The 72,089-nt window shown below is 43.4% G+C and overlaps 1 protein-coding gene across 1 annotated transcript; it reads left to right on the top strand.

Annotated features, from left to right (window-relative positions):
• The first annotated feature begins 41,710 nt into the window (after window positions 1-41,710).
• On the top strand, window positions 41,711-71,386 carry USP38 (ubiquitin specific peptidase 38). Its single transcript, XM_088445786.1, has 11 exons — window positions 41,711-42,104; window positions 45,481-46,189; window positions 47,644-47,779; window positions 49,091-49,220; window positions 52,445-52,546; window positions 59,781-59,939; window positions 62,088-62,281; window positions 63,342-63,435; window positions 63,553-63,659; window positions 64,606-65,923; window positions 66,811-71,386. The coding sequence occupies exons 2-11, from the start codon at window positions 45,508-45,510 to the stop codon at window positions 66,970-66,972; spliced, it is 3,084 nt and encodes a 1,027-aa protein (XP_088301912.1). The 5' UTR covers window positions 41,711-42,104; window positions 45,481-45,507; the 3' UTR covers window positions 66,973-71,386.
• The last annotated feature ends 703 nt before the right edge of the window (window positions 71,387-72,089 follow it).

The raw sequence follows: 72,089 nt of genomic DNA, 5'->3' as shown, positions 1-72,089 counted from the left end.
TTTGGTTTACTTTTGGTGATTTAGCAGTTTGCCTTTACCTCTTCCTGCTGATTTCAACATACACATATCACACCTGTGTGAATTTGTACATAGGCCTTGTATTTTTGGCAGCACCCCCTTTTGGTTTTGGTTTTTTTTTTTTCGGTTTAGGAGTGATTTCGTTGTGTTTTTGTTTTTTAATGTGGATTCCCTATTGTTTTATTAATCCACACACTTTTCTCACCCACAGAGGAACAGAGGCGTCGACAAGAGGTGGACGATTGTGTTGGCCAGATGCGCCAACATGTCATTGGCATTCTTGTGGGCCTTGACCGGCTGTCTGGCATCCTTCGCCAGTAGTTTTTTTTTTTTTTTTTTCGTTTTGTAAATAAATTTTCTAGTTCTAATATACGTTCTGGCTCATTCTTTTTTTCAAAAACAAAAATAGTTTTCCCTGACATAAGTAGACTGTTCCTGCAAGGATTTCCCTTTTTTAAAAGTTAGATTGTATTTTGTATTTGTATGTTAAACAGCCACAAGAAACACATAACAGTAACAATGTCATTTCCCTTTTTGGGTGTAGTGTCAATTAGATATTTCGACATTTTACAGGTTCCTAGTTGGTGTGCAAGCTGCTTAGGCCAATCTTCAAAATCCAAAGGTTTGGACAGGCTTCCTTTTGGTGTGGGTTGGGAACCTGCAAACATATTTCAGTTTACATCAACTGGTGTCAGTACTGGATTACCCCTTAGTCAAATGTAAGGTGTGTTAACCTGGTTACACTTGCTGTTAACGTCCAAAAAAAGGAAGACCATTTCACTCTCCAAACATTTATTCACAACATAAATGAGAAATCAAAGTGGTCAGTCCCAAAAAAAAAAAAACAGTGATAATCTCAAATACAACACATACAAATAAAATATTTAAATTAAAAAAACAATCAAGAACTGGTTGACGAAGGACCATGCCAACATGATTCCACAAACATGGCGTTGCGATATGGGTTCCAGAATATATGGCCAAAATCACCAGATGCAGGTTTGGTAAGGGTAGCAGGAAGTAGTGAGCGTTGGAGTGGCAAAGATTATGTGAACAAACAGAAGATGGTGAAAAAAAAAAAAAAAATTAGATGTTCGCAAACAAACACAAACACATTAGGTATAAACACTGTAGTTTGGGTCAAACTTACCTAAAAAATCTGGCCACCACTTCATCGCGTATGGCCCCCCCACATACTGACCTCCGACCAACCTCGGGGGGGCCATCCTCAGGTAAGGCATCCTCTGGCTGCATTGGGACACCACTCCTTATGGCAATGTTGTGAAATATCCCACACAGGACCACAATTTTCGACACCATATCCGGCAAATACATGAGCTCGCCACCAGAGCGGTGGAGGCATCTGAATCGGCCTTTTAAAAGGCCAATACAGCGCTCCACCACTTGCCTGGTGGCTGTAAGTGCGGAATTATACTCACTTTGTGGGCCTGGTGTGGGAGCCAAATAAGGAGTGAGCAGCCAGGACATGCAAGGGTATCCACTGTCTCCTGTGAAAAATAAGAGACAACATCAGGAACACTGTGTATCAAGCTTAACATTGTTATGTACTAAAGGTCTCCACTTACCCAGAAGCCACGCATCACCAGCTTGTAGGTTGGTTAATTTCTGCCATATCCCTGATTGCCGGATGACGAAGGAGTCATGTGCACTTCCTGGTAACTTAGCATTCAGGGACAGGATCTGGAGGGAGGCATCACATACCACCATTACATTCAGGGAGTGATAGTGTTTCCTGTTTCTAAATATTGCCTCCAGCCGTGCTGGAGGCTGAAGTGGTATGTGAGTACCATCCACAACCCCTATGATGTGTGGGAAGCCAGCTATTTGGTAAAAATTGGCCTTGGCCACACTAAGGGCACCCATATCCAAAGGCATTTGAATAAAATGATGGAGGTGCTTGAAAAGTACCTCCATCACTGCCCTCAGGATCCGGGAAAAGGAGGATTGGGAGATGCCCGCCACTATTCCCACCGTTGTTTGAAACGATCCTGAGGCACAGAAATGTAACACCGCCATAAATTGCGTCAGTGGTGGTATTGCTGTTGGACTGTCAATTTGCCGCTCAAGATCACTTTCTATTAATGAGAGAGTGTCTATGATGATTTTGGGAGGTAGACGGTAGCGTCTTAAAACCTCATCATCGGGCATTCCAAAAAGGGTGACACGTGTTCGAAATATCTGGGGCCTTGCATGCCTACGATGCCTACGCCTGGGATGAGATTGAGGTTGGTCGGCTTCCGGGAGCATGGCCAGAACAATCCGCCCCAGATCAACCTGAAATTCAAAGATTTCAAAGTAAGGCTTTTGACCCACCCCAAAACTATATTAAAACAACTTAGCTTGATGATACCATCCATTGCTGCTTACATGCCGGGGTATTGTCATGATACGTCCAAACTGAAAATAAACAACAAAATTACTTGACACATTTCACTCTGTGCATTTTTGTTTATACATTTTGTGCTAGACCAAAGTTCAAATATGCCAAACACCCATTTAGCAAAACCGCAAAGCGACATTTAACACAGTACATCAAAACGGGTCGAAATGTTGGCTCAAAAAGCGAAAGATAAACCACCAAAAAGTTAGAATGATTATTAAGCTGTTTAAAATGCGCTAACTACTATGCGCTAAGAGTAACTACTAAAAATGCGCTAATTAGTTCGCTAATACAAGTCACAAGAGTAACTACTAAAAATGCGCTAATTAGTTCGCTAATACAAGTCACAAGAGTAACTACTAAAAAAGGCGCTAATTAGTTCGCTAATACAAGTCACAAGAGTAACTACTAAAAATGCGCTAATTAGTTCGCTAATACAAGTCACAAGAGTAACTACTAAAAATGCGCTAATTAGTTCGCTAATACAAGATAAAAAATGGACTTACCAAGAGCAAATATCTAAGATGCAAAATCAAAAGGTCTTTGGGGTCGAAAATAAACAAAATCTAAAATAGAAGAAATTAGGGATCCAAAAATTACAAAATATACGAAACACAATGAAACAACAATTGAACAAAAGTTAGACTTCACAAAACTTACCAAATCAACAAACGAGGTCCCAAAAATATAAACCAACAAAGATAACGGAAAAAAAAACGCAAATCTAACCAACAAACGAATCTCCAACCTCCAACTCCTTTCTACGCAATCAATAAACTCCAGCCAAGATAACCTCCAACAATCCAAAAACGCCACCTCGACTTGAGACACACCAAGCCATAAATAGTGTTTCGTTTCCCGCACAAATTAAGGAGGGATCATAGGGCCGCACAATCAATGATGCGGCCGCAAAATAAGGACGCATGTATAAATACGTCATGAAAACACATTCAAATTCTGGTGTATTTCTTGTTTGGACCTCAGACATGGCGACAGACCAGGGAAAAAATGCACAAGAGTCAGGCGGTAAGTCTTTCATGCATTTTCTATCAACGATTAATTTGAAACATAAGATTAGGCAAGTTGTGATTTTGTGAATTCTGTAAATTTACACAAATAGGTGAGGAGGATGACATGGAAGAGGCTGCTGGGCCCAGTATTCCGGCCAAAGCGGGCAAAAAAAAAAGGCAGCCACATTTCACAAGAAAGGAGATGGAGGTTTTGATCCAGAAGTGTGTGGACATCCTGCCACAGGCAGACAGGAATATGAGTCTAAGCCAGAAGTGGAGAATGTGGGAAGAGGTAGCCGTTGCTGTCAATAGAGTGGGTGATTATGTCCGTCTAGCCCGGGATGTCAAACGGCGGTAAGTAAACCCTTGCCCCCCCTAAAAACAAACCCCATTTTAAACCAAAGGATAATGGCTTCCATTTTTCCCCACAGATGGGGCGACTTCAAATATCGCCTAAAGCAAAAACTCGCGGACAGGGCTAGGCATGCAAGGGGGACAGGTGGGGGTCCCACCCCTGTGTCATTGGAGTTGACGGATTTAGAAGAGCTGGCACAGGGGTGTGTGCAGCCTGTGGAGGTGTTTGGCGTGTCCAACATGGATACGGACATGCCAGACTTTGCGGCTCCTCATGTTGGCCCAGGTAAGTATTGTGATGTCACCAACTCTGAAATGCTATTGTGCCAATATGTAGATTCTAATGTAACTCTTTTCTCATTTTTCAAACAGAGACACAGGCGGATGAGTCTGCTCCAGAGGGAAGCCTTGGCCGCAGAATTTCTGCTGGCTCTGCAGGGGAGGAACCAGTACATCCGGCTGAGGACCCTGCAGAAGCCAGTCCAGGGCGTGCCCCCTCGCAGGCAGTGGGCCTCCTCACAGAACTCAATTTCAAATCGGATTTCCATACGGAGATTCTGCAGAGGATGGACGCCAGTCTGATACGGGTGGCTGAGGCCCTGGAGCAAAATGCTGCGGCCAACGTGACCATTGGTCAGGCCCTGGCGGAAAATACCAGGGCCAACATCCGCATCGCATTTGCCCTGGAACAGCTCGTTCGCCAGCACATGGTGGAGCCGACCTCCCTTCCTGCCGGAACATCAGGATCCTCCACCTCTGGCACAACATCAGCCAATCCTCCAAATGTGCCTAGCCCTGTGCCTAGTCCAGAGGCCACAACATCTGCCTCTGGACAGGCCAGCCCGATGGCATCCCGGACCCGGTCTGGCGCCCACCCTCCCCCATCCAAACGGGCGAAAAAATGGTGACAGCAATGGCGACTTTTCCCACACTCCTTCTGTGCTTGGCTCATATTCCTTTCTGGTCAAAACTTCCCTCTCCTTTCTTGTGAAATGTTTTTAAGTTATTTTTGTACGTTTATGTTATCAGTTATTGATTATTTATTTTTGATAAAAAGTATCTTTGGCAGAAAAAAAAATATATATATATTATGCCAATTGGTTTGTGTTTAAACAATAAATTTATGATAAAAATCTGACATTGTATTGTGACATTATTGTACAAATGAGTTACATTTAATCCTGGCCCTAAAGGCAAAAAAGGACACAAAAAACCATTTCATTTGTATAAAAAAAAGGCCTCTTGAAGGAACGTTTAAAAATTCACATAACGATGCAAATTCCACATTAAAAAAAAAAAAGGGGAGCTAATTAAAACATGATGACATTATTGTCACAATAGGCCAGAAACAACAAATTGAGGCCAAAAAAACCCACAAAAAATGTACGCCAATTGATTGTGTAATCCTGACATTAGCAGGTATGATTTCCACCTGCGTACGGTTTTGTGCTATCCCAATAAACTGCTTTCCAAACACATACCAAGCCGGTTTTCAATACAACACTAATTGCTTTTGTGACCACCCGCGATTAATCGCTGCAACATCATGGAGTCACGGGACGGAGGAGAAGGCCATCGCCAATGTGGTCGAGTAATCCAGACCCTAAACTGTGCGAGCATTTTGAAGGGAAAGAGGATGTTCCAGTGACGTATGTGACGGTCCGAACACATTTGACGTTCGCATCTGCTAATGTATGTACGCCCCAAAAACGCATCGCCACGCCTGCGTTTTTCCATCTCCACCCCCGTCAACACCCAAAAACGCCCTGTTCTGTCAATCACATTTGACATGTCACTTCCTGTACGCTATTTTAGGAACGAGAGAAAAAAAGCTCGCAATCTGCCGTACGCACATGCGCAGTGTAACACCGACGCATGCGCGGTTAGTCAACATCGGAACGCAACGAGCGTACTGCTGTTTGCGAGTGGCTCTGAATGAGGGCCAATATTTTTAACTATTAAATTACACATTGACCCTGCACCCACCACCACCAGGGGTGCATGGAATAGCTCCGGGCTTCACACCAGCCTTGGGCTATCCTTGGAAAGAGGGAACCCCTTTTTTGAGTAATCCTGTTATGTTCTGAGTTGTTTGTGGACCCAGGGTGGTAGCAGGAGCGATCACAGAAGCAGATTTGAAAATAAAACTAGGATTTTTAATAAGTGCTTGAGTAGACATATAATGTGGCAGTAAATAAAAGTCCAGGAATAAATAAATGTGCACAAGAGTTCTGTGATGGGAGCAACAGGATTAATGTCCAAGTAGAAACAATTAGAGCTGTCCAGGTGTGCAGGTAGTGAAACTGAAAATAATCAAGCCAGGTTTGCAGGTAGTGAACTGAAAATAATCAAGCCAGGTTTGGAGGTAGTGAACTGAAGCGCAGGATGTCAGCAGGCTCAGGCACTCAGGTATGGGCAAGGGTGATGGAGGAAGCGGGGTAGTCCAGTGGGAGCTAGGAGCTGACAGGCAGACTGGCAGGCAGCGAATTCACAGGAACAGGAAAGCACAGAGAATTCCCTCTCAGCTAGGCTGAGATACACGTTGCACTGGCAAAGAAGGAAGGCACTGACCCTTCCTAAATACCCCATGCCGTGCTGTTACTGGCCGGAGGGAACATGTGACTCACCAGGATTGGCCAGCCGCATCACATGGCCAGAAGGCAAGATGGTGGCGCCCATGCCAAATGGAACGGAGATGCCGCCAGGCCTCACCAGCGCAGTGTGACAACAGGGCCGCACAACAACGCGCGCAGCCAAAGCCCCCTGCCAGACACCAGCTCCGCCACCAGACAGCCCGCACCACAACAACCTCACAGGTAACACCCGCCTAGCGCCATGCTGAAATACCCTGGCCGTGACAGTACCCCCCCTTTTGGGGTGGCCTCAGGACACTCACCAGGCTTCTCCGGATGGGCAGAATGGAATCTCCTGATGAGCGTGGGAGCGTGGACATCACGAGCATCGGTCCAGCAACGTTCCTCCAACAAATACTGAAAATGACCTCTGCGCAGATGAGAGTCCAAGATTTGGCTGACTTCAAACTCAACTCCTCTCTCCATCTGGACTCGAGGAGAAGCAGGTAGAGCATTATGGAACTTATTCAGGACTAGGGGCTTTAATAAGGAAACATGGAAGGAATTGGGAATTTTTAGGTATGGGGGTAACTGTAAACGGTAGGCCACTGGATTAATGACTTCTGTTATGGTGAAGGGACCGATGAAGCGGGGTGCAAATTTCATAGACGGAACTCTTAGACGAAGGTTCCGAGTAGACAACCAGACCTGGTTTCCTTCTTGCATGCGTGGAACTATTCTACGCTTTCTATCGGCCTGGGTCTTATAGCGAGAGGATGCCTTCAACAAATCAGACCGTACTTGAGTCCAGATGGCAGCAAAATTCCGCACCGTGTCCTCCACGGCCGGAACATCGAAAACAGGCAGGCTTCGAAATTCGGGAACACGAGGATGAAGGCCATATACAACCTGAAATGGCGTTTGGTTAGTTGACGAGTGGTAGGAAGCATTATGTGCAAACTCAGCCCACGGCAGCAAGGCAGCCCAATTGTCCTGGGAAGATGACATAAAAATTCTTAAGAAAGTCTCTAGATCTTGATTAACTCTCTCGGTGGAGCCGTTGCTTTGCGGATGGTAGGCCGTGGAAAAGTTTAACTTCACTTGAAGAACAGAACACAAAGCCCTCCAGAATTTTGCAGTAAATTGCACACCACGGTCAGAGACAATTTCAGCAGGAAGGCCATGTAGACAAAATATGTGTTGGACAAACAACTGTGCCAGGTCAGGGGCAGAAGGTAACTTCTTCAACAGTATATAGTGGACCATCTTAGAAAATCGGTCTATTACAACCCAGATAGTGTTGAAACCATGAGAGACTGGCAGGTCTGTGACGAAATCCATGGAGAGATGCGTCCATGGACGTGATGGGGTAGGTAATGGAAGCAATTCCCCAGCTGGAGCTTGTCGTGATGATTTATGCTGGGCACAGGAGGAGCAGGAAGAGATGAACTCCATTATATCTGCCTTCATAGAAGGCCACCAATAGTGTCTTTTCAGGAACTCCAAGGTCTTCCGAGTGTCTGAGTGCCCTGCGAAGCAAGAGGAATGTGCCCAAGTGAGAAGCTGCTTCCTTAATTCCGGGGCCACAAATGATTTTCCCGTAGGAGGCTGAACTTGTAATGTGGCGAAAACTCTTGATTCCAAGACAGGGGTATTGCTTTGATTTTCAGATTGATCATCACAGAGGAGAGATCTCTATAGGTCATCAGCCTTCTGATTAAGAGCTCCAGACCGGAAGGTCAGGGTGAACTGAAATCTGGCAAAGAATATTGCCCAGCGGGCCAAACGAGGACTCACACATTGGAGGTTTTTGAGAAATAGGATATTTCTATGGTCCGTAAATACAGTAAATGGAAACTTGGCGCCTTCTAGCAAATATCTCCATTCCTTCAACACCAACTTTACAGCTAGTAGTTCTTGCTCACCTATGGCGTAGTTCCTTTCGGCAGGTGAGAAATTTTTAGAAAAGAACCCACACGGATGGACTCGGTTGTCCTCATAACGTTGAGACAAGACTGCTCCCACAGCTTCAGATGATGTGTCCATTTCCAACAAAAAAGGCCTGTCCAGATCTGGTTGTCGAAGAACAGGTGCTGAGATAAAGGACTGTTTTAGAAGATGAAAGGCAGACTCTGCCTCAGGTGACCATTGAGCAGGATTAGCACCTTTGTGGGTCAAGGCTGTAATGGGAGCCAGCAGTGTAGAAAATCCCTTAATGAAGCGTCTATAATAATTGGCGAAGCCCAACAATCTCTGTATGGCCTTCAGTGTCTGAGGTCGGGTCCAATCCAGAATTGCTTGTACCTTCTTGGGGTCCATTTCTAAACTGGAGCCAGATATTACATAGCCGAGAAAAGGTACACTGGGCACTCCAAAGACGCACTTCTCCAGTTTGCAGTAAAGGTGGTTTTCTCTCAAACGGGTCAGAACTTCTTTAACATGTTCTTGATGTTTAGCCACAGAGGGTGAAAAAATCAGTATGTCATCCAGATAGACAACAACCGAAACATATAACAGATCCCGGAAAATCTCATTACCGAAACTTTGAAAGACAGCAGGGGCGTTACACAATCCAAAAGGCATTACTAAATACTCGAAATGTCCATCTCTGGTATTAAAAGCGGTCTTCCATTCATCGCCAGCTCGGATACGAATGAGGTTGTAAGCCCCTCTCAGATCTAATTTAGAAAAAATGACAGAGCCCTTGACCCTATCAAACAACTCAGTAATCAGGGGAAGAGGGTATTGATTCTTTACAGTAATGTCATTAAGGCTTCGATAATCGATACATGGTCTTAGACCACCATCCTTCTTGCCAACGAAGAAAAACCCAGCTCTGGCAGGTGAAGTAGAGGGGCGAATGAACCCCTTTGCCAGGTTGTCCCGGATGTACTCGGTCATGGCTTGAGTCTCAGGCAAGGACAGCGGATAGGTACGACCACGAGGTGGTATCTTATCAGGTATCAATTCAATTGGACAGTCCCATTCCCTATGAGGGGGTAAGATATTTGCTTGTTGCTCAGAGAACACGTTGGCGAACATCTGATATTCCTTGGGAATGGCAGAAGAAACTAATGGAACTGTCTTTCTCACAGGTCGAATTTTTGGAAGACAGGATTTCTGACAGTCCATACCCCATGACAGAATCTGCATTGAACTCCAATCAATCCTGGGATTATGTTGACGTAACCAGGGTAGACCAAGAACCACTTCTTGAGAGGCCTCTGATATCACCAGGAATTTGAAGGACTCAGAATGAAGTGCTCCAATTCGGACCAATACTGGTTGAGTCTCTTTGGTGACTATCTCGTTAGTTAGAGGGCATCCGTCTATGGAGGTCAGAGAGATGGCATGGTTGAGAAACAAACAAGGAATCTGAAATTTATCTATGAAACTAGACGTTATGAAATTTCCGGCTGCTCCTGAGTCAAGTAGAGCAGTAGCAAAGACAGGTTTTGGTTTAAAATCAAAGGCTAGGGTAATCGTGAAATCTTTAATTTTTGGAGACGGGTTCATAACTCCTAACTTGATGTCTCCAGGGTCCGTTAGGATTTGGCATTTCCCGGTTTACGGGGGCAGGAGATCAGCAGGTGACCGGACTCTCCGCAGTACAGACAGAGGTTCTTTTGCATTCTTCTCTGACGTTCTTCTTTGGAGAGGTGTGTATGATTCACCTGCATAGGCTCCTCTTCAGTAGGAGAAGGAATGGGTCGGGTAGAAATGGAGGGGGTAAATGACCTTTGTCGGTCAGTTCTGTTTTTTTCAGCCTGACGTTCCCTGAAGCGTAGGTCAACTTTGATACATGTCGTTCAGATTAGTAGGAAGCTCTCGAGTGACTAGATCATCCTTTAGTTGGTCTGACAACCCATGCCAGAAGGCCGAGTTGAGGGCTTCCTCATTCCATTTGAGCACTGATGCTAAAATTTGAAATTGCATGGCATATTGACTGACAGGACGGACCCCTTGTCTCAGTGTCATGATGTTTGATGATGCTGATACAGTCCGCCCAGGTTCATCGAAAATCCTCCTGAAGAATGACACAAAGCCTGCGTAATTATCCAGCAGTGGATCTGAGTGCTCCCAGAGTGGGGAAGCCCATTCCAAGGCCTGGCCGGATAACAGAGAGACTATATAAGCCACTTTAGTTCTTGCAGTTGGAAAGTTGTCAGGCTGCAGGGTAAAATGTATGTCCCACTGATTTAGGAATCCTCGGCAGAGTTTAGGATTGCCGTCAAATTTATTTGGTAAAGGAAGATGTAAGCGGGGAGATGATCTGCCTCCTGTATTCCCAGACGCTGATGCGGATGTAGATGCTGGTACTTCAGGGGTAGAAAAGGAAGTTTGCAAACTATCCTGTCGCTTGGACATCTCTTGCAGAAATTGAGCCATCTGATGCTGCATGTTTTCCAGATTTTCTAAACGACCAGAAATGCAGCGGAACAAATCCACTCCTGACTCCTGATCCGTGGCCGGCTCCATGGGGCCAGTGCAAACTGTTATGTTCTGGGTTGTTTGTGGACCTGGGGTGGTAGCAGGAGCGATCACAAAAGCAGATTTGAAAATAAAACTAGGATTTTTAATAAGTGCTTGAGTAGACATATAATGTGGCAGTAAATAAAAGTCCAGGAATATATAAATGTGCACAAGAGTTCTGTGGTGGGAGCAAAAGGGTTAATGTCCAAGTAGAAACAATTAGAGCTGCCCAGGTGTGCAGGTAGTGAAACTGAAAATAATCAAGCCAGGTTTGCATGTAGTGAACTGAAAATAATCAAGCCAGGTTTGGAGGTAGTGAACTGAAGTGCAGGATGTCAGCAGGCTCAGGCACTCAGGTATGGGCAAGGGTGATGGAGGAAGCAGGGTAGTCCAGTGGGAGCTAGGAGCTGACAGGCAGACTGGCAGGCAGCGAATTCACAGGAACAGGAAAGCACAGAGAACTCCCTCTCAGCTAGGCTGAGATACACGTTGTACTGGCAAAGAAGGAAGGCACTGACCCTTCCTAAATACCATATGCCGTGCTGTTACTGGCCGGAGGGAACATGTGACTCACCAGGATTGGCCAGCCACATCACATGGCCAGAAGGCAAGATGGCGGCGCCCATGCCAAATGGAACGGAGACACCGCCAGGCCTCACCAGCGCAGAGTGACAACAGGGCCACACAACAACGCGCGCAGCCAAAGCCCCCCACCAGACACCAGCTCCGCCACCAGACAGCCCGCGCCACAACGACCTCACAGGTAACACCCGCCTAGCGCCATGCTGAAATACCCTGGCCGTGACAAATCCCAGGGCTGGGATGACCAGTTTGGGGCAAGTTAATATAATGGCCCTGTGATGGGTGTCCTGTTACGTCATTAGCCCCCAGCTGGTTGAGCCCGATGCTGTTACTGGAAATACAGGGGAACCCCAGGTCGTTTTCCCATTTTTCCCAGTATTGGAACTGACACAGCAGTTATGCATTTTATTGGGGGGACTCCACACAGATTTTTTTTCCAATTTTCAACTATTTATCTTCACAGTCACACACAAAATCACTGTACAGATCTGACAGATCTGAGCAGTGCTTAGCGGAGTCTATTGAGAAGGAGTCACGGCACAACTGAACTCGCACATGATACAACATGATCTGTGACACTCGCGAATCCCAGCGATGTCCATCGTATTTATTCTCGGCCAACCATAATTCTTAAAGTGCGTACATACTGGGCGATTAGGAAAAGACAGTATGATTACTACATCGTAATCGTACAGTCGTTCCTGATCCCCTGTAGTGCCTACACAGTCGTTCATTCCTGAACATGGTGACAGATTGGGCTGCATGTTCAGGCGATGGACAATGTCGGGAACGACCAACGGGAGCGCGCATCGTTGGTCGTTTCCGACATAAAAGTGCACGGTTTGTGCACGATTACTGAGCGATTGTATGATTATGATGTCGTAATCGTGCAATCGCTCAGTAAAATCACCCAGTGTGTATGAACCATTAGTAAATTTACCCCTGAATCTCTCACATTTTAAATCTGCCCTACCTGACCACCTGCAGTGCAACATAATTTTACCGAGGGGGAAATTCCTTTTTTTTCTTGCTTTCCTTAATCATAATGAAAGTAACACTTCTAGCAGAAACAGCAATGTAGCTGAGGAAATAATTCACAAAATAAGGGGTAATGGCAATTAGCGTAATCTAAAAACAATTAAACAATTCAAAAGGACAGGACAAATAGCATACAATCATAGGGCCTGATTCTGAGATTTAAGCAATGTCAATATTTACGGAGATTGAGCGATTGAAAGCTGCACTGCGCACACGCAATTGCATTGCGATTACGCTCACCCAGAGGTTTCACTGACGAGTTGAGTGACAGGTAGTCAGAATTTGGGGGAGGTAACGGGGGAAGTGGTTACAAAAATGCAGGCATGTCTGACCATTTAAATGACAGTTCATGGGTGTGCATAATTAGCCATTGCGATCTCCATGAGATCATGATAGCTCACAGCTTGTCAGGAGAGACGCAAATGTTTAAGACTTAGAAGCTACGTGGCTGCCAGATGTGCGTCAAAGTTACCAATGTTTACGCTGTTGCACGTTGTCGATGGATATGAGAAGGCAGCTGTGGATGTCCCTATACTCGGGTAAGCTTAGGAAGACATTAGCATAGTTTAGCAATTGCGATCTGTGAGAGATCTCAATTGCGATTGCATTAGCGTAAATCTCGGAATCAAGCCCATAGTCAATAAAGATAATCTAGGTCAAACAAATAGTAGTATCCAAAACTGAACCCAAAAAGCACAGGTAGAGACTGCAGCAGTATATCACGGGAAACCGGCTGTCTTAAACCTGACAGCCGGCTTCCCGATTGTTTTTTCCCGGCGTGGGTTAAATGACAGGCGTCTATGTCTAGACACCTGTCATTTTCCCCACGCCGGGAGACCGGCACCCGGCATCCCGATCGAACGGATGCCGGGCGCCGCTAGCGGACAGCCACGGGGGTGAGGGTTAGATTTAGGGCACCCGGGGGAGACTTAGGGTTAGGCACCCCCCCAGGGGACTTAGGTTTAGGCAGTGGGGAAGGGGGGGTTAGCGTTAGGCACTTAGAGGGGGGATTAGGTTTAGGCACTTGGGGGGGAGGTTAGGGTTAGGCACCCCTGAGGAGGGTTAGGTTAGTTTTTCCTTACCTTTAGGACGATCGGGATTTCCAGCGCTGTCGGGCTTCCGCTGCCAGAACTCTGCTTCTGTCGGCCTGCCGCTGCCGGAATGTGAACTGCCGGCCACAGGGCCGGAGGTATGTCATACCGATACCATATATCACTGTTACGGAGACTAAACCCTGCTTTCCTTTTAAACTCTCAGAGGCAGGCACAATGAACACACAGGAGTGTACAGCTGATCAAATAGTGATGTGGTTATCTGACTGCTGCATTGTATAAACCAGCGTGCTGGTTGCTAAGTGACCGATGGACAAGATGCGGAAGTGGACGGTGGCGGCTCTCTGCTCATGAGCCGCAATGTTCTAACACTGGGCCTGATTCAGACCCGCTCACGAGCGCTGAGCTCCGTCGTGCGCATGCGCGCGACCCGGGATAGCGACGGGCAAACCGTCACTCTGGGTCTCGTACCAAAGGGGGCGTGCTGTCGATGGTGAGAGACAGCACGCCCCCTTTGGTGGGCGTGCCGGTGGGCATGCCGGGGGCGTGGCTGCCCAGACGGAGGCGTTCCCAAGTGATGTCAGTGGGAGTGCTTTCGGCTGTTTGAGCCGAAAGCACTCTAGGGCTTGCGGCAACGAGACCCTACCACAGGGGTCTCGTCACAAGCCCGATGGTGGCGATGGTCTTGACCATCGCGACCATCTTCCTGGCCGCTCGTTATAGCTGTGGGTGGTCACCCACAGCTATACGAGCGGCCAGGAGGCCGCTCTAAAAATCAAGAAGGACGGCCCTGTCAGAGCGTCCTGCTCTGAATCAGGGCCACAGAGCAGGCAGATATGGGCACACTCTGACCTTAATGGTAAAGACCATTTGTGCTGTTGATTATGTGTATACATGCATATACATTTAGACACTTCTTTTTGTGGTATCAGGTCATCTATTGCCAAGGTGTTCCCTGCCCCAGTGTCTATCACACTTTTGATTATTTTCCCCTAAATTCCCACAATACCTGGAACAATAGGGGCCCTGCCATAACAGACAGTGGTAAAGATATCTCCAATCCAAACCCTGTACAGATAACTGGTGATAGGAGGTAATAGTTATGATGCAGAGCAAAGATTCTTTTCGGGAACTTGTAGATGGCTTCCAATCATCAGAATGGGCAAGTAAGCAGAAGGGCATTACCCATGCCTTCACTCTGAAAAGGCATCTGGACTCTTTACAGGTTGTGTACCATAGGAATTATAGTAGTTGGACTAAGTTGGGCGGCTGTCAAAACATCGGCAAACCATCAGCAATACTCTTCAACAAAGTGGACTACTGTCATCATTGTATCAACCTGATGAGATGAACAAACCACAACAAATGTTTCAGAAGTCCAATATGGAACTCATTTAAAACTGTAAATTTCACAATCTGGACAGCTGTGTGTATTCCTGGCTGAAGCCACTTATTATTTCTACCCTTATGCTGTTATGCATAAGGGGAAAGTGAGGGCCTGATTCAGAGCCGCTCGTAAGCGGCCGCTCGTTCGCTCCGAGCGATGTTCGCACATCTGCGCATGCGTATGGGTCGTAATGCGCATGCGCCAACCAGTCAGTGCGGTCGGAAAACGTGTGTTCGCAAAATTGCGAGTGCCTGCTAATTTGAGTGACAGGATGAGGCGTTTGTGGGTGGTAACAGGGGAAGGTGCTTGAAAACGGGGAGTGGAGATCCGAACGCAGGCGTGCCAAATGGTCAAAACGGGCGTTTTAAGGGTGTGCATAATTAACAAAGCAGCGTCATCGACCACGTCACTTGGTTGTTTCTTAGCCTGAACTGTTCGCAAGATTGCGGTAGGAAAATCCAACCACAAGCACTGCGAGCATTTCAGACGCCTTTCGATGTACTCGATTAATCAAATAAATAGCGGAGATGACGTATGATGCGAGCGGCCAGGGGGCGTCTTTACAAAATAGCGAGCGCTTGTTTCGTTCGCTCGCTCAGACTTTGAGGGGTATTCCATATGAAACGTTAACTTCACTGTCGAAGTTAACGTTTCATATCGGAGTTTTTTTCTGCGTTAAGGTATGGTGCACGCTCCCACTTATCCCCGTATTCAATATAAACTTAACGAAAACGGGAAACTCCGAAGTTGGTTTTGCGTAAAGTTATGAATTTTTCCTTAAAATAATTGTAAGACCCCCCTAAAGTTGTAAAAACATGGGGGAACACTATGGGTACCCCCGTTTTAGCCTTTAATTGAAAGTCGGGGATTTAAATAGCCGCAGCAGGTGTTTTTTTCCCGACATTGAATAAGTGATGCAGAAGAGCACTTAGGTTTTTTTTTCGTATTTTTAAACGTTTTTTTTTTTAAACGTTTTTTTTAAGTGGTCCCATCAAATTTGGGGTACATGAAAATGGGTACTAGCATATTTTTAAGTCCCTAAAGTAAGTTTTTAAAAATTCTGCATTTGTGCACCTGCCGCTATAATTCTATTCTAGAAAACACCTGCCGCATACTTGCACCTATTTCCCTATTGTTAAACAATTTTTTCCCATTATTTTTTTTTACCCCAATTTTTAAATTAATTTTTTGGGGTGTCCCTATTTTTTGTTTAAACTTTTTTTGACACAGTTCTTTTTTAAATGTCATTCCCAGGGGTGCAGGCTATTTTTTTTAAGCCTGCACCCCTAAACCCCAATTCTGCACTTTTTTTCGACACCTATTCAATGGTGAAAAGTTATCCCCGTTTTTTTATCAAAGACTTTTCAAAACTGCGATAAGTCTTTGAAATTGAATACGGTGTAAAAGTAAAACCTGTGATAATGACGTCATAGCTCCGATATTAACGCAAAAACTATGTTATCGCTTCCATATTGAATACCCCTGTTTGAGGCGTCAACAGACTGCAAAGAGCGAGCGCTCAATTTAAATAGCCGGCCCCTTTTTCTGAACGAGCGAGCGCAAATAGCGTCCGGCTCTGAATCAGGCCCTGAGTCAGCTATACTAGCAGCCTTGACAATATTATAGTTTCCAGCATCCTCCACTGACATATACTGTAAGTTGCTAGCACATTCCCAAATCAAAATGGGTCAAGCCAGACCACCCAAGAGGAGTTGTACAAGGACTGAATTTAGCAACTCTTTCAAAGGCTGCATCACATTTATAATGTTCTTTCATTTTAGGCATTAGGCAACAATGGACACCTGGGAGGACAGGTCCAATCAGGCTATTTCTACTAACACTTGTAAAATCTCCTCCTTATACAAAGCTCTAAACAGCAAGAGCAGGTGCGCAATCTGATACATACAGGAAGCTGCATGATACATACAGGACTGATGACTGATGAAGATCCTTAACCTCCTGCATGACAGTATCCATTATAGCAATCTTGCAAATAGGATTAGACTCAATACCAAGAAGGATAAATGGGAACCTTGACAAAGACTGTGAAGAATTTGTGATTCAGCGGTGCAACCATACCAAGTGCACCCACTGCTTTTCTTCCATGTTATTCCCACAATGTTCGCATGACTGCTCAAATTGGGATTGGGAGTTTAGATATGAGCAAAGACTTTCTAAATTATTTATTGATACCAGAGAAGATTAAGGGGAATATGATCACTGCATATATTATTGGGGGTTGGGTATGAAATCCCGGTTGTCGGGAAGCCGCTGGTCAGAATACCGACAGCGGCATCCCGACGGCCAGAATCCTGACACCCATAGGGAAGACAGGTAAGTGTTTTTCTAACCCCTACCCTAATCCTCCCCCCTATTGCCTAAACCTAACCCCCCATCCCCGCACCCTAAACCTAACAGCCCCTCCCAGGTGCCTAACCCTAACCCCACACCCTAACCTCGCCCTAACACACCGATACTTACCATCGGGATACCGGCGGTCAGGATACTGGTGCCAGGATCCCGACATATCGCGATTTCAGCGCCGGTATTCAGATCGTCGGCATCCCGCACGCCGGGGTGCCGACTACATCCCATTATTGGTCCATACAAAAGAATAGACTATTCACATTGATCAAGTGTGTACAGTAACTAAATTATCATTTTTGTATTCCAATGGGCCAATTCAAAACTGGAAATAAAATTAACATATCTTACACAAAAATGTGTATGGAAAAATAGTTTATTTTCTCATATCTACGGAGTTGTATACATCTCAAGATGAATGTCTGTACATCGGTAGCACGTGCTCCTGGTTTACTGTCAGTATATACTCGCACCTGCCTTTACTAGTCACAGTCATAAATATGCTTACGTGTTGGTTTGCCTGGGCCGCATATCTCTGAACGCACCCTCACAGAATGTGAGAATGCCCTTCCACACTTCAGTTCTTTGGTCATCAATCAAAATGGGCTACACTGTGCATTCTTGTACTGTCATACGCTAATTTCCTGGACATCCGCAGAGAAGACTGTGCAAATGGGCACACATTCAACTCTCCAGCAGACCCCAAATGCTCAGAAGTTTAGGCCCAGCGACAGGGGGGGACTAGGGGCACAGCCGTACCGGGTCCCAAGATTCTAGGGGCCCACAGACAAGCCTAACTGTAACTGCTGCCGCGATGCAGGGTGCACTGCATAGAGGTACTGGCCCAGTCACTGCATGGTCCATTAGAGGCTCATTAGCGGAACATCCGGAGGTGCAACAGGTGTACTGCACCGGGGCCTGCGGTAATGAGGGTGCCCGCAGTGGCATTGACAGCAGTACTAATAATGAGTCAGACTGAACAAAGAATGAGGAGGCAGTCCGACCCCCTACACATAGTAGTTTAAAAGAAAATAGCACGTCTATGAAATATAGTGGCAAAGCAGTGGCAGACAGGATGGCAGTTTAATTAACTTTAAGCCAGAGTAACAGCCTAGTAGAAATTGATAATAAGTTAATAACAAACTTCTCTAACCAGGGAATCAGCAAATTACAGGCCCAAGGCCAGTACAGCTGATTGGAGGTTGAATACTATTAAGTTATATGTAAAGCATTAAAATATTACTACTACTATAAGGAAAAGTAAATAGGAAATAACGATACTGGATCAGAACCTCTATATACCCCTGCCTATACCTTCTAATATCCTAACTATAAACCTCTAAGGATGACGCTAATTTGCATACGCAGTCATTCAGTAAATAAAGACTTAAGACCTGGAATCTGTGGTTCCAATGCACAAGTATTATTCAGGTAAAAGTACAGTCAGTTACACGCTATTGATCCAGACACAATTCGGCGCAAAGGAATTATACAGACCCAAGTACAGTATACATATGCAGCGCTTCCGGACCAGATGTTAGGCATCAGCAAGAAACCCCTCGTCTATCAGCATTCAGCACGAAGACTAAAGACCCAGTGTTGGAGCACACATATTTATACCCCCCAGGAATAGAAAAAACAATTGAGACGTTTGTTGCTGATGCTATTGGTTCCCAAGGGGGATCCATCTGTTACAAAGCATTTAACAGGCTGATTCAAATAGACACAACCCAGCCTCTGACAACTGAGGGTCCCTAGATTCCCACCACATGCAACATCCTAACAGTTATTCATATCATATACATTTTGTTGCTTGAAGTCTCTGCGGTCCATAAGTCGAGAATGCATGATGCGATCTCCCCACCGATAATACCGGAATACTGTGGAAAGAGTAAGCATCAGTACAAAACTAAACACGGCTTACTTATCATGTATAAAACCTTAGTTACCAAACAATCTTTATTTCATAGCATTTATACTAAATGAACAAACTTAAATCTTATACCTTAAAGCTTATGAAACCTTTTATGGGAATATGTAATGTGTGAGTATGCGGGGTTTGATATAAAGACGCTGGTTAACTTTGTGTGGGTCCTTGTGCATTTAGCTACTAAACGGTGTTTTCATATAGGAATTTAGGCATTCGCTAATATGCGACTAGTTAACAGCGCAATTGTGCGTATTACTGTGTATATGAGAAATGATGAAAGATGCAATCGCATGGTGCTAATAGTAATATCGCCATATGTACTTAAATATGAGTTTATCTAAAATGGCTTTTGGGCGGCCATTCGCAAAATGGCGTCTTGCGATCTCATTTCCAAGATGGCGTCTTGCAGCCAGTCGCAAGATTGTGTCGCCGCGATTCAATTTTAAACTGATCTTGTCTCAGCCAATTATCCAGCTTTGACAGTCCACCCTTTGATAGCAAACAACATGCTATCACAATCTACTCTTTGAATTTAATTTAGGCTTACATTTACATATTATTTAGTATTATTGTGGGATGGCACAAGGTGGTTCTTAATCCATCAATAATGTGTCTCTGGGTGGGGACATAAAACTACTATTATACGCACACCGCGGATCTTGGAAGATCATGTGAAAGGTGTGGGAATGCACCAGTCTTATAAAAGCAGTCTTGAAGGGGAATTGAGACTTTACATTATCTGAGCTGTTCTAAAAATAACAATTCAATAATACATTATATGCATGTCTAAATATAATACATCAAATGATGGTATTTCCTAGTTCAGGGTTGTAATGCAGTTCTATATTTACCTCGGTATTCATATTGTCATTACTGACCACCATCATAGTTTCGTTCTTGCATTTTACTCTATTTTTACATTTTCCACACTTCAATACAATAGGAACACACCGGGCACATATGCCAATTATTATGATGACAATTAGTATAAGGATCAAGAATTTGCCTATGCTAGCGATCACTTCCTGGACCCATTCCCCTAGACCTGAGAACCATTTTACTGGGTTCAGCCATGAAATCCATCCTTCTATCTCTTCCCCTACTTCAGCCACTGAAGCGTTATGGTTCTTACAAAACTCCCGTTTTAGCTAAAGAATTTCATCCATCTTTCGGTCTATCACCTCCTTGTGGTCGCTGGTATAATTGGTGACATAGGTGCAACATTTTACTCTGAACTGGGTGGCTAACGTTACGCAATACCCTCCAGTAACAGCAGTTAAATAATTCAACACTAGCCTGTGTTGCACCAGTTCTTTCTTGTACACTTGCAATTCTCTCCCTGTATACCTTAATGTGTCATCGTACATCTCAGTGATATTATCTATCAATTTAGCAAGTTCCTGAATATACCTAAAATTGAATGTACCCCGAGCAATCCTGGTGGGATCCAGTGCAACTAAAGCTTGAAAGCCAGTTATCTCACTGATTAACTGAGTGGCCATATGCACGTCACCAGGTATCATATTTCTTTTGCCTCTGTGCTCATATTGTGTGTGAAGATATGGTGACGGTGTATTTTTATGTATACCAAGCATTTCAACATGTGTGAGGGTCATAACTTCTGGGACTACTCTTCCCAGGTAACACAAACCTTCGGAACTCGGGGAGAGCCATTTATACGCTTTTCTTCCACATATGAAATATACATTATCAGGGAGAACATAAGGAATGGTATGCATCATTAAAATTAAGCACATTTCCCTTGCAAACAATCCTATTTCTGGGTCTTCCATCTGGTACATGCAAGTTTATGGCTGTATTATTTTAGCACAATAACCATTTGGCACCTTACCAATAATTTCTTTGGTGGAACTCAATGTATACCTATACCTAAAATGTTTCCCACCAGATTTAATTGAGCGTAACAGATCATGGTTTATGGACTCATTATCAGCTCTTTGTGAGGTCATCGTCTGATTATTCCCCATCACTTCCCAACTCCCAGGTTTATTGGGGTTGGTTATGTTTAAACACAAAAGTGATCTATCTACTTGGAATTGATAGAGCTTGAAATGAGGTGGTTTGGATGAGAGGAATTTTCCATCCAATGTTTTCCCTTTCTGTAATTCTAAAATTTCCGTGATATTCAGTGGAAATGGCACCAACCCTACATTATGCTGTCCCTGTGGCACATTTGACCACACCCAGCAATCAGTTTGATTTAACACTTTGCCTACCATGCTATGATAATCCTCTAAATGATACCCACCCCAGTACGGGTTATATTTAGGTTGGCACCGTTGGATACAGTTCTCATCAACTAGGGAGCCACATAGTTCACAAATACAGGAATCTTCAGACGATAAACCTCCACACCGTCCCCGAGTATCCGGAATGACAGCCCTTTTAACAATAACAGTACTAAGATTGGTCAGACACTCCCCTGATTGGCATTGCACTCCTCCTGACTCCACTCCATCAGCACTGCCATCAGCTCCCATTTCCTCGATTGGTCTCCCATCAAAGAAACTGGATATCCCCGAACCGACCAAGATGGTGAACACTCTAAAAGAGAATATGAAAATGAACACAGCAGGCCCGTCCATTCTCACAACAAAACCTGCAAGTTTCTTTTAGTTCAGGTATCTCACTATAACCTTCTCAATCCTCCCGGAACAAGCTTGCGAGCAACAGGTCCACACTATCAGCCTTGTCTGTGACTTGTTTCTCCACCGGTTGATTGACCTTTTTGCAGTGAGTGGAATGGACCCAGGTATCTCTCTCGGCCACCTTCAAAGATGTAGTAGTTGTCAGCAGCACCTGGTACGGACCTTCCCACCGATCAGTCAAACAAGCTGAACGCAAGAAATTTCTGATCATTACATATTCTCCTGGTTCAACATCATGACAGTTAGTTTCAGGCATATCATTAGACAACAATTTCAGTTTCTGCTGCTGTTGCTTTAACTGCTTACTCATTGATATAAGATACTTTACAGTTACCTCGTTGTTACCCTTCAGGTCTTCCTGTGGACTTATAATCAAATGAGGTTGTCTACCGAACAATATTTCAAATGGGGACAGATTCAGAGGAGGTCTAGGAGTGGTCCTTATGCTATGTAGGACCAAAGATAACGCTTCTGGACATCCTAGTCCAGTCTCTGCCATGATTTTACTTAACTTATTTTGAATAGTCCCGTTCATCCTCTCTACCTTGGCACTGGCTTGCGGTCGGTAGGGGGTATGAAGTCGGCTATTAATACGCATCAGCTTACACATATTTTGAAAAACATCACCTGTGAAATGAGTACCCCTATCAATCTCGATGATTTTAGGGATACCGTACCTGCATACAAATTCCTGAACTATTTTCTTGGCAGTAAACGCAGCAGTATTAGTGGCCGCTGGGTAGGCCTCAACCCACTTAGAAAATACGTCTGTGCACACTAATACATACTTAAGGTTCCTGCAGGGTGGTAATTGGATGAAATCAATTTGTATCACCTGGAAAGGTCCATCAGTTGGTGGAATGTGGGACGGTTCGGTAGGGATCACTTTCCCTATGTTCTTTCTCAAGCAGGTCAGACAGGACATTGCTATCTTTTCTGCTTGTGAAGAAAAACCTGGTGTGCACCAGTATGCCCTCACTAACTTGCACATACCTTGTTTACCCAGATGAGTCAGACCGTGTGCTGCCTCAGGCAGGCTGGGGTAATATGCCTTGGGGGCTACTGGTTTACCTTGTCCATCCCTCCAGAGCCCTGAGGACTCTTGCCCACATCCCTTGGACTTCCAAATGGACTTTTCCTGAATTGAACACAAATTTTGCATCTCAATTAATTTCAGCATATCAATTGTTTGGAAAGACATCATTTTTTCAGTTGGAGAAAATATTTTTAACCCTGCTGCCCATTTTGCAGCTTCATCGGCTCTGTTGTTGCCCAGTGACACCGGATCATCCTCACATGTATGGGCTTTACATTTAATTACTGCCACCGCTTTGGGCAGTTGGATTGCTTCTAAAAGCTGTTTTATATGTCGGGAATGTGCAACTGGTGTGCCTGCTGCTGTCATAAAATTTCTCAGACGCTATAGAGCCCCAAAATTGTGCACCACCCCGAACGCATACCTCGAGTCAGTGTAAATGTTAGCAGATTTGCCTGCTGCCTGTTCACACGCTCTAGTTAGTGCTACTAACTCTGCCACCTGGGCTGAGTGAGGAGGACCAAGAGGCTTAGCTTCTATGATGTCTGTGTCATTTACAACAGCATAACCTGTACATAATTCACCTGTATCTATGACAACTCCCATCCGTATAAAAGGTCACATCCACATTCTCTAAAGGTGTGTCATGTATGTCAGGTCTAGCAGTAAAGGTCTGATTCAGATATGTCATACAATCGTGCGTATCATTATGTCTGCTGAACTGACCTCCCGCCAGCAACTCCTCTCCTTCCACCCTTTGTACATCATGTTGTACATATGGTAAATACGCTGCTGGATTCAGCATGCTGCAACATTTAACAGTAATGTTTGCAGGTGCGATTAGAGCTAGTTCCCATTTGGTAAATCTAGCTGAAGAGACGTGTCTGGTTTGAGCTGAGTTCAACAGAGCAGATACAGCATGGGGAGTGTAGACAATCATATCATGACCCAATACTACGTCTTCACTTTTACTCACCAATAGAGCGGTACCTGCTACACTTCTCAAACAGGAGGGGAGTGATCTTGCCAGTGTCCAATTGGGCACTGTAGTATGCTACAGGCCTACTGGCATCACCATGTTTTTGTGTAAGGACATCTCCAGAACAACCATCGGCTTCCGTACAATACAAATCAAAAGGTTTTTCATAATCAGGTATTCCCAATGAAGGAGCTTTTGTCAGACTATCCTTAAGTATAGGAAAGCCTGCTCTGATTCCTCTGTGTGTATGACACGATCGGGCTTTGAGGAAGAGACTAATTCCTGTAAAGGTAAGGCCAAAATAGAAAAACCTGGGCTCCACATTCTACAGTATCCACATTCCCAAGAAGGTACGAATTTGCTGTTGATTCTGCAGCAGTGTCATGTTTTGTATGGCCTTGATTGTATCCTTGTAAGATGTCGTAAACCCTGGGTTAGGCAGTGTCCCAAATATTTTACTCTGGATTGGCACGGCTGTAGTTTGTCCTTAGCCACCTTGTGTCCTGTATGCGAGAGATGAAGTAACTAAAGTTTAGTATCATTTAAACATGACATAAATGAGTCAGAACATAGCAATAAATCATCCACATATTGAATTAGAACAGATCCATCGGCAGGTTGGAAAGATTGTAAACAGTCGTGCAATACCTGGGAGAAGATACTGGGGCTGTCTATGAAACCTTGGGGTAACCGTGTCCATGTGTATTGTAAACCTCTGTATGTAAATGCGAATAGATACTGACAGTCAGGGTGGAGAGGCACAGAGAAGAAAGCTGAACAGAGGTCAATGACAGTGAAATGGGTTGCGTTTGGTGGGATCTGCATCAGAATGACAGCTGGATTTGGCACTACAGGGAATTGGCTCTCTATTACCTTATTAACACCTCTAAGATCTTGTACCAGCCTATAACCCCTCCCACCACTCTTTTTCACTGGAAAAATGGGACTGTTGGCTATACTAGCTGTACGAACTAAAATTCCCTGTTGCAATACTCGCTCAATTATTGGAAAAACACCTAATTCTACCTCCTGTTTTATTGGGTACTGGGGAATTTTTGGAGCTTGCCTACCGCCTTTTAAATTTACCATTACAGGGCTTACGTTTGCCATTAATCCAGTGTCCTGTCCATCCTTAGTCCAAAGGGAATCTGGAATTTGGGACAACATTTCATCTACCTGATATGGATTTTCATTTAAACTTGTAGAGTGATACATTATCCTTTGGGGAGTGTTCAATATATCCCGCACCTCGTGTGCAACTCTCTCTGGGATATCTAAAAATACACCATCAGGGGTGCAGTATATAACACATCCCATCTTACATAACAAGTCTCTTCCCAGCAGGTTAGTAGGAGCCGCAGCAGCCAGGAGGAAAGAATGCCTGGTATGCAATGGCCCAATCGTAACCTCTGTGGACTTTGTTAAAGGATAATGTTCCACTTTACCTGTTACACCCATTGTTGGTACTGTCTCGTTGGTCACCTGCAAATTAACGGGAGATTTTATCACTGACCTGGTCGCCCCTGTGTGTACAAGAAAAGGATATTCAGTACCAGCTACATCAACCATCATGACCGGTTCTTCCCTAGTACTTCCCGTTAACCTGACTATCTGTAGACTACAGGTATGACCTGACCCCTAGCGTTGGCTACCATTCTCCAATAAAGCATTTACACCCACAATTGGAGCTGGTGCCTGTTGGACATTTGCTGGTCTCTGTGCATATCCGTTATGAGGATATCCAGGTCTTCCCTGACTTGGGGTTCCTACTCTTTTTACTGTACAGTTTCTACTTAAGTATCTTGTTTGTTTACAGTTAAAACATGTACGTGGGTCGGGTGAAGACGTGTTGTGGTGAGGTATGAGCAGAGGGTAAAGGTGGTGGATATGGGTAAGGATAGGGAGGGTAAGGGTATTGCTGGGGATAAGTTTGTGAGTAGTATGGGACCTGTGGTTGTATCGGGTTAGTGGGACAGAGTTGTGTTTGTTGTTGCGTGGGGTTAGTGAGGGCACATACTTGTTCAGATGGAAGTGTGTGTGCAAGTGCAAGTGTGTCTGTTGGCTGTGATGTTACCGTCATTCCCTCCAGAGCTTGGATACTGACAGCCATTAGTTTTTCGCTCTGGGCTTCTCTCTTCTTTGAGAAGTTTTTATCATGTTCGATGGCGGTTTCTACGAGGGTATCTATTGAGAGTCCCCGCCAGCCAGGCTGTGAGGTCTGAACCCGGGTTTTTAAACTCTTTCAGACTGTCCACGAGTACCGTGACTATAATTCCCCTGTGATGAGTGCTATCATTAATATCCTCTATCCCAGTGTACTGGGTGATAGCCTGCAGAGCCCGATCGCAATAATCTTCTGCAGATTCACTCTCCTTTTGCTTAATGGTGAAAATTTTGTTCCAGTTAACTACTACTGGAAAATATATACCCAATTGAGTTACAATGCGGGAAATGTTACCTTGGTTTACTTGGTCGGTTAAGGGAACGTCACCATCCAATACACAATCCGTGATAAAGTTTGTCACGTCGGTATTGTGTGGTAGGCAAGCCATTAACACCACACGCCAATCTTTATTAGTGGGCTCATGTGAACTACCCAAATTTCTCAAAAATCTTTGACATTTGGCTAGTTCCTTTTTGGGATCGGGGAAATCATTTATGATGGAATTTAGTTCTGCTCTTGTCCAAGGACAATGCATTACCACTTCCCTCGTGGGCACTATACCGTTCACATCTGCATTTCCATTTGGAACGGTTATTGTCCGAATGGGATGCAGACCGGTAGCGCTGCTACCTTTGACCTGGTTACCTGGCTGGGGGTTTAGTCTGCTGCTGCTACGTATGGTATAAACAACTTCCTCTACGGGTGCAGAGGGTGTTAACACTTCCCTTGCTGTTACCGATGGAGATGGCGGCACCACTCGTGATTGTGGTGATGCAGCATCAATCATCTGCACAGCATGGGAAATGGCAGACATTACAATAGGCTCATCATCCACATCATAAACATTTTCTTTATGGTTGCTTAAGAGAGGGTACAAATTGCTTGTTAAATTTTTATGAGTATTTTTGGTAACTGTACTTGCACCTCCATCCACATAAGGTGGGGGAGGTGAGCGTGAACTGCTGGCAATACTCTCCACAACGCTACCTTGCCGCACATGTGCGCCATTTTGCGGCTCGCCCGTATTGCAATTTAGCGTCGCGGATGTATTCTCTGGCAATGTGCTTGCGACGCTAGTTTGCGTCGTTTGCACATTTTTAAGCCACGCATCCCCTTCATGCTGCCAGTTTTAAGCATTCATAATATTTAACCTTTTTCTCTCGGGAGCGCATCAGACTGCTGTGATCCCGGACATTATCTAATACATTTTTATCAAAACTACCAATTCTGGGAAACGGTCTAACACTCTTCATCGTCATTTTAAACCACACATCACAATACCTTATCACATAAGTACCGTACTTAGTATGCATAATATGACGAGCCGATCTGATCGGCGCCTCCATTAGCAGCACATCATTGTCTAACATCTCTACTGTTTGCACGGCTCCCATTCTGAGACAAAATCCTACGCTTTTCAATGAAGATTTAAACTGGTGAAAGACAATCAAGATACTTTCACTTACCTGTGGACGATTTAAGTTCGGCGGCACCCACACACCTGGATAAGATTTGAAAAAGGCAACTTCCACACCCGGATAAGATTTAGTAAGGCAACTTCCACACCTATGGAAGTTTGTATGTCGGCCACTTCCACGCACCTCTCTACAACAAAGACAACATGTACACCTGCTACTGTGTATAGAACGGTAAAGCTGCTTATGACTAGTACTTAGCCCTTAAAGGTCATACGGTACCTTTAACTGTAGGGAACAAGTTACCCCTACCAACAAACACTCACTGTTACACACTTATTTTTCCTGCGCAGAAAAATACACATTAACCCAGATATTGATAACAATTGAAAAATGTAAACCTCAACAGCTTTATTTAAACACGTGGCAGCACAACCGGAAGTACGTATATGCTATTGTGCGACCAGTCGCATACACAATAATGCGACCACACAACCGTATGACAACCTTTAGCTGCGTACACAAAAGTGCGTCTTTGCTGTGCGCAAACCTGCGACTCAGCCATGTACTCAGTACTGCGGCACCCCTTTAAACGTAAGGTTCTATCAGCAGAGGAAAACAAACTTTTTCCTCTCTTGTCCCTGGATTCTAGTCAGCTTCCTTGATTCACACGGAGACTGATAGCGATCTTTCAGCACAAAGCGGTTGCAGGTAAACCCTGCATGTGGCCACTCCACCCTTTGCTGAAACATCGATAGACGTATGTACCGTGTGAGCAGATAAGTGACTTCACTACGAGCCCCCAACTAACTATACTGGATCAGAACCTCTATATACTCCTGCCTATACCTTCTAATATCCTACCTATAAACCTCTAAGGATGATGCTAATTTGCATACGCAGTCATTCAGTAAATAAAGACTTAAGACCTGGAATCTGTGGTTCCAACGCACAAGTATTATTCAGGTAAAAGTACAGTCTATTACATGCTATTGATCCAGACACAATTCGGCGCAAAGGAATTATACAGACCCAAGTACAGTATACATACGCAGCGCTTCCGGACCAGATGTTAGGCATCAGCAAGAAACCCCTCGTCTATCAGCATTCAGCACGAAGACTAAAGACCCAGTGTTGGAGCACACATATTTATACCCCCCAGGAATAGACAAAACAATTGAGACATTTGTTGCTGATGCTATTGGTTCCCAAGGGGGATCCATCTGTTACAGAGCATTTAACAGGCTGATTCAAATAGACACAACCCAGCCTCCGACAACTGAGGGTCCCTAGATTCCCACCACATGCAACATCCTAACAGTTATTCATATCATATACATTTTGTTGCTTGAAGTCTCTGCGGTCCATAAGTCGAGAATGCATGATGCGATCTCCCCACTGATAATACCGGAATACTGTGGAAAGAGTACGCATCAGTACAAGACCAAACACGGCTTACTTATCATGTATAAAACCTTAGTTACCAAACAATCTTTATTTCATAGCATTTATACTAAATGAACAAACTTAAATCTTATACCTTAAAGCTTATGAAACCTTGTATGGGAATACGTAATGTTTGAGTATGAGTAAAGACGCTGGTTAACTTGGTGCGGGTGCGTGCGCATTTAGCTACTAAACGGTGTTTTCATATAGGAATTTAGGCATTCACTAATATGCGACTAGTTAACAGCGCAATTGTGCGTATTACTGTTTATATGAGAAATGATGAAAGATGCAATCGCATGGTGCTAATAGTAATATCGCCATATGTACTTAAATGTGAGTTTATCTAAAATGGCTCTTGGTCGGCCATTCGCAAAATGGCGTCTTGCAATCTAATTTCCAAGATGGCGTCTTGCGGCCAGCCGCAAGATGGCGTCGCCGCAATTCAATTTTAAACTGATCTTGTCTCAGCCAATTATCCAGCTTCGACAGAAACATACAGAAAAAATTAAACCAAACTTCCAAATGTGAGTTTTCGAATGCAAACTGAGCAATGGTTGGCAGAAGCTGCACAAGAAAAATTTTAGTGGCTTGGTTAGACCAAGCTAATGCAAGCTTAATCGGCTTAAGGCTGTTAAACATACACAAGGTTAAAGATGTCAATCCATCATTACAGTCTCTGTAATTGGCAGCAAAGGTATTCCTCATGGAAATTTATCATTCATTTTGTTGGACATCAGTATTTCCACGTTTTTTGGAAGTAGCCTCCTACGCTGATTGCTCACAAGATTCCTGGTTGTGCTAAACAATTTTTTTTCCGAGTACATACTGGAGGGTGGGCACAGCCACTTCGCACAAGGTGCTCCAAATTGCCATTTTTCCTCCCAGTATTCAAATGGACTGTGTGACATGCCAATTTGTACATGATCATTAAAGTAATCCTACACCATTCTAATGATGCTTCCTGTATCTTTTAAGCCTGACCAATTTAAGTCTGACCAGATGTCATGTTTCTCTCTGGTGCATTGGGTTGATTCATCATCATCAGTGGGTCTCTTAGAAAAAGTCAGATTTTTCCTGGCAGTTGAACGAAAAACTACAGGAGACATCGTGTCATGTACCACTTGAGCTGACAACTTGCTCACAAGGAGCTCTTTGCAGTTCTGCTGGTGAGATTGCTGAAGTGTGCATCTAGACCTGCACTTCCATCTCTACAGGGGAGCCATCACTTAACAACAACTGCACCCATCCGCCCACAGCAGGGAAAACATTACCTAACAGCAACTGCACCCATCCACCCACAGCAGGGGAAACATCACCAAACAGCAACTGCACCTATCCGACACACCATCTCTAGAGCACGATTCACACCCAGGGTGAGATCGGCGCCAAGCTCCCGTCGTAGGGACGGTATAGGTAGCAGCCGGAAAATCATCTCCCAATATCATCAGTCTCTGTCACGGCAGAGCAATACAACTTGTGCAAGAATCATATATCCAAGAAACATTGTTTGTCTGTAAATTGGACCCTTTTCCCACAATGGCTCATCTATATAACTCCAGTCACCAAGGTATCGGTAAAACATAATACTCACAGTGATGACTTATTGCTTCTTGGTGAAATTTTTCATGTGAGCCCAAAGACCAGCAGTAACTACTCATTTGATAGATACCCAAAAAATTATACCACCACTGGTCTTCCCCTCTCTCTCCTTTGTTTTCATAGTTTGTATCTTTGGACTTTGAAATTTTAATTTACTTTATTTTTATTACACTGATTATACATATATGTTTATTACTCATTTGAATATGCATGCAAATTTGTTATTGTTCTATTTATGATTACATGCACATGACTGTTCTTTATGTAATTTTTCATAGTTTATTATGAACATTTGAGACATCTGATCAAATAAATCCTAATAACAGCTTTTGATAACGTGGGTGACAAATGCGCAGTCTTATTCCTTTTATGCTAAGTTTCGTGTCAATTGGAAAGAAAGACATTGCATAGGACTTATACCTAAGATCACGCATGGCTGACAAAATGTAGTGATCCAATTGCAAGATGTTGTAGAGGTGACAGATCTAAGATCAGTGAGTTGTTGCATGCTAGGTTACAGAAGATGCCTGAAGGTGGCCACACATATAGCAATATTTTACACGATCTGGCCGATTCCGACACATTAGAATGACAGATCGTGTAAAATATGGCTAAATCCTGAGTAAAGCGTGAGTCCCCACTCACGATCACAATGCGATGCACGTCCCCGCTGGTCGCACATCGCACCTTCAGATCTACCGTGCAGTATGGCAGATCTGACAATCTAGGAGACGATGCACTTTGAAAGTCTGACTGCAGGAGAGATCATTTGAAGATTGGACACCAAATTGTGTGGAGATCGTGTGCAGAGCTGCCGGAGAGAGTTTCAAGGGAAATCGTACACATCTGCTGATCGTGTGCAGATCGCCATGTGTGAGGGCGCCTTTAATGTGCTTGGCCCTGGCATTCACAATAGGCATTCTAGTGCATCAAAGAACAGTAGCAGAACCACAACTCCTAAAGAAAGGCCATGGTCTAAGGCTGAGCCTTTCCATGACACTGCATGTGGTGTACAGCATGTTTGCAATTTTATGTTTTTCAGCAGTAACTTTTCCTTTCGTAGTTAGAGGTGATGTTTTCTGAAAAATCTTAATTGTTTAGATTTGGAGTGCCCTTTCTTACACCTTCTTACTCCTTGACCTTATTTAAAAGTAGATTTTCATGATTGATTTGCACCAGGACAGGAATAAAACTACTTTATATGAACTTGTAACTGCCACCACACCAAGTGAACATACAATGAGATAGGGAAATGAGGGACTGTTACCTTAAATATTTCGTTTTATTAAAAGACTTAAGAATTGTTTGAAACCAATAAAAAAAAAATATTTTTCAACTTATTATTTTGGGTGCAGCTGATAGGGTCGCAACACCAAGTACAGTACAGTAATATATGCTGCCTCTCATAAACAGTCTTTAATTTTAATATCTAAATTGAATTACAAAAGAATTTGAATTCATTTTGAAAACATAAAAAATATTATTTTTCAGCTGGAATGCAAAACAGAAGCAGGAGCCAAGGCTTGGCTCCTGGTTCTGTTTTGCATTCCTGCAGTTACCTACTTCAGTATTGGCTTCACAGCATTCTGCACCTGTTCCAATTACCTGCTTCAGTATTACTCACAGCATTTTGCTCCAGCCTGTTTGTTTACTGCACCAGAATTGTTTCCCTGAATTCAGTTCTGATACACTCATGCAGCCTACCTCATTTGTGCTCCTGTCACCTAGTTCTAAAGTTCCAACAGCTTGCTTCTATTGTGCTATACCAGCCAGTTCTAGTATCTTCAACAGCTTGCTCTAGTGTGCTTTCGGCACCCAGCTCCAGTGTATTCTTTACCAATATACTTCTATAGTAAACTGCATGAGGAATAGCATTATTAAGCCACCTTGCTCCATTCATACTCCAGCCCATACAGTTATCCCAAGGGGCCCGACCCGAATCAACAATCTCCTAGTTCCATGACAACCACCTTGCCACCATTATCTTAAATTGAGGGCATTTACAAAATGTAACACTTAGATGCCTCATACAAGCCAACATATGTGCATTTTAATAAACACTAAAATACTAACTAAAAGCATATGTTAAAGTAGCAACTGCTGAGTTTGATGACAGTTCTTTAACGCTTCAAGTCTGGGCCCTATAGCACTAGCTATGTTCATAACCACTAGTTTTATAACCACAGAATAAATTAACAGATTTTAATAAATTGTGAACTAGCATGGAAACATAACAAATCAAATACAAATAAAAAAAATTATAAAGATGCAAAGAAAGACTAAGTCCTACTGTAGGTAGTGAGTATAAAGAAAGCAATCACATAGTAGAACAAATTTAGAAACCACTTCACATTAAGATACAGATCCTTCAGTATTCCAATAGGTCTCCCCTAATTTTATTATTACAAGATCCATTGCAAAGTGGATATTTTAGTAACTACAACAGCAGTTACTATTTGATCCATGTCAGCATGTATCTAATAATAATGACTTTAACTCATGGCCCGGAATAGCTGATTATGCTTTCCCATTCAGGGACCTAGACCTGCAGATCTTGTGTGACAATGGGGAACCACACCAGTGCTATTGTATTGTAGGAGTATTCAGTTTTGAATGCCGTTTGTGAAGACTGACAGTTGTTGTCAGTAGAGGTCACATAGGAGCACGACCCCCTCATCTCCATTCTGACATTTAAGTATTGTATGTCATTCTATTATATTCTACCGGCACATGTAATGTTCACTGACCTTTAAATAATATTACACTACCAACTGAGGAAAACCAAAGGTAGTGTTTCTAGGTTGAAGAGCAATTATAATATACAAAGCTGGAATATGACAATGTGCCGACCTGAGCAAATGTGTCTGGGTGCTTTCCCTGGGGTCCAGTCTACCATCATCTGGACCCCACAATAATCACCTGGAGAGGTCCATACACATGCCCTGTGATCTGCTCCACCATTCATCTCACTCACTCTCATTGAAGCACTGGAATCTCACTCTCACTCTAACCCTCTACTAAACCCAACCTGTTGCTGCTATGGAGGAATGCCCAAGATGACGGATGTACGTTAGCTAACATCTACTCTTTTTCTCTGCCACCCCTGGCTTCCATGACAGCCCACTATACACCTGCTGACTGCCACAATATGTGAGCTCCTTATGAGCCCCTCCACGCAGTTCTAGACTGCTCATGTCCCGGGAGTGGAGCTCCACTGGCGTACTATACACTGCTGGCACAATCCTGTTATTCCAGCAACTGGGTCTCAGCCATGAACTTGGCCTACTACACTCCACCAACTATACTCTGCACCCACTGACGCCGTTTTGCTGAACCCGGCCTGCTATAAAGGCCCCTCCACTCCTACACTCTGCAACTCCGAATCTCACCTACCGTGCTTTCCTCCACTCTTCTACCTAAGTCTTCAACCCTCCAGCTCATTCTCCGGGACATCCTCTCTATCTGGCCCCCAGTAGCCAGACCGTGAATACAACATCCGCTGTCTCAAAGAGCCACCATCACTCTTGGTCGTGGACTTGGCCATCTACGCTCTGCCAGAGAGACTTATACACACTCCAAGCCTCAGGAGCATCTATGCTGACCCCATGGACCTATCTACACTGGTAAATTCTGGACTTTGGGCGTGAATCAGACCCGATCACGAGCGCACAGCGCTTGCAAGAGGGTCGATGGTCTACCACTGCGCATGCGCACACCAGAGCCGGCGTGCGCATGGGCGAGACCCAGCCAGCGACGGGAACTCCATCGCTACGGGTCTCGCACCCAAGCGGGGCAGCTGTCGATGGTGATTGACAGCTTACCCCGTTTTGGAGGCGGGCAGGGGGGGTGGCTGATTAAACAGAGGTGTTCCTGCAGGAACGCCTGCCGTTTGTGGGCGGCCCTACTGACATCACTTGTGATGTCAGTAGGTGGACTTCCTGCTCTATTAGAGTAGGAAGTCCACTGGGGCTTGCGGCCACGAGACCCTACCACAAGGGTCTCGTTGCAAGCCCGTTGGTCGCAATGGTCTTGACCATCGCGACCTTCACCTGGCCGCTTGCATAAGCTGTGGGTGGTCACCCACAGCTATGCGAGTGGCAAGGAGGCTGACTTTAAAAAAAAAAAAAGGGATGCCCTGATTCAGAGTGTGCACTCTCAAAGAGCATCCGGCTCTGAATCAGGCCCTTTGTGTGTACTTTCTACCACCCCCACCATTCCTGAAGGCTTTGCCCTTGTACTACATTTTTCTGCACACTCCTTCTTTTCTCCATCAGCCTGCCCTTGAATACCACCTGTGATGGTGCCTGAATTGTATTATTTACTGCTTAACATACTGTTTTCTACTTACCATTTACTGCCTTATTTGTTGCCTACTACCTACTGTGAACACATGCTGTATTTTTCCTCACCCCTCTATTCCCCTACAAGTAACCCCAATACACCATCTCTCTTTCTAATCCTCCAGTCTCTACTCCCTTAGTCAGTCACCATGTCTCCTCAACCCCCTGCCCTCATCTCCGTATCAGATCCCGTCGTTAACATCCCTATTGACAACCCTACTGGCCCAGCATCCACCAGACTTCCTCTTTCTGCCTCTCACAATGGATCTCTTCCCACACCTACTGTCTCGGTCACTCCTTTGACCTTGTCTTCTCCCATAAATGTGCCCTCTCTGACTTCTCCAACTCTCCCTTCTCACTCTCTGACCCCCATTAGACACAATCTCAATGCCCTTGATCCTGCTACTAACCCATCTATCCACCCCAACCAGGTGGCCTCTTCCTACAATCACGACCTCACCACCTTCGCTGTTCCAATTCCCAACCTTGGCACTCCAAATTTACCAGGTTCCTTCTGAAAAAATGTATCGCCGAATGCCACTGGAGGAAATCTCGTTCCTTGGCGGACTTCCTCCACATGAAGTTCATCCTCTCATCCTACAGTTCCACTATCCCTCAGCAATCCTTCAAGTCTCTCAACTCATCAGTTCTCCAATCACCGCATTTTTGCCACTTTCAACACTCCATCACCCCCCCATCCTCAATACTACTACTGACTTTGTCTCCTTTATCACTTCTAAAATCGAGGCCGTCGGACACAAAATCTCCTCTTCCCACCACCCCTTGTGCTCCTTACACCCCACTACAAGTGAAGCACATTCCATGATATTTCCCCCAACCTGCCACCCTGGATCACATCTTCTCACCTTTTTCAATCCCTCTCCCCTACTGCCTGCTCCCAACTAGCTCACCACCTCAACCTATCCCTCTGTACTGGCATCTTCCCCTCAATCTTTAAACAAGCTTTTGTCTCACCCATTCTAACAAAAACGATATTGACTCCTTTTCACTCTCCAAGTTCTCCCATTTGCCTCCAAAATACTTGAGCAGATTGTCTAGAACTTTCTCACCAGCTACCTTGATCATCTCCAATCTAGCTTCCGCCCCCATCATCCTGGACCTTTCTTTGGCCTTGACACTGTGGATCACCCTCCCCTACTGCACACCCTTTAGACCACTGGCCTCTCTGACACCAGCCTTTCACGGTTTACATCCTGCCATGCCAAATGCTTCTTCCCATTTCTACCTCTGATTCCTTCGCCCCCTATCCATTCCATAGGAGTCCAACAGGGTTCTGTCTTAGGTCCTCTGCTCTTTTCTCTGTACACCTCCTCCCTGGGTGCACTCATCGGTTGCTTCAGCCTCCAGTATTACCTCTATGCCAATGACACTCAACTCTACCTCTAATTTCCTGATCTCTTTTCTTCCCTCAGGTATCCAGTTGCATCTCCGCCATCTCCTCCTGAATGTCCTTATGCTTTTTCAAACTTAACATGGCCAAAACTGAACTCATTGTCCTTCCTCCACAAAGAGTCTCCTCCCCTCCTAACCTCCCCGTCACTTTTGACAACACCACTTTCTCCTCTGTTCCCCAACTCTGCTGCCTGGGTGTCATTTTTGACTCCTCTCTTTTGCACCCCATTCAATCCTGTTGTTTCCAGCTCCGCAACATCGCTTGCATCAGACACTTACTTTTCCAAGTTGCCACCAAATCTATTGTGCACTCACTGATCATTTCTCATCTCTACTACTGCAACCGCATCCTTATAGGCCTCCCCTGTTCCAATCTTGCTCTTCAATCTGTTCTTAACATGACATCTAGACTTCACTTTCTCTCTCGCCACTTCACTTCTGTCAAGCCCTACACCGGCTCCCCATCCCATACAGAATCATATTCAAACTCCTCACCTTCACATACAAGACCCTCTCCAACTCCACTGCTCTCTACATCTCCATACATGCTCCCTCCCACTCTCTTCTGTCAGTCAATGACTGTTGCCTATCCTCCCCTCTAATAACCACATCTCACTCCCGAATCCAAGATTTCTCCTGTGCTACCCCCACGACTGGAATGATCTCCTTCATTCTATCAGACTATTCTCTAGCCTGCATAGTTACAGTCATTGAAAATCTAAGTGTTCATAAAAGCATAGCAGTCCACCACTTAACCTTGTCACCATGTAGTTTGCCTCACTCTCTTTTATCATCCATCTCTCCCACTCTTGCTTCTTGCCCTCAGGTCCCCTTACACTGGTTCAGCCCTTTTGTCATCCAATTGTTTGTTCTATCACCTTAGATTGTAAGCTGCGATGAACAGGGACCTCCTGTTCTCATTGCCTACAACTTTTGCTCACCAGCTACATTCTACACCTCCTCCTTGGGCTCTCTGCCCCTGGACTCCACTCCTTCACTAACCTGTTAGCTGTGTCTCTGCTAGAGGGTACAAGTTTCAGCTTGCGCTAAATATACCCCTTGCTGCAGTTGCTGCGTGGAGTTGTAGTTTTATTTGTCCGCTGTTTACTGTATTGTACTGATTACTATTTTGTACTGTTATACCACATACTGTCTTGTTGTTTGCCCTCTTTACGGCACTACAGACCACATGGCGCCATATAAATAAAGTTTAATGATAATAATGTGCCTGAGTCAGGAAGTAAAGAAACCATTCTAGTCATCAAGTGGTTAATCATGCACAGGTAAAGTGATTTATTTGGACCACCAATCATCTCACTAACAGAAATCTTCTATGTCCTGTTAGGAGTAAATGGGAAGTTTGCATTAATCAAGCATACAGTATAATAGATATTACATTAGATGCTAATGCTTGACAGCCATTCTGGTTTGGTAAGATGTTATTGATTTTTGCATTGTCCCAGGTCCTGCAATCAGCAATGGAGGCACACAGAACACACCCTCCAACTTCTCCTGTATAAAAATCTCACAGACTAAGAGGAATGGACACTGCTTCATGTACTGATCTCCAGAATGGGAGTTTAGATTTGTGTAGTGGTCATCAGAATAGTCTTTGTTTTATATTATGATTAGTAAAGTTTGATCTGCTGTGTATTTTGAGGAGAATAGGCTCCGCTTCATATAGAACTGTGTTGTGAATAAATGTTTCCGGCTTTATATAATAATGATCATCAGGATTGGTTGGGAACTGCTTTGAATGCAACCCTCCAGAATATGTTTTTGAATGCTAGACATCAGAATAAACTTTCCAAAAGTCATCATGTTTTTCATGAAATATATGTAGAAAATATACATTTTCCACATGTATCTTGTAATTGTTAGTATCGGCCACATTTACCAACGGTTTTACACAGGAAATATTGCACGTCTCCTGCATTACAAGCCCACTGCTGTTCCCATTATCTGCTTGCATTAGTGGTCTCAATTCTTAATTTTCGGTTTTGCTTGCATTATATAATCCCTGTCGTCTTACGCTTTTTGAGGCATATGTATCAAGCCCTATTTCACTAAAATCATGGGGAAATTGCAGATGCTTCACAATGTTAAGTATTGGTGCTATGTAACAATAGCCTAATGCAGGAGTTATTACAGAAATCTCCTGCAAAATCTAAGGACCTGATTTAGACCCGCTCGCTAGGCTGCGTTCGCACGTAGCCTGCCGATGTTTGCATTGTGCACATGCGTGCGGGAACTAGTCCATGAGATCAAGAAACATTCACTCGCTGCGCATAGCCAGCTTGCTAGAATGAGTGACAGGACAAGCCGTTTATGGGTGGTGACAAGGGATGGTCGATGAAAATGGGGGTGTGGTGGTGCAAACGCAGGCGTGTCTGAGTGTCTTAACGCCGTTTTAGAGGTGTGCATAATTAAGACGCAGCGTCATAATACACGTGACATGGCTGACACATGACATAATACACACAGCAGCACTTGCAGTGTTTCTGGTAAGCTATGGTCTGCCACAAGTGCTGCGTATGGGTCCGATGTTACCGATTGTTGCATACACTTCCTGGAAATGACGTGGTAAAGTGGGCATCTTAAAACAGGCTGGTGAGCATCTAAATACACACCACAATCGCACACCAAGACATAGTGGGCATGCTATTGCCTTGCTGTGCGATCAGGGGATTTGCATACTTTGGGGGGTGTGAACACATCGGTCGAGCTGGTCTGAATCAGGTTCTAAGACCGCAGTCCCCATTTTTTTTCTAGTAACCTTACCTACCAAGCTCCAACAGGGTGAAGCCACTTTATGCCTATGGAGGCATTTGTGCAGGAAAGGGATCTTGAAACACCTCATCCGCAGCATCCGTCCTCCAGTGAGGATTTTCAGAAAGTGACACAGCACAAATGCAGTGTCAGAAATTACTGAGGAGTCTTTCGAAAATATGAGACTTCTCCGTTGTGTCAGGAAGTACTGCTGGTTTTAGTAACTGCTGTCCCTGCAAATAATTTAATACACAGTTGAGATAACTGTGTGAAAAACAAAAATATCAGCCATGATGAAGAATATTGCTACATAGGCTCCTTTATGAACTTTTGCTTTTCTTGGACTTTAACATTGCACACCCTTTGGGGCAGATTGTATTACACGTCAGTTTAATTAAATCTGCCCATTTACCTTTTACATTCTATCCTACTTTTGTATCACTTTTTTTGACCTGTTGCTTTTACTCTGATTTTCTTTGTTACCTTGTCTTATTGCTGTCCCTGTCTGATCCTGAACTACCTCTCTTCATATGTTGTTCAGCAACATGGACTTTACTGGGATGTCTTTCATATATATTCTAAAGACTGCTGCAATTCACTTTTTCCCCTTGAAAGCAAGTTTTCTGTAAACCTATTTTTTCAAAGAACTCGCCATTATTCATAGTGAAAATCTTTCTCGGGAGAGTCTATTTATACTTGCCCTCCAATGATCCACAGCAGTCAAGTCGGCCCCAGCGATGCACTGATCCCTGTGAATGAAAGTAATTACATTCCATAATCGCCATTGCAGAGTAGATGGATGTCCTAGTTAATGGTCTTGCTACAGTTCATTGAACCAGAGGCTCTGCAGTCTCCCACAGCAGAGGTCGGAGATGAGCTCCAACTTACTCAGTGTTTGTCCACACTGACCAACTGCACCAGGCTGACCAGCTGCCCATGAAATGCTGATAGCCTACAGCAGATACATCTTGCACCCTCGCTTCTCTACAGTCAGCACCATAGAAGAGGAATTTACCTCTATTACCATTGCACTGGACTTCCATGCCTCTGTAGAACGTTGCTGGGATAAGAATTCAGAACTGCTGTTCTCATGCTTTCTAACTCTGTACATACAAACCCTTCCAACACTGTGGGACACTTCTCATTGGCCGCTGGATCTGAAAGGGGGGGGCAAGGGGAGGAAGAAAGTAACCCAAGGTATCCTGTGGAACCCTATGGACCCTGATGTAGAAAGTAGTGTATTTACGATTTGATTGCTGCATTCTGATGTTTGCCACCATTGAATGTTAATGATTCGATGGTGTTCTGATAGTTACTTTTTTTTTTAATGCTGAGAGTTGCACGTCCCTGACTGCAGCTCTCAGCATCGAGCATCTGGTCACAGAAGCTGCTCCAGGCCCTGCGCCCAATCCCATCCCGTCTCGCCCCCAGGGGTGCCGAGGGGGGGGGCGGGTACAAATTACCCGGGCTTGCTGGAGGGGCCCGGCACCGCCCCCCCTCTCTTCAACATCACAGCAGTCCAGCTGTGCTGCAGTGGGAGACTTCTCGCAGCTGCTAAGCAGTCTTCTATGCCTATGGGGGGAGCGAGCACACCCCCCCCCCATTGGCTGTGCATCGGGTTGAGGGGCTCCCAGCTAAAACGTTTTTTTTTCCTGAGGCATGGCCACACCTCCCGCGGATAGGCCACGCCCCATCACCCGTGCCTGGATCTTGGTGGCCCTGCCCGTCATGCTATAGGGCTGTTGCACAAATCAAATCAAATACTTTTGATGCGATAGTTACTTACCATTGCATTGAAAGTTTTGATGGTGGAAGCCCAGCCATCATTTGATGGTGGGCTTCCAATGTCCATCTCTACTTCTGTGAATGGATGGGAACTGTGAAGACCTGTTATCATGGTGGACAAGTGATAAAGTGCTTTTCATTGCTGCTCGCATAGAGCCCATAGAATGGTACTATTGGGGCAATTCACAAATAATGGTTAATACAAAGTAGTACAAGCTGGACCAACGGTGAGCACAATTTGCTGGCATTGAGCTGTATAACATGAGCCTGCTATGATGTGTTGGGCAAAAGATGCTATCTATGCTAAGTTACGTGTAACGATGCAACCCTCCTCAGCCATGCAAGTCTCATGCTATGCTCCCACCTGTCCTTGGTAGAAAGCTTATTTCATTTACATAACAAAACACAAAAAAACACCCAGAATCATTCTCCCCTCAGTGGATGCACAGAAGGGCCGTAATGAGCGGAGAATCCGGGAACGCTGTCACTCCTGGAGTGATGAATCAGACAAAAACTATGACGTCAGAGGTGATTGCGTCACCCTACGGGGGGAGGACACCGCTCGCCTCTTTGTTTACAGCTGTAACATAACTCTGACACCCAGTGACAGCCGGCAGCTCTCTCCAGCACTCCCTGCAGACTACATACATAAACGGATATGTGTAACACCCCTGACAGGAGGGCAACCGCCCGTCTGACTGACATTTTCCAATTCTCGCAGCACCGGTGGAAACACCGGACCGGACATGTCACATGAGCGCGTCCGGTGTTTGTGGTTGGACGGGGGGGAGGGATGGGGGGGGTTATGGTGTTGACTCCTGACCACAGTTAAAATGGCCGCCCAGGTTTTCGCGTACTTCGAACACGTGACCCGCGCGGCTAACCGGCCAACTGAGGGCGAGATGTCCACAAGATTATAATTCCCGGAATGAGATTGAGCCCCTTCCGTGTGGATGGTAGCGAATGACGTCGGACAGTAGTTGATGACGTCAGGGTGCTCTCCGCGAAGGGAATGTAGACACTACCGAGAAAGGATCTAGCATCAACCCTACCAGGATGTTTATGGCAACAGGGAGCTGGGGGGAGGTCGCCGGTGACGTCACGGACCACGCACCAATCACTCAGCGACAGAGAACGCTCCGCCCGCCAGACCCGGCTGGTAGGGAACAACATGGCGGCGCTGTGCCTGAGAACGGGGGGTAGCGGATACTACAAGCAGTAGATACACGAGCACCGTGGTGTATACGGTGCTGTGCCATCCGGCATTGTGTGCGGAGGACTCAGCAGCGCCGTGTCATCGACAGGTCAGTGTTCGGGGCTATGGACGGTGATAACAAAACTGAGCTGTAGCTGAACAGAGGCGGCATTACTCAGCCGGAGGGCGCCTCATTACACCCCCTCCCTCCCTGAGGCTGGAGCCTTGGTGTACTCAGTCATGGGGATGAATGTCCTCAGCTGCCCGGGCGCAGCTTGTCACCTATAAATCGGTCCAAACATCTAATTAGTCCCCACTTCCTGGAAATGCGCTGCTCAGCCAGCTGCCGCCGGTGGCTCGATTCAATTGCTGTATGCTGAGTATTATTATTGTTACAGTATGTCAAATAATGTTTAATATAAATCAATATTAGTGAGTTTGGTATAGAAGGTGCTGGTGTAATACATGAATGTAAGCTAGATGATTACACCGTTTGGACTCCTGGAGGTGTGATATGTAATTATGGTATATTGTACACTTGTGTAATGGACCCAATCGCCCGGTACAGGTTCCTCTCCTCTGCACAGAATCCACACCCTCCCTTCACTTGCCCCTATTTTGCCATGGCTTGCCCCTTCACTCTGTCCCATTGCACGTAATTCTCCAGACAGGCTATCCAGAATTATTGGATCTGTAACTAGGTGCAGCATCCCACTTCATTTAGTGGCCCAAATCTTGTTTGCCAGAGGTTTGTTTTTTTTCACAAGTGTAGTTTTCTCAATTCAACGTGATGTTGAATAGCCGCTGGAGGGAGCTCCTGAAGCTATTCAATACACTGCACTGTTTGGGCGGGCTAAGGATTTCTTCTCGCACCCCCCTGGGGTTGCGAGGAGAAATCCGACCAAAGTGCCGTACGTGCAGCTGTTTTTCAGCTTAGCGTGGCGCTGACAGCCACGCACCCGGAACTTTGGCCAGAAAATGCCAGTTACCATGCCTTAACACCCTTGTTAAGGCGCAAGAACTGGCATTCTCTGACCACACAGCGCACTGAATTGAATAGCTCCAGGAGCTCCCTCCCGGCGCTATTCAATTCGCGTTGAACTGAATCACCCCCTAAAAGCACAACTTGTATTACATACAGCATAACCATTGTGTCTATGAATTTCTTTTTCTGATGTCTAGTGTAATTATTTGTTATAACCATGTAATAAATGAGCACACCTATGGAGCTGGCACCACTACCATTTTACAATAACTAAGAGTCACAATTGTGTGGAAAGAAATGGTGCTGGTTTCAACAACAAATGCGAATTATACTCTCCAGAAACAGATGAGAGTAGAGAATTGAATGTTATCTTTAAATCCTCTTTTTTCTTTTTCCTATGGTGACTTTCCGTCCAGATATTCCCAGATCTGACAGGCCTTGAGAGATGTCCTTTAAATTTTTAAATTATATTATTTTCCTTCCTCAGAGAAGAAAGATTCATGAATACAGAGCAGGAATTGGTGTGCCTGGAGATTGAATGCCGTACTCTCACCTGTCTCTGGAGAGTATAACTTAAGCTGGGTACACACTAAAAGATGTGTGTACCCAGCGAATTCGTCGACGATCCCAGCTCCGACGGGCCCCACATACCGGGTGATCTGGTGCCCGACATGCCGGCCCCCCTGCATAATACTGCATGGGATCGCCAGCCGTATCGCCTGGTTTTGCATGCTGCACATAAGATCAGGCAATGAGGCTGACGACCCCACGGGAGCGGGCACTACACAATGTAGTGCATACACACGACACCTATTTTAACGCTTTGTCGTTTCGATGTGTTGGAATCGGTAAATTTTTAAAGATATTGTGTAATGTGTAGGGGCCCTTAGGTTTCGATAACTGAAGACTCTTGTGAATGTGCTGAAAAGGACTTTGTTATAAATACCTGAACATTTGTTTATTGTATGAGAGCAGTGTCATATCTTTCCTCAATTTGTGATTATTAATTGTTCTATTTAAACTGTCAGAGCTTTTCATAAGCACATTTGTTTAGTGCAGTGATTGATTTTAAAACAATAGATAGCTTAGCCTTAGATTGCATTATGATAATAAGAATACGAAGGGTGTGCAATAAGTTTCCGGATGCTCTAAATATTATATTTAGAAACAAAGTGAACATTAAATTTTTTTCAAAGTATTCACCAGAGGAGTCTATGCAAATTTGCATGCGCTCAAAACACTTGGTGAAGCAGCTGGACCAATCCTGAAGCAGGCATACTGGATGAAGGTCTCCACTGCAGCTTCCTGAGACTCAAAACAAATCCCACGCATCTTGAGCTTGATTTGTGGGAACACAAAGAAGTTGCAGGTCTGGACTGTATGGCAGATGACCAAGCTCCTGGATGTGTACATGGGCCAGAAAATCCACTACTTTACTGGACTTGTAGGCAGGTGCGCTGTCGTGATTGAGAAAGGAACCACGAGCGCGAGTTCTTGGACAGCACCTGAAAACGGCTCCCAGCACTTGCGGCAGGCATTGGTTGCCATACCAGTGACAATGCGCTGCTGCTTTGGCCACAGAAACAGCCCCCATCTGCTAGGCCCCACTGCGCTCATGTCGGAACTTCTGTGGTGGCGCACCTTTAACTGGGGTCCACTAGGCCAACTGTTGTTTGGTCTCTGGGTCTATCCAGGGTTCATCGCCACTGGTGATCTCCCAGACAGAGTTTGCGTGACCGCCATCAAACCTGGCCAGCATGTTGCGGCTCCAAGTCACCCTGACCTCCTTCCGCTCTTGAGTTAGCTAATGGGGCAGCCAGCGTGCAGAAACCTTGCTCTGGTAAAAGCTTTTTGTGGAGTATTAAGTGGATGGATCCCGATGAGATGCTTATCTCCTTCTCTAACTGACCACGGTCACCCTGGTGTCCACCTCAACTATGGACCACACTGCAGCAACATTGTCTTCTGTGATGGACGCTGGTCGGCTGCAGCACTCCTTGTCTTCCAGGGCCCATCTCCCACGCAAACCACTCAAACACAGTGGTTCAGGACAGTGTTTCCTCCACAAAAACTGCTCTCAATCATTCTAAACTCTCCTGTCACAAACCACTGAGCTCCATAACAAGTTTCTTGAAGGAAGTGAGCAAGCTGACTTCTTCGGTGTGCAGTGCTGCTTATATACAGTTCTGTGCCCTGAAATTTCACAAGAACCTTAGACAGAGATTACAGTTCATAACCAGTCAGATTGTTTCTACTCTACCTATGCACTGCACATTCAGAAACTTATTGCACACCCCTCATATCTACATTTCTGGCAATATGGTATGACTAAATCTCATGATTACTTATATTTGTTTACACCAGTAATATTTAGCGCATTTGCAAAAGCGTTCATATCGCTTTCCTTTGCAACCATATTTATTTCAGTTACCTTTTCGGTATCAGTGCAGTTCTGTTGTGCTTTTGTTGGATGTTGCCTAAATGTTCTTATTTTTTATAGATGCAAGGCTTACTTTCTTAAGTCAAAATGGACAAGATATTGGAAGGCTTAGTAACCTCTTCTCATCCGTTAAATTTGAAAAAAGTTATTGTCAAAAAGGTTGTTGAATCTGCAGAGAACTCCATCAATGAAGAGCAGTGCAAAGCTATGTTTAGCCTGACCACGCGGTTCATTTTGGAAGGCGAGGACTACTTTCAGAAGCAAGTTGGCCATCAAGTTTTGGAAGCATATGCAAGATATCATCGCACCGAGTTTGAAAACTTTTTCAACAGGAACTTTGTTTTGACCCTCTTACAGGAAGGTTACAGATCTGTAGATCGGAAAGATGTTGCAATTATTGACTATATTCACAGTGGACTCAAGTTGATAATGAGTTGTCCATCTGTCCTGGACATTTTTGCTGTCCTGCAAGTGGAAGTTTTGAGACTAGTATGTGAAAGACCAGAGCCTTTCTTATGTGCTAGGTTGAGTGAGCTACTAAGTGACTTTGTACAATGCGTGCCCAAAGGTAAAATGTCTATGGCATTTTGCCAGCAGCTTGTTAGGACAATTGGACATTTCCAATGTATTTCTACACTGGAAAAGGAGCTACGGGAATATGTTTCTCAAGTTACCAAAGTTAGTAGCTTGCTACAAAATATCTGGAAGGCTGAGCCATGCACTTTACTTCCATCACTGCAAGAGGTGTTTGCAATTATTTCTTCCACAGGTAAGTGTGTGATGGCAAAAATAATAATTTTTTTTTTTTTTTTATCATGTGACCATATTTTTAAGTATTTATGTCTATCAGTTTTTAAATTCTTAAACTACTGTTCTTGTATACCCCCAGCCATGTACATTTGCAGTTCAGGCAATGTGCACCGCCTGCTTTCATCAGTGCTGATGAGACATGTCACTTGTATTTGAATTATTTTGGCAAGTTTAAAAATGACAATTAGACAGGTGATCTCCTACACAAATGTTAGTCATATGCCCAAGAGAAGGGAAGGAAGGTGGTTTAAATCTGGTTTATATAGAGTAAACCCAACACATTGCATAGAATCATCAATGAAATTTGATATGTTTAAGCTACCAGGCCGCGTCAAAGCTTCTCTGTTCTGGTAGTCCCTAACGCTAAAAGCACCCACTTTGGTTCATATAATTGCTTACTGTTAGGCTGCTTGATAACATTAATATATCTAAATTGAGAGCCAACTCACCTGGAGGAACCCCAAAATCTTCCACATGGCACTACAGGAACCAACACACCCTCCATATGACGGTCCCATCCATGTCTCTCAGATCAGTAATGGTTGCATGAAAAGGGAGGGGTTAATCTAAACAAGAAAAAGGAGAAATGTTTCCCCAGCACAATATATTAGTGTATGTTATTATCATGTAGCCTATCAGAATGCAATTATATGACCCAAAGTGGGTGCTAATATCACATAGCGTTAGGTACTACCAGAACAGAGAAGCTTTGATGCAACCTGGTAGCTTAAACATTTCTTTACAAATATATATGCAAACTGAGATCTCTGTATTTCTATTATCATGTAGTATTGTAGTCTCATTGTTGGTCCTTTGCAGAGTGCTGGTGGAAATTTTTTCCTTTTTCTTGTCTAGATTATCCCCTCCCTCTTCATAAACCTGTGAGGGGCCATTAAGTTGATTTGAGCAACCACCATTTTATAAAACTTTTGTAGAGACGCATGATAAACGAGGAATATTGTTTAAGGGGCATATCCATTTACGCGTGGTTAAGCTCTGGGTTTAATGCCCAGAGCGATTCAATTATTCTTCTTTTTCCATGTGCAGTAAACCCTCGGTTAACACATGGTAACCTATGGATTCTGCGTAAAAGGCTGGAATCTGAGTTTCCCCGCGAGTTAAATCCAAGAGGGTACATTTTAACACCGACTTTTTCTCGCAACTCCAGGGGCTGTGGTGAGAAGATCACCCTCTGGGACTTAACAGAAAGAGATCCGGGACTTGATTGAATAGGTCCAAGCCAACCATTAGCCACAGGTTTAATCCTGCAAATAATTGGATATGTCCTTAAGAATTTTTTTTCTGCAGCTCTTTGACATGATAATATAACTCCAGTCTAAGAATAATTTCGACCCATATTACTTCTTGTTTGAACTGTTAAAACTAGGCAAGTAACTTTTAGTTGTATTTCAGATGCTTCATTTGAACCATCAGTTGCCCTGGCGAGCCTTGTGCAGCACATTCCCCTACAGATGATTAATGTTCTCATCAGAAGTTTGACCACTGATCCCAATGTGAAAGATGCAAGCATGACCCGGGCTCTCTGCAGGTACAGCCTAACTTTAAATATACATGTTTTTGTCTATAGCAATCTGTACTAAGTCATATTATATCATCTTACATTTATAAACTATGTATTCACATTCTAGCTTTGCCTTAAATTCAGTATATATAACCCTCTGAATATACTTTAAAGAAAATGAAAAAATTAAATTGATAAGGAGTAAAATTCGCTGAATCTTTCCGTGCAATGGAGATACTAAACACTGGGGATAGAAAATTTTAAAATGTGTGTGATGTGTAGTTATGAATTATGTAAAGTAATTGTTCTGTCGGGTCAAAGACCTGCAGTGTAAGTAGTAATCTATAGTGTCATCAACAAAACCATGAACACTTGTCTATTTAACGTTATATAAATGCTTTCTACATATTTAGTGCTAGTCTAACGTACCACAAAACTATCTCCGTATTCAAAAGAAGAGAACTTTTTTCAATGTATTTTTACTTCTTGTTCACATTTAAGTTAACTGTAATATACAGGAAGGCAATTTAATAGCACAATGGGCTGTGAAAATGCTTATTGTATTCACTGTTGTAGCAGAAAGGTAGAATTTATTGTTCATTGTTATCATGACTATTTATACATTGTTAAATAAAACATATACTGTACCTATAGTTATGTAATAATATCCTCCCTCCCCTGTCACAGTCTAAAATCATGCTAATTTAGTGTAAAAAGCTCAGCTCACAATGCATGACATTTTCACTTATGGTCACTGGAGTGTGCTCCCTGTCTGCAAATGACATTTGTTACATTGAAGATGGCAAGCTGAGCATAAGCTCTGGCTTCTCGCACTACTCTCCTAAATAGTGTCTGCTTTCTGTAAAAGATAAACAAAATGTGGACAAATTTAGTTAAATATAAAGCATTTCCGGGATATCATTTGGATCAGTGTTTTACAAATATGGTCCCCACTTACCCCCCCCCCCCCCCCCCCCTTCACACACGCAGACACACACACACAACGTGACCTGTCTGTTAGTATTAGTGTTGTTTTTATCATATGGAAAGCATAAATGTTTTGTATTAATTTTATTTCTATTAATTTGATGTTGCATTGTTTCTAGTGAATGTTACTCCTTCAGTGACCACACAGAGTTGAAAGTTGTTTATCTACATGAAAACTAATAGGCAGTAAAGTATAGTGAGTCGGCATATCCATCTCTGAGTGTCAGAGCCATGTTTAGCTAACCAGCTTGGCTCATTAGTTTCTCATTTGACAAAACCTCTTATTAGAGTTATTGAATTTCTTGAGGCTTGAGAAAGTCAATGTTTAGAACATACTGTCCCCTCTTTCAGGATGATTGACTGGCTTTCCTGGCCTTTAGCACAGCATGTGGAGACATGGGTGATTGCCCTGCTGAAGGGACTGGCTGCAGTCCAGAAATTTACTATTCTCATCGATGTCACATTGCTCAAAATTGAATTGGTATGTAAATAATTTTATTTTTTATTGTATGATTTCAGCCTTAAATTCAGTGTTTAAACTTTTTTTTTAAATGTAAAACAGGTATACATCTTGTTTATTAGGACACCGTTGCAACCTGTTTTTGAGAGCTGTTATCTTTCAGACATGTACATTTACCAGCATTTTCAAATATATGTGTAAAGTCCAGCCGGAACCTTGTGCAATCTATACATTTCTGGACATTATTATACGTAAATCTCACTTGGTTTTTCTTGGTACTCTATAAGGCAGCTAGCTAAAACAAGCCAGCTATATTTCACATGCTGCCAGTTTGTCTCCTCTATCTCGCATACTTTCAGCGTGTTTCCATCATTTTAGCCTGTGATGTTATGATGGGACTTTTGAAGCTAATTTGAATTTCCTGCCTTCTTCTTGTGTCTCCAAAAAAAAAGCAAGCTGACCCATGGGTCTTAAATAGCTCACATGTCAGAGACCTGTAATGTACTGCTGCCTGGCCTGCATTCTATTAGTGCATGGTAAATTGTGGAAATCTGGCGATCATTGAGGCTCCATACTTTAGTACAAGTTTTAGCAATCCAATGTTATATAGAATAATACTTGTACGGGTATTTATATTTGCATTTTGTTTACTAAAAAATAAAAACCTGTTTTTGTGTCATATATATATATATATATGTCTAGCTTGGTCTCTGGAAGTCTGCTTCAACTATGTGGTACCCTTGTAGGCTTATTTTATCAGTGACGGGGGTTCTCCTACGGTGCAAATGAACCAGAATGGTAGTTATATAGATAGGTTTTTAACCAGGTGGTCCTTGTTGGACAGATGATGTAGTGTTCATTCTAGCACCCTGCACCTGTCACACACCGTGCAGTTCCTCTTTCCTGCCTGGGGTGTCGCTCTCTGCTCTGGTGATTCTAGCACACAGCTAATGCAACAAACTGCTGTGATAAAGACCATAGTGTACTAGAAGCACCAGAGCAGTGTGTGACACCCCAGACAGGAAAGAGAAACTGCATTGGTTGTGACAGGGGCAGGGTGCTAGAATGAACATTAGGGGTACTCCTTACTGTTCCTGTTAGAATAAGACCTTTTGAGCTTATCCAGCTACTGACCCCTGTCTAAGGCTGGGTACACACCTAAACGACCAGCAATCGTGGCGATGTTCAGGGTGATTTGCCTTCACTCTGGATGTCGCATGATTGCCGGTACACACTGCACAATTTAATGAACGACGGAACGATTACTTGTTTCGTCCTTCATTAATATGTATGGCGCCGCATGCGATATTGTGTGATTGACTGTGTAGCACAGCTAATCACACGATAACACATGCGACCAGTGGGAGCGCACAATTGTTCATACTAGGTGATATACACGATTTATCGTGCCGATACGCCAAATCGTGCCAATATCGTCCTGGTGTGTATGCAGCCTAACACTTACATATATAGAGCTCATATCCAATATTATGAAGCGGGCAGTGACCCGGGAAACGTGTCTTTTCTAGAAATCGTATGTCATTTGTAACTACCAAAGACATTGCAAAAGTTATTTGGTACCAATCAGGATTCAATCAGCAATCCAGATTTCTATGTAATTTTGCATAAATAAATGAAAATGTGAAAGCTATCCAATGCTAGAATATATGTACATTCACATAAGAACTGAAACATAAGAGACCACCTGGTTGAGAATATATCTGTTTGAGCTATTCTGTTTTATCTGCGCCTTAGAGAACCTCCATCCTCCATATCTCCTTCTCAGGTGTCCCTGGGCTCCCATTAATCTCTCAGTGCCTGCAACTGTACCGAGAACCCCTAACAGTGAAGTGGTGCCGATCTCATTTCCCAACAAGTTATTTGCATAGGTGTATTTGCTGTCTTGGGTATCACTTAAACCTGAGTCAATAGTTAGCAGTCATATGAAACATTTGTTTCCTATGACGCAAGAGTCTCACTGTTCACATCTTAACATGCAAAACAGAAGTGGGTTTGTTTGTTTTTTTTGGCTTCCTGAAATAATGACTCCATATGGTACATAAGGTACAGTAGGGTTGTCTATTGATGGTGGGAAACCATATTAGTCTGAAAGCTGATGAGCCATAGATGGGTGTGAAGTGTTGGACATGTTACAGCAGTGAAAATGGAGGGCGAGGTTAAGAAGTCGTACCCTGTAGTGTGCGAGAGAGAGCTGTGCATACTTGGCTTGGTTACAGAAACATTGCATGTCACAATCTGACCACCAACATCAATGGCAAAACAAATATCTTGGGTAAGCCATCAATGTTTGCTAACTGTCATTGGCTTTCCATACTTTACAGATATTCTGCTGCTGTATTACAGTAATGTTTTAATGTTTATTTTTATTATTATATCTGCATCACAAAAGTCGCCATGCAGTGGCGGACAGTTGGAACACAAATACAGGAGTACAAAAATATCATAAAAACAAGATGTGAGGTACAAATACAAGTAAAACAGGTGTAATGACAAGTAACACCAAATGAGTACATATTCTGTACATATAATTTGAACAAAGCAGAATAACACCATTTAAAATTGTAGCATCACGCATTGTAGAAGCGATTTGGCAGACCTAAGATATCAAGTCCTGCTCCTGACCATTTGCAGTATAAAAGGATGAGGCAAATGGACGCACTAGGAGCAAATGTACACCGCTACGTAATGCAGAAGGATTGGTCTATGCATTAAGACTTTGTAGGTGAAAGTATGCAACTTGAAGGGGATAGAGAGTATGTGAAGGGATTTGCCAAGAGGCACTATGGATGACGAGCTTTAAGAGATGATTAAAGATGGCGTTATTTGCAGTAGTCCAAGTGGGAGATGATCAAAAAAGCTAGGACTTTGTCAATGAACATTTTTGGTTATGTTGCAAAGGAACATTCTGCGTCCTGCAGAGAGACTGGATATGTAAATCATGTACATAGAACTGGTGGTGGAGGACAATTGTGTTTTATTGTTATGATTACAGTTTTATGATTTGTTTATTTAGAATGTAACTTGCTGTAAGTGGTTAATCATGGACAGGGATGTAACCATATATGGTTTAGAAAGATGAGTCTATAATTCACATCTCATTAGGGATAGTACAATGGGATTTCTATTGAAATGTAACCACTGTTCCTAAGCATTTTAATGTGCCCGGGGTGTGTATGTGTGTGTGATTTATTTTTTCTCCCACACTTTTATTCTTTGTCTTTCAGGTGTTCAATAGACTCTGGTTTCCGCTGGTAAGGCCTGGAGCTTTGGCTGTGCTCTCACACATGTTGCTTAGCTTTCAACATTCTCCAGAGGCTTTTCACATGGTAAGCCATTTGCTTTACATGTGTTCCTAATTTATTTTCAATTGGTAATTGTCATATTTTAAGAGGCACATTTTACAATTTAACACTATGCCAGGCTGAAATACCTGTCTCTAGGCCTGGTTCAGCACAGGACGGAATTGCAAAGCTGCACACCAGCTGCTTTGCAATTCCATCCTTGCTATCCTGTTAATGCCGCAGGAGGCGTCAAGCCTCCTGCATGCTTTAATGATCGGAGCTGTGTCAATGAACGCAGCATCAGATCATCTGCTTGATCCTTGGACAGTTAAGTGACAATAGGGAAATGCAGACCCGGCCATCTCAGTTCAGGAATAAAGACCAGGAAAGCTTTGTCAGTGGATGGAGTTCCTGGTCTCTTCCCTCCCCCCAACGACGGCGACATGTCTCCGATGTTTTGGGGAAACTGAGGCAGCCGCCGCCCTCTCCCTTTCCAGAAGCGGCAGCAAACTCTCAATCACTGACAGTCTGCTGCCGAACTGCATGCGATCATGCAGACCTGTACTGCACGTGTGCGCACATTCCCTCCCGGGCATCGGGAATATGCGATCAGCAGCGCACGTAGTCAGCCCCTCTGTTAGCATCATAGAGCACACCAGTTCTTTCTTTATATGTCAAGAAAATAAACAAAATTTTCTTCTTCAGGGTCCACAGGATCTACCTTGGGTATGTAGTTGGAGTGATCCATTGCACCAAACGGCTTACAGTTTTGAAGCTCCCAGCATGCATAGGTCCTCCTCCCTACATACACCGCCCAGCCACAGGCATTCAGTTTTTTTGTTTGGTGCTCGGCAAGTATTAAGGCGCCGAATACGACACATATACTGCAATTCCTTCTACCGATGCCGAAACGCCAGTACCGCTATATGCCCTGGCGATTTCAGCGTGGCTCAGCTAGCGTCATCGCTGGTGTTCGGACTGCGATCGGATTCACGGAGATGGCAAGTAAGATGATTCCTTATGTGGGGAATCGTGCGCAAAGCAGTCCAGGACTCCGGTGTAGGAGACTCATCGGAGACAGCTGCAGGTGAAGGTCTCGTTTAACATGTCCTCAGTAAGGCAGCCATGGCCATTTCGTCTGTCGCCGGGGACGGGTAGTAAACGCAATAAAGCGCACCAGGTAGCGTCTACTACTGTGAGGCCAGCGTACCTGTGCCGTAAATATCGCAGCTATGGAGAGATAGGCGCTCCCCCCGGCCCCTCCTCCCCCAAACCAGATGCAACTTCCGGTTGCGGATTCCCGCATCCGGTTTGTTGACCAACTCGTGTATGAGACGCTCACAGTCCACTTTGGGTGCGCTGCTGAAAGCTGTTGGGGTCAGAGGTTAGGTCTGTCTTCCTGTATACCTCTCCCCTGGGTCAGAGTATAGAGTCCCCCATGAATCCCTATTTGTTTGATTCTTCTGCTCACTCTAGTCAGAGTATGCTGCCGTCTATAGCCCCTCAGCAGGTCCAGGCGAATAGACCAGTGGCAGCAAAGCAGGGGCATAAGAGAGGTTCTCTTCAGGATTCTGACTCGACCTCCTCATCACACTCTGATACTCAGAGTTTGAGGTCTTACTCAGTGGAAGAAGACCATCAATCCTCTGTTGATGTCCCCTCTCTGGTGAGAGCAGTAAGATCTGTCCTCAGTATAGAGGAAGAGGAGGATCCGCTGAAATCTAAGACTCCAGTCTTTAGGTGTCAAAAGGTGGCTAAAGATTATTTTCCTCAGTCTGAACAACTGACGAATCTCATGTCTGAAGCATGGTGTACTCCAAAGAAGCATTTCCATGCTACAAGGAATTTAACCTCTCGATACCCATTTGCACTTGGTAAATGTAACAAATGGAAAGTTCCTCCATTGGTAGATGCTCATGTAACTAGATTGATCAAGAGCTCTACATTACCCATTCCTGCAGCATCCTCATTGAAAGAGGTTACAGATGGAACACTGGATAACTATTTAAAATCAATGTTTTCATTATCTGGAGCTATTACCAGACCAGCTGTAATTGTAGCTTGGGTAGCCAAAGCTATGGAAGAATGGACGAAGTTTCTCTGGAGGATAGCATGCCGAATGCTACCAGAGAACAGCTGTCTTATCTCCGTCAGATGCAAGAAGCAGATATGTATATGGGGGAAGCAGTTATTGATGCAGGTATTTTTGCTTCTAGGGTATCGGCAACTTTGGTTGCAGCTCGAAGAACCCTTTGGCTGAAAACCTGGAAGGCGGATAAAGATCCCAGAAGGCCATGGAGTCTTTGCCTTTTGTTGGGAAGGTACTGTTTGGACCAGAGCTGGGTGACATAGTGTCTTCTCTGGCGCCATCCAAGTCTGCGGGGGTTTCCATCTACGACTACTCCCTAAGTATAGGCAGTCGTCGGCTCGGTCCTATCGCCCACAGAGTAGGGCAAAGGGACAGTCTTCCTCTAGACGGGATAATTCCCACAGGTAACCGCAGACCAGGAAATCCTGGTCAACCAGATGTCCTGCTTCCAAGCCGGATGATAAGCCCTCTGCCTGATGGGGCAGGCCTCCCCCTGTGGGGTCTCTGGGTTGGAGGCCGACTTCTACAGTTTTCTTATGCCTGGCATCAGACGACTACGGAGGCCTGGGGTTGAGAGGTGGTCTCTCATGGTTACGCCATCACGTTCCTGAGGCATCCTCCTCAGGGGTTTGGTGGTACAACCCTTCCTTTAGACCCGGTCAGGTCTTTGGCCTTCCAGGAGGCTATCGGGGCCCTCCTGAGGTCAGGAGTCATAATCCCTGTTCCTGTGACGCAACAGGGAAGGGGTTATTATTCAAATTTGTTTTTGATTCGGATACCAAATGGGTCACATCGCCCTATCTTGAATCTGAAGTCTCAACAGATACATCCATGTGCCCAAATTCCGTATGGAAACCCCATGGTCAATTATGCTGGCAATGGAGCCTGGAGATTTCATGGTCTCCCTGGACATACAGGATGCATATCTGCATGTTCCTTTTGCACGATTTCACCAAGGATTTCTGAAATTGATCAGCAACATTACCAATTTCAGGCTCTACCCTTCGGGCTGGCCACAGCCCCTCAAGTATTTACCAAGATAATGGCAGTCATGACGGCTTATCTCAGACGACAAGGAGTCAGGATACTGCCATATTTGGATGACCTCCTGATAATAGCACAACCTCAGGAGATGTTACAATGTCCTCCTTGGACTGACCATTGTCTGCCTACAAGAGCACGGCTGGATAATCAATTGGAAAAAGTCTTCTCTTCCGCCAACTCAGCAAATGGTGCACTTAAGGCGCTGCTGGACTCTCTGGCTCAGAGGATTCTTCTACCAGAGGACAAGATTGCAGCGCTACAATACAGTGTGCACAGTCTACTTTGCAAGCAAGAAGTGTCAGTTCACTTGGCAATGCAGGTGCTGGGCTCCATGGTATCCACATTCGACATGGTGGTTTATGCCCAGTTCCACTCCAGGTCCCTGCAACAATGGATTCTGTCTCATTGGGATGGTCAGTATCATCGGATAAAGTCTCCGATGATCCGCATTTCGCCAGAGGTTCGTCTGGTGGCTGCAGGCGACTCCTCTAGTCAAGGGTCGCCCGTTATGGGTCCCATATTGGGTACTCCTCACCACGGATGGAAGTCTGCGAGGATGGGGAGCAGTTACAGGTCATCACACCTTTCAGGGAAGGTGGACAGCTCAGGAAAGTCACCTACAGATAAATGTTTTGGAGCTTCGTGCAGTGCACAGAGCTCTCATTCTGGCACAGGACCTCCTTCACGGCAGACCTGTCCAGATTCAGTCTGACAACGCGACTGCAGTGGCCTATATTAACCATCAAGGAGGCACACTAAGTCCGACAGCCATGAGGGAAGTGGCGAACAGTCTGCTGTGGGCAGAATGCCATCTTCCAGCAATCTCGGCAATATTCATCCCAGGAGTCCTCAACTGGGAAGCGGACTTTCTAAGTCGTCAGGACAAACACGCCGGAGAATGGGCTCTTCATCCGGACGTCTTTCAAATCCTTGTGGACAGATGGGGATTACCGGACGAAGACCTCATGGCGTCACAACCACAAGGTCCCCAGGTATGGGTCCAGAACAAGGGACGTCTCAGCCGCCTTCGTGGACGCTCTGGTGGTGAAGTTGGGACTTCAGGTTGGCATAGCGATTTCCTCCAATCTCCCTCCTCCCAAAGGTGGTCAGAAAGTTCAAGCAGGAAGGCGCTAGGATGATACTAATAGCTCCTGCCTGGCCCAGGAGACATTGGTTTGCAGATCTGACGTGTCTATCCATAGACAGTCCACTTCCACTGTCTTTACGACCGGATTTATTAGTGCAGGGTCCCTGCCTATATCCGGATTTACTTCGGCTGGCTTTGACTGCGTGGCTATTGAGTCTTCCGTCTTAAAAGCGAAGGGTTTCTCTACTTCTGTGATCCAGACGATGCTAAGGGCAAGGATGCCGGCTTCTGCCCGCATCTATCACAGGATTTGGCATTAGTTTTTTCTTTGGTGTTCCCACAGAAATTATGACCCTAGAGTGCTTGCTTTTCTTCTGGGTTAGACTTAGGTCTTCACCTGGCTACCTTGAGAGTTCAGGTTTCTGCATTATCAGTTTGGTTCCAGTGCAGAATTGCTCCACTGCCAGATGTTAGAACATTTTTGCAGGGGGTTCTCCGTCTGCAACATGTTTGTCCCTCCTGTGGCACCGTGGGATTTCTTTGGTTCTCAGGGCACTGCAAGTTGCTCCCTTTGAACCCTTGGATAAGGTGGATGGTTGACAGCGAAGACGCTTTTTCTTCTCGCTATTTCCTCAGCTCACAGAGTTTCTGATTTGGCAGCACGTCATGTCGCTCCCCATATTTGATTCTTTATCAAAATAGAGCAGGTTACCTTCCGAAAGTTGTGTCCTGTTTTCATATGAACGAGGAGATTGTAGTACCTGCCTTTCAGCCTTCAGACCTTTCTAGGGTGAAGAGTCACTGGATGTGGTCCAAGCTCTACGTGGATCGTACCAACTCCATCAGGAAATCAGATGCACTCTCTGTGTTATATGGTTTTCAGAAACAAGGCTGGCCAGCTAACAACAGACTTTGGCTCGTTCGCTGCGTATGACTATTTCTTAGGTCTATACACAGGCTGATCTCCCTGTCCCGAACAAGGTGACAGCACATTCTACTCGGTCTGTGGAACCATCGTTGGCGGCTAGACATGGCGCCTTGGCTGAACAGCTGTGCAAGGCGGCCACTTGGTCTTCCGTCCATACCTTTATCAAATTCTATGCATTTGATACTTTTGCCTCCCAGGATGCTTCCTTTGGGCGGCGGATTCTCCTCTCTGCTCAGGAGCGTCCCCACCCTTAAGGGAACTGTTTAGGACACAGGTTCTCGAACTCGGTCCTCAGGATCCCCAAACAGTGCATGTTTTCCAGGTCTCCACACTGAATCAAGTTAAATAATTAGCTCCACCTGTGGACCTTTTAAAATGTGTCAGCGAGTAATGAATACACCTGTGCAGGTGCTAGGGGATCTGCAAAACGTGAACTGTGTGGGGTCCTGAGGACCGAGTTTGAGAACCACTGGTTTAGGATGTCCCCAAGGTAGATCCTGTGGACCCTATGGACCCTGAAGAAGAAAATGAGTTCTTGTATAACATACCTTAGTTAACTCCTTTTTTTTTTTTTTTTTTTTTGAGGTCCATAGGGTCCACTGGTCACCCACCCTGACTCACCTGGCCTCAGTTGGGATCTGATTCCCTCCTCGTGTTTTGAGAGTGTTTCTTGTGTACATTGTACTTCCTTCTCCACTTTCTGTCTCTTGCTGTTAGGCTTGTTTACAAACTGGCTGAGGGCAGGGTATGTAGAGAGGAGGATCTATGCATGCTGGGAGCTTCAAAGCTGTAAGCTGTTTGGTGCAATGGATCACTCCAACTACATACCCAAGGTAGATCCTGTGGACTCTATGGACCTCGAAGAAAGAGTTAACTAAGGTATGTTATACCATGACTTATTTTTTTTAGTACCAGCAGTGAGAGGGACTTCCAAGATCTTTAGTGTGTTCATTATTTCCGAGTGCTTTTACATTTTCAGGTGTGAGGAATACTTGTTACAGGTCATTAGATTTTATAATTTGTTCAGACATTTTGACCTTTACAAGTGCTGCACTAGGCAGGTCTGTGTGAATCTAGTCATGACTGCCCTGCGAAAGCAGACAGTATAATAGCTGTTGTAAGCATTGGTCTGCAGATATAGGCCCTGATTCAGAGCCGGACGCTCTGACCAGAGTGCTCGCTCTTAATCAGGGCCCACCTCCATAATTATGGAGCGTCCTCCTGGACGCTCGTATAGCTGTGGGTCACCACCCACAGCCTATACGAGCGTGCAGGATGATGGTCGCGATGGTCTTGACCATCGCGACCATCGCCACTGCGAGCCGAAGCCTGCGGTTGAGTTTCTTAACCGCAAGGCCCGGAGTGATTTTGGCTCTATCAGAGCCAAAATCACTCCCACTGACATCACTAGTGATGTCAGTGGGGCCGGCTTCTGACGGTAGGCGCTCCCTTGGGAACGCCCCCGTCTGGGAGGCACGCCCACCAAAGGGGGCGTGCTGTCAATCAACATCGACAGCACGCCCCCTTTGATCAGACACTACGAGCGAAGGAAAGTCCTTCGCTCGTCGCGTCTCGCGCATGCGCAAGACGGAGCTCACCATCGACCCACTTGCGAGCGGACAGCCGCTCGCGAGTGGGTCTGAATGAGGCCCATAGTTCCCTCCTTAATTACATTGTCATATTTACCATACTTAGGCGATTCAATTGAGTGTGTATATATGTATATATAATGATATAGTTTTTTTTTAGTTTTTTTTTATAGAAGCAGTGCTAATTAATGGGCGCCCAATGTAGCAATTGTTTTTGGGCGCCCATTAATTATTGCGCTTGTTGCGCCCAATTGGACCGGGTTTAGCCGCATAAAACCCATCTAGAATTCCTGTTTAGAGCGCCCAAACCTCTGACTTATTGCACTATCCTGCTCACCACCTTAGGAGGCGCCAAGCAGAAATGTCGACACCTACAGCTATCGCGCCTGAACAGGGCAACCATTGAATTCCCCCCAACATGTTAAATGCAAATACCTGTATAAAAGCAATTTTCTAAATAATGTAAAGTTGTGCTCGCAAATATATTTTTTTCAGAAGTTTTTATTTTTTTTGTGACTCACTGCTTTCTTCTCTTTCATTAGATTGTCCCCCATGTTGTTAACCTGGTTCATTCTTTTAAAAGCGACGGTCTCCCATCCAGTACAACTTTCCTCATCCAGTTTTCGGAACTAATGCACTGTATGATCTATCATTATTCTGGATTTCCAGACCTTTATGAGCCTATTTTGGAGGCCCTTAAGGTAAAATGTCTACCTATATATACGACTATCTACAGTAGATAAATTCTTTGTATTGCCATTAATTGAGCTAGTATGACTCCCCTCATGCTTTAGCAGTCTTTGTCGGAACGTTTAAACATACTTTAAAAGTGTTCTGTATCCAGTTACTTTTCTGGTCATTGGATAAGAAAATTGTTGCATGTGTCTCTTCACGGACAGGACACATCCCAATAGCCAGGTAGACAAATCATCTTGAAACAAAAATTACTGCTCTGGCTATTTTTTGGAGTCCATTCTATTAATACAACCAGATGCAGATCTTCCCTAGCTCCTTAAAAGTTCCATCTGATTCTTAAATCTAACTGAATGGCTCCTGAATTCTGCTTTATTTTTTTCAGCTCTGTTTCCTGCTCTCACTATTTGGTTGTATGGATCTGACCACATACCCTAAAACACAAAGGGGGAGATGTATCTAAGTAGTGGGCAATTGGAGAAGCTACTTATAGCAGTCAATCAACATCTATTTATCACAGTGGTTCTCAAACTGGGTGCCCTAAGGCACTAAAACTGGGGTGCCACAGGGCATTTGCAGGGGGGCCACAGGTTGGTGGTTTATTACCAATTCATATAATTTATTCTCTATGTGATAGGCAAAACCAGTACTGGCTGCCAATCATAACTCATGTGCACAAGCGGAAGCATAACCCTGTCCATTACCACATAACTGAACTTGAGGGTGACAGGTAAGCAATATAATGGTAGTAATTTTTGCTGAATTTCTCAATAATTTTGGCCTAGGGTTGCCGTAAAAAAAAATGCTGGTAATCTAGGGCGCTGTGATTCAAGGAAGCTTGGGAACCAATGATCTATCATGTTATATTGCCCACTTCTCTACTCTTTAGGAGGCTTGATACATGTCACCCTAAGCCACACTAGCAATTATGTTGCACTATGGAATGAAGACCCTGTGACTTCCAGCTGAAAGGACTGGTACATCTGTCTGTATATAATATCCGCTCTATGAAGAGAGAAAACTCTGCAATTTATTTATCCATATTGCTAGTTAACCTCTTCTGTGTATATAGTCAAAGCTTTAAGCTGGTCAAGCTGCACTTTTTGCACCATTTTACCATGGTTCTATTACGTTTAAATATTAAAATGGATATACACTTTTAACCAAATTTTTGCAGGCAAGTGGTTAAAAAGTATACTATCTCACCAAGATATTTTAGTTAGGATTTAGGAGCTCATTCAGACCTGTTCGCTAGCTGAGTTCCTTTGCTGCGATAAGGAACAAAAATATGCAAATGATGTGATCGCACACTAAGGTATGAGGACGCCTCCTATGTCTGAACGTGCGATCGCCGGGTGAAGTTAGACACCCACCAGCCAGGAGTAAAGACGCCCACTTTCAGACGTCATCTCCAGGAAGTGTATGAAGACATTGGTACCATCGGCTGACATCGAACCACCACGCAGTTCTTAAGGTAGACTCTAGGCTACCGCAAGCACTGCAATCACCTTTATTTCTCTCATATGATGCGTATTCTGACGCTATGTGTTAATTATTCACACCCTTAAGTTGGTGTAAAAACGCCCAGCCACACCTGTGCTAGTGCCAGCACACGCCATTTACACAGACCTGCCCCAGTCACCACCCACAGACGCCCCAGTCTGTCACTCAAACTAGCGCTCTGGCAATATGCAGAGAGCGATAGTCTCCCGATCTCAGTGACTGGTTCGCGCACGCGCACTGCGACTTATACGCATGCGCAGTTTGTAACAATGGTCCGGCTCCAAGCAATCGCAGCCTAGCGAACGGGTCTGAATCTGGCCCTTAATTCAAAGTTGTTTCATTTTATTTTATCCTGTAGGACAGTGGTTCTCATTCTCTGTCCTCAAGACCCCAAACAATTCCCGTTTTCCAGATCGTCTAGCATGTGCACAGGTGTATTCATTACTCATTGACACATTTTAGAAGGTGGAGCTAATTATTTGTATTGTGATTTAGTGAGGTGATCTGGACAACATGAACTGTTCAGAGTCCTGAGGGCTGAGTTTGAACACCACTGCTCTAGGAAATCGAAGGGCAATTTTGTGTGAAGTAAATGTAAATTCGTAACTTTAGTAACAATGTGATTTAGTTTCACGTTTTTTTTCTTTTTGTAGGACCTGCCCAAACCCCCTGAAGAGAAAGTTAAACTTATATTAAACCAAAGTGCCTGGACATCTCAATCCAATGCTTTGGCATCGTGTTTGCCCAGGTTATCAGGAAAGTCAGAAACTGGAAAAACTGGGCTGATTAACTTAGGAAATACATGTTACATGAATAGTGTCTTGCAAGCACTTTTTATGGCTACAGAGTAAGTTCAAGATCTCATCTAATATGTACTGGATTCATATAGAATTTTTGGGTCTACTAGAATAAATCTCTTTATGCTTTAGGGACTATATAAATTCTGTAACCCTTTGACCAAAGTAAAAATAATAAGGACCATTCCAGTGTCAATGCAGTTGCAGCTGGCTTGTGTTTTAGGGGTCTATGTACTAATAATCGCGGAACTTCCGTGATTATTAACTATCCAGATCACAGGGGATATTTATTTTTTAATGAAACTATCCCTGCTATGTACAAAGGGGAACTCGCAGGCACAGCGGATGTGTCCCTGCGAGTTATCTCCCCGGCAAATTGTAGCAGTCTTTCACGTGTGTGACAGACTTATCCTGTGGAAGCTGATACTGCGCATGCGCACAGTGTTGGCATCCGCCACCGGCCTGGGGCTGTGAGAGAGAGTTTGAAATATCGCTCTCCTGCTCCTAAGCTTCCATAGGATTAAAGTAGTTCATACCATCTAAAGGTGGTGTAAACTTAATGGTGCCAAACTCCGAAAAGCTTTGCATTTTGGTACATAGGGGTCAGATTGTAGTCCCCATTGATAATAATGGGGACTGCGACCTGAAGTACTAATTAACACTTTGCCGGAGATTGTAGCCCAAACATTTCTCAAGAACCAATCCAAGTAGCAGATCTCCTGGAACAAATTATTACTAGAGTAGGGTACATATCAAAATGTGTACTTCAAATTTTTCATTTACTAGTTTAATAAATACACTTGTTTTCCTGATTTAGATTGAATATTTTTTTTTTTTTATTAAATGGTTTACTAAGTACATGCCACTGTTGGTGCTATCTATGGAAACTACTTATTTACTGCTAGATCTATTCAAACAAAGCAGAGGAAACAATGTTGCCTGAATTTTTTGCTATACACTTTTTAACTTGCATTATTCTTACAGTATATATTTTGAATAGCCAATGCTCTATTTAACTCTTAGAAACCAGGTGTCATCAGCTGCTATGAAGTTGTTGTCCATTGTACATGTGCACCAACAAGCACATATGACAGACTGATCTATTTTCAGTTTCAGGAGACAAGTACTGTCACTGTCTTTAAATGGCTGCCACTCATTGATGAAAAAACTCCAACACCTTTTTGCTTTCTTGGCTCACACTCAGGTACACTTCTCATTAATAAAAAAGCTTTATAAAATACAATTTTGTAGAGTTTAAAACAGGATGTTGATGCTTTCTCTGATTTTTTATTTTTTTATTTTAATATGTGTATATATACAGCGGGAAGCGTATGCACCTCAGAATTTCTTTGAGGCTTCTAGACCACCTTGGTTTACACCACGATCTCAGCAAGACTGTTCTGAGTACCTTCGATTTCTACTAGACAGGTATGGTGGAAACTATTATTTTTACTACAATATTTGCTTTGAGTTTGTGAATTTTATATAATGCATGAAAAGTGATTTATTCTATATATTGAAACAAAGTTTGTAGGGACAGAATGTACATTGACATTACACATACAGATGTGTCCACATACATCTATCCTCCATGCGCTACAAGTCGCACCACACATTACACTCCGTGTGACTTGGTAGCGCTGAGTGTCTTTTCTTAATTAAAATGATATGCAGCATGCCTATATTCTGTCTGAGACTGCGGGTGTATCTGCATGCTAAACACTACGTTAGTGTTACAGCCGCTGACACTAACGTAGCATTCAGCATGCAGATACACTCGCTTACAGAACATAGGCATGCTGCATATCATTTTAATCAGCAAAAGCTGCTTGTGCTATCTATTCGCATCATTGTGCGAATAAGACACATTTGAAGGTAAAAAGCCGCACACGATGCTCTGCGCTGCCGAGTCACGCCACGGCATGGCGAGACTAGAAGGGCATTTTAACACACAAAGAGGCTGGATGTATGAGGACCCATATGTACAGATACACCTCAATGGATTTGGTGCTGGTTAAATTATCCTATGATAATGGTAGCACACTAGATTGTCTATATTGATTGGTGGTTGGTAAACACAGTTAAATATAAATGTTCTTGTTGAGTAAAATAAGTAATGTTTCAGAATAATGGCAACATGGTGGATACACATAATGGGGAGGTCACATTCTATGAATTTGGAGGAAGCAGAAATTGAAAGTAAATTAACTCAATGGTTTACACCAAAAAGTTTAAGGAAAACTACTGGTGAAAGTCAGTTTATTTTTATAACCTGCAATTAATTTAGTACCACTTTATTATATGCTCAATTTTCTAGATCTCTTCCTTTGCGCTGCTGTGATAAATGATTGGTAATCCTTTTTTCCTTTGTTAGATTGCATGAAGAAGAGAAGACATTCAAAGCTCTGTCTCCAAAAAGTACAGATGCTATGATCACTGATGGCACTGTGCAGCCTTCCTCATCTTCAGGTGCAGACATCCTTTCCCGTGAACAGGACACGGGATGGGGTCAAGAAGAAAAAACTTTAATAGAAAACATGTTTGGAGGAAAGCTTCAGACTAACATTTGTTGCCTGAACTGCAGAAGCACCTCACAGAAGATGGAAGCATTCACAGACCTTTCCCTAGCTTTCTGTCCATCAGTGGACAAACCTGTGCAGAACATGATCTGTTCCTCCAAGGATAAAGATGATGATTGTATTGAGATTGATGTTGCACCTCCTAATGATGGCGTTGGTGTAATTATTCCTTCATTACCTGAGAATGATACTGCTGTCCATGATATTCAGTCCAGCAGTAACTGTGCTTTGGACAAACCTGTGTGTGAAAATACAGAAGAGTCTGGTAAGGATTCCTGCAGAGATGGTGAGCGAGAAAGACCTCTTTCTGTCACGGACTTATTAAATTATTTCTTAGCACCAGAGATTCTTGATGGAGAAAATCAGTATCATTGTGAAACATGTGCTTCCCTCCAAAATGCTGAAAAAACTATGCAAATAATGGAAGAGCCAGAATACCTCATTTTAACTCTCTTAAGGTTTTCATATGATCCGAAATGTCACATAAGGCGTAAAATTCTTGATAATGTGTCTATTCCACTGGTTTTGGAACTACCAGTAGAAAGAACTACCTCTGTGGCTTCTCCAAGAGATTGGACTCCAGATACTGATGTACCTGATATCAGTGAAAACTTGGCTAAAAAACTGAAACCATCTTGTTTTGAAGATCTTAGCTGCACACAACTTGTACCTTATGTTTTAAGCTCCATTGTGGTACATTCCGGTACCTCTTCAGAAAGTGGCCATTATTATTCATATGCCAGAAATGTCACCAGCACATCACGATGTGTTCACCCTGAGAAACCCTCTTTGACTTCTGCTCAAGGTCATTTAGTTGGCAAGGAAACCTCCAACTCTGTCGTTGGAAATGATGCTCCATGCAATGACATGTCAAAAGAATGGTTTCTGTTTAATGACAGTAGGGTGACTTTTACATCATTTCAATCTGTTTTAAATATTACCAGTCGGTTTCCAAAAGACACTGCTTATGTGCTGATCTATAAGAAGCACAGCTGTGGTGATCTGGATAATGTGCAGTCTAACTCAACAAATGGACTCTTGATAAATGGAGAACCGCCACTTCAGAAGGAGCTTATGGATGCTATTACAAAAGATAATAAGCTCTACTTACAGGTAAGGCTGTTTGCGTGGATTTCCTACGGGTACGTCAGTTTCCTCCCACACTCCAAAATCATATGGGTAGGTTAATTGGACTCTGACATAAACTTAACTCTTGCGTACATGTGGTAGGAAATATAGATTGTAAACTCCACTGAGGCAGAGACTAATGTGAATGATCACATATTCTCTGTAAGATGCTGCATAGTGTGTGTGCGCTACAGAAATAATTGATACAAATGTAATATTTTTAAAACTGCATGAAAAGGGAACTAATTATTAACAGGCTAGTAAAGGGACCCAACATATGCACCTCCCACTCAGTTCCGCTGTGCCCATCACACACACACTCCCCACCCCCATACTTGCCCCGTTTCCAGTACCCAGGCTGGCCCTTATCTTCGACTAGGACTGTTCCATCTTCCTAGCAGTGGGAGCAACTAGACAAGGGTCCCAGCTCCCACTGTGCGTGCGTGCATGCATGTATATATGTATGAGGTGGGAGAGACCTTAGTGTATTATTATACAGTTATTAGGAGAGTATTGCCCATGCAACATTTCACTATATACAGAATTCATTGCATTGTCTTTTCAATATTATATTAATAAAAAGTCTAAGGCATTATATTTTTATTGAATCAGCTTTAAAGAGGAGTGCCTAAATAGCATGCCTCATATAATGTGCATGTGTCGCAGCTGTCACACTGTACCTACCAAAACTAGGAACAGGTAACATTTGCTGTCTTAACTAATATTGACATATGCTTCCTACTCTGGTTGACTTGGCCCTGAACAAAGAGCTCCACTACCTTCTACTATAGACTTTCATGCATGACAATCAGATGTTAGTCTGTACCTGAGGAAAGCTTCTCTTTAATAACATGAATTGTGTTTTTCCCCAGGAACAAGAACTCAATGCGCGTGCACGTGCTCTACAAGCTGCTTCTGCTACCTGCTCTTTTCGGCCTAATGGTTTTGATGACAACGACCCTCCGGGAAGCTGTGGCCCTAGTGGAGGTGGTGGAGACGGAGGCTTCAGCACCATTGGCAGACTTGTCTTTTGAATAAGGGAAAATAAATACTACATATCATATGCACTGATGACAAAACCACACTGGCCGATTTGACTTTGTAGCTCAGTCTCTGACTGTGACACATCACGTTTTGCTGAAAATATCCATATAGCGAAATGGGCAGCTTCTCATATATATTTACAAAAATAATGTACATTTAAAATGTATATGCATTATTGTGTGTTTCTCTGAATACCTAATATTGACTAAGAAAAAAGAGGCTGTTGTTTTTTATTTTTTCCACATACAACTACAAATTTGTCCAGAGATGAATATAGTATTACTTGGAACACATTTTGTTGTGTTACATTTTACTGAAATATTGAAGCTTTATGGTGCACCCTATGCCGAAAGCAATAATTATCTGCATTTTGTTCCAGTTCAGGGTATTGTTCCTCACTATAAAATATCATATAAGCAACAGAAAAATGTGTATATATAAATCTATGAAATAATTTTTAAGAAAATTGCATGATCTTCAGTTTTTTTTAATTCAGAAAAATGCTAACTTTATAGTATTTCTAAATTTTATTCAGAATTTTTTAAAATTCTACTTCAGGGAGTATATCTGCTGTGTAAATGAGGGAACGTTATGTATGTGCCTTGCAGTACTGTAAATCAAAATGAGATCCCTTTGGATTGTGGAGTGTGATCTGTATTGTACATTATCAATAATAAGAATTTCATCTTAAAGTAACTTTATTGCTGGAGTAAAACAGTGGTTCCATAAATGGTGCTGGTGGTCTATTATGATTATTATTTATTTATTTTATTTAAGCTAAGTCTGCCTTATTTTTTTTCTTCTTACAGGAAAATATACCTAATTTATAATTAAGTTTTGATTTAATTTGTTTATATGAAGCTGCGGATATATTTTTTTGTGTTTGTCCAAACATAAAGTTAAATTGTTTTTGACTACTATTTGCTTTTTTTAGATGCTGTTACACTGGCTCCAGTGCCATATATAAATGGAACCGGTCGCCTTATTAGAACAAACTGTTTAATCTCTTGCTGCCATAGTAACATAGGAGCTACATCCTCTTTCAATAGGTCTTTGCATTAGGCTTTTTTTTTGTTTTTGTTTTTTAATTTCATTTTTTTTTTTTTTTTTGTGTCATGTCCTCAGTTTTTTTGAGCAGTTTCCCCCTCCTGCATGACCCTGCGCTGGACATGGGCTGTCATATACAGCAACTGGTTCCAGTGTATCTGTCTAGAATTGATTCAGTTGGTTCCAAACTACACCTTCAGGCACTGTTTTAGGAGCACCTAAGATTGTTGGTACATTTTAAAGCAGCAGGACATCTCTTCTGGATTGCAGGGGTTTCTCCTACTTGGACCTTTTTCATTATGGAAGCTGCACTCTCTCCAAACGGTTGCTTGATCCGCTCTATGCCCTAGTGTTTGAAGACCCCAGCCTGAATAGCTTCCCAGGATTGGAATTTGCTACCCCATAACAGTGGGTCGTACTTGGTGGTGTAGGTTAACAGTTGGCTTTTATAAGGCATGTATTGTATTAGGAGATAAATAGCCGTCAATAAAATTTCAAAAGAATTTATGGTGTTTAACATAACATAAATTTTGGAAAATAAGGACAGAGGGTTCTTTTTAAGATCCCAATAGGTGAGAATACAGGTTCTAAAAAAGTCTTTTCTGTATTGCAATTTAATGATGTACCAAATAATTATCTATATGGTAAATAAATGTGAATTGACTTGTTTTAAGTGAGCAATCTTCAAAAGTTTTAAGCACCTGTATAAAATAAGAGATTCTTCTCTTTTAGGAAAAAGAGATCTGGTTGCTTCAAATTACTAAAGCTGCATACACACACAATGATTTTTTTAATGAACGATTTGAGTAAACGATTTTTTCCCTTGAAAAAATTTACTAAAATCGTTTACTAAAGTTGTTCATTTACTTAATGTCATGAACGATTTTTATGAACTACAAACGATTTTTGCATATTCCCTTAATGAAAATCGTTGAGTTGACAAGTCTGACTGAACGACAAACTACAAATGTGAACGCGCATGAACGATAATCGTTCATCGTTTGACTCAGAAAGTGAACGATTTTTGCCATCAATTATCGTTAAACGATATCGTTTAACGATAATCATTAAAAAAATCGTTGTGTGTGTATGCAGCTTTAGAGATTTCAAGCAAAGTCGAATCCACTTGGGTATTCAGCATAAATGTGTACTGTACTACAGTAAAACACTGCCTGAGGTTCCTAAAATAAAAAAAAAAATAAACTTGTGTGCTGAATAAGCACCTGGTAATGTAGGGCAGAGCAGAAGTGTGAATTCTTCCCTTACTGGAATTTAATTCTGTTTCTGATTTCTCTGTTAGTCCACTAGTCCTTTTAATACTTTAGCTGCTGATAACAGATGGACATATTACAATTCAGCTGTAAAAGGCATTAGCCCTCCATTGTTGCCAGAATTATGTAAAAATGTTCTTCATGTCAAACACGCCTAACAATATATAAATGGTACAGCAGTGCGTGTCTATAAAATAAATGCATATAATCCTATAATATGAAAACACAAGCACAAAGTAGCATTATTTATCCCAGCATCATATAATAGCTCGGTGTATAGAAGATGGCGGTAAAGTCACTAAAATAGTATATGTTAATAGCCTTTAGCTCCCTAATTCCATACTGTAATAACAATAGATTTTAGTACATAACTTATTTTTCACATGCTAATGTATTTTTATTTATCTCCTTAACTCCATGTACTAACACCACCAAAGAAGCTGTGTATGAGTTGCCTTTTGCCCTTTTTGTAGTGATACAATAATTAACATTTACATTCAATGTATAATTTTTTTTTATTCACTTACTCCAGATCCTTTGTGCTTTATGGATTATGATTTATCTTATTTACATTAAACTGTCCCATAAGCTGTACATGTGTTTCCAAGAGAAAGTGAGCCGTGAATGGGATCACTAATCCCTACTAGAAGATTAATGTCCTGTGATTTTATTAGAAATGCACACTGCCTACCAGCTTGGAAATGTAATATAATCCAAATGTTTTCTTTGCATATAGAAAAGGGGCTGCCGTATACCTCTCACTCCTCTAGGGGTGTGCAGGGAAATACACGGTGCTAGGCTCTGAGATGTACATACTGCACATCCCCATACCTCGCACAGGGCTATTCCATGTAATGCACAAGTATTTGAATTGACCACAAAAGCTGCATTCCCCTGCATGTTGGATTACTTCAGTAGAGACAACAGGTGGACAGTTTTCTTAAATGTTGACAACTAGTAAAACAAATGCAAATATTGTAGCTAGCAGTTTATTTATTAAACCATAGCAGACACGTATGATATATGACATGTTTTGGAGCAAATTCAAACTGTGAAAGAAACGCCAGCAAAGGAAAAGTAGAATAGTACAATTTTTTTTTTTTTTGGTGTTACTAATAACACTTTTATAGGTTATTTCAGTAAAGTATATTTAGGAGAGAGTTAGGATAAACAAGCTTTAATTCTTTTCTTAATGTTGACTCAGAACCTATACATTTATAGCATTTAAACGGTTTAGCTGGGTACACACCATACAATCTATTGTACGATAGATTGTGCCTAATTTGTCGTTCATTGAATAGTCTCATCTGCTGTGTTGCACCTCAGATGGAACGATTCAATGAACGACGCAGTGTAGTTGCATGCTGCATTCTGGGTCAGCCTTAAGCCTTTTTACCCTCTGGCTTTTGCTTGACCTGTGACTACTAAAATGTGTATTGTATAGATATTTTTCTCAGTCGTGTCCAAGGAGAGTTTGATATCTTCCACTATAATGCAATTAGGTGGTTACTATACAGCCACACACGCTTGTTTGTTCCACTATTCTTCCACCATCAAGTGATTGAGTAACCTTGAAAAAGGTTAAAAGTTTATCCCTATACTGCTCCAACTGCTTTCAGCAACATTCTTGTAGCGGTGACACAACTGTTAAGGTCTGGGATTGCAGGCTGCTGAGGACATGTTCCTACCTGTATCCAATCACTATGTAAAAGTGCTGCCATGACACTGCACTTTCCTAGCTTTAGAAATACTTTTTTTTTTTGTTAAAATGAAACTATTTTCTCTTCCTGTTTCTGCAAATAGAAAATGTTCACTTCAGCAGTTAAATCACAGCGGTGATGGTACTCTTATGTGGAAACTGATGAAAGGATAGATTGAAGTTTGCAAGAAATGAGAATGTAAAAGTTGGTAGATTGTGTAGCTTTGTAAAATATAGTAATATATAAAATACTATGATCTGTAGATTATTCCTAACTTCATTACTATGGTCCGAACAACGCTGTTCACCAATAGATTTATTATGCTAAGGATGTTAAGACTACATGAAATAAAGAGGTTTAAAAATTAAAGTTATTGGAATACTTAACGCATATTGATTTTTCTTTATTTTATTAAATTTTATCTAAATTTACGTTTATTATTTTCCGATATCATGAGGTAACAAGGAGCCTTTTGATGGAGCTTAGATGCATAGTTTTCATTGCTATCTAATTGTGTAGCCGGGATGCACTTTCTCCTAGTTATCACTAGGAGGCAAGATTCTGGCATTAGTACACGTAAGAAATAATGACAATTCTTCAGTGCCAGGATATTCATCTGTAGTGCACAGACCTTAATAAATGCTTACTTATTTTTTTTTCTTAAGTTATTTTTATATTACACACACACACGTATGTTCTGCAGTGCTTTTAAAGAGATAATTTAGTCATTCAGTAAATGGTTATAAACAAGTATTTTAATAAATATTTTACAGAGACCTGCCGTCTCTGCTTAATGACTATTGTGTTTTAGTATGAGAATTTCATTAATATGTTTCACTATAATTCCTACTTTGATCAGTATTTTAAGATGATCGTGTAGAGTAGGGGTGGCCAGGCTTTTGGACTCTGATCTACTTTTAAAGCTAAAAACTTCGTCATCTACTGAGCATGAAAAAGGGGGTGTGGCATGCAAAAAGGAATGACACACAGTAGTGCCCCTTATGCAATGTCCCCAGTAGTAGTTCTCCTTATGCAATGCTCTCTGTAGTTGTGCACCCTAAAGTAGTTCCCCCTCCCAGTGCAGAACAG

Source organism: Taudactylus pleione, unplaced genomic scaffold (assembly GCF_031769625.1).
Source record: "Taudactylus pleione unplaced genomic scaffold, aTauple2 ptg000389l, whole genome shotgun sequence".
NCBI lineage: Eukaryota > Metazoa > Chordata > Amphibia > Anura > Myobatrachidae > Taudactylus > Taudactylus pleione.
This window is presented reverse-complemented; position numbering and strand designations above follow the sequence as displayed.

Coding starts and splice junctions, on each gene's coding strand:
- USP38 (XM_088445786.1), top strand. CDS start 45,508: ATGGACAAGATATTGGAAGGCTTAGTAACCTCTTCTCATCCGTTAAAT. Junction 47,780..49,090: donor ATGACCCGGGCTCTCTGCAG/GTACAGCCTAAC, acceptor CCCCTCTTTCAG/GATGATTGACTGGCTTTCCT. Junction 59,940..62,087: donor CTATTTTGGAGGCCCTTAAG/GTAAAATGTCTA, acceptor TTCTTTTTGTAG/GACCTGCCCAAACCCCCTGA.